General features: G+C 43.4%; 1 protein-coding gene across 2 annotated transcripts; it reads left to right on the top strand.

The window, feature by feature from the left end:
- Positions 1-19222: 19222 nt before the first annotated feature.
- LOC100280198 (Alba DNA/RNA-binding protein) lies at positions 19223-29470 on the top strand. Of its 2 annotated transcripts, NM_001153130.1 has the most exon segments (10): positions 19511-19593; positions 26266-26306; positions 26731-26855; positions 27596-27676; positions 27772-27860; positions 27928-28002; positions 28144-28202; positions 28286-28345; positions 28677-28931; positions 29030-29470. In NM_001153130.1, coding segments are annotated over 8 exon segments (831 nt in total). In that variant the 5' UTR covers positions 19511-19593; positions 26266-26306; positions 26731-26732; the 3' UTR covers positions 29119-29470.
- The last annotated feature ends 42619 nt before the right edge of the window (positions 29471-72089 follow it).

The following is a 72089-nucleotide window of genomic DNA, read 5'->3' as shown; positions in this document are numbered from 1 at the left end:
TTCTTAGCGGGCTCTGAGGGCCCAGCTTCGGTCTCGGCATGACTTTTTGCAGCTTCGGCTTCAGTTTGTGTTGTTTCAATTCGCGTTTTTGAAACTTTGGCTGTTTTTCTTGGAGTAGAGCTTGTAGTCTTTATTTCCTCCAGTACATCTAGTACATGGACCATCCTTTTCCTCTTCGGGGTAACTGTAAGATCTTTTTGTGCCTTCGGCACTGTCACCTCTGCCGAAGGACTTGTAACTTCTGATATCTTTGTTCTCTCGACCTCTATCTCTTTCACATTATCGACCTTCGGATCACCCAATTTGGCCAATGGTGCCTTCGGCGTTGTAGCCGGCTCTTCATTCTTCTGTGTAAGGGCAGGCCCTTTGGCTTCAGTAGCCGTAGAGGTCTCACCACCAAATTCGGGCACTGTGGCCGGTTCGATGAAGCGCGGTCGGTGAGTAAGGACCTTCACCTTTTTCCTCTTTGGTGCGGGCTCACTTAGAGCAACTGAAGCATCACCTTTTCCAGAAGTTGCACTTTTTCTCTTTTGCCCTTTCAACGGGTAGCGGTAATCAGGGTATATAAACCCAATAGCATCGAAAACTCTATTCAGCCTCTTCTTCTTCCAGCCTCCGAAGGCCGCAGATAGCGCGTTATCTTCTGCCTTTGAATATGGTCCAAGCAGTTCGTCGCTTGTAGCTTCGATGCACTTCAGCCAATCATCATCTGGCTCAATAAACTTACCTTCATATCTGAAGGTGTATTTCAACCTAACTAGCCCACCTTCGTCTGACTTGCTGATAGTTTCCTTCGGCATTTCCCATTGCTCTACAAGCGGCCACACTCTGAAGGCTATGTGCTCCTGGATTAAATCCCTCGCCCCGATGAAAGAGCAGACTATGCCGAAGGCCTTTTGGCATTCTTCGGCTCCTTCATCAATTTCCACCTTCGGTTTCTGAAGGCTAAAGCGTTGTCAGATAGGACGCATGATAATATCTTTAATGTCTTCTCGTGCCTTTAAATCGTTTTCACATAAATACAATCATTCATCCAGTCCTCAGGCCATCTTTTTTGGAAGGTTGGCACGGGCCAGCTCGAGCCAGAGCGAGCGACGAAGCTATAGCAGCCAAAATTGTTATGATATTGCTCTTTGCCCCAGGGTTTCGTCTCATATAACAGTTCGTGCATACTGAAGAAACTTTTTGCATTTGGCTCCAAGCCCTGGCTCCTCACGGCCCAGACGAAGATTCCCATTCTTATGATTGCTTCGGGAGTAATTTGATGAAGGTAGACCTGATAGATCTTTAAAACCTCAACCACAAATTTGCTTAAGGGGAACCAAAGCCCAGCTTTGAAAAAGCTTCGGAAGATCACAACTTCATTCTCTTCGGGAGTAGGCACAGTCTTCTCTCCGCCATCTGCCCTCACAGTAGACATATCTCGAAAATATCTCCCCCTCATATTGTCAAGGTGACTCTGCTTAATAGTTGATTTTCCGAAGACTGTGGGACTTGGTCACCATGGTCGATCTTCGGAGTCTTCACCTCCACTTTCCATATTATAACTGTCACTTTCACCAGTGTCTTCAGATAAACCTTCTAAAATCTCCCTAGTGATCTTCTCTGTATTCGTCTTTGCTATCGATTCAAAAAACCCAAGATTCTTCTCCTCAGAAAGGCTCAGCTTCGTTTCGGCAACATCTTTTTTTATCTTGAGTCATCTTAGGAAATGTTGAAAATGTGCTCTTAAGGCCGAAGCTAAAAATCTAAAAAGCCAGGCAACTGTTGGTATGCAAGAGCTAAAAATTGGGAAAGCAAGAGCAGATGGCAAGAAAGCGTGCCAAATGAGCTCGTGGTGTGTTCTTATTTATATGCCCAGTGCGTTGCAAATGGGAGGGCCCCGCTTGTCATTGACTGTTGCTATTCTAGCAAAGGGAAGGTGTTTTTTCGGACCTTCGGCTTAAGGCCTTCGTCCATATCGCAATCTGAATTTATCATTCTAACAAATTAATATTGCGAGGGGCTAATGTTGGGGGCCTTCGGCTTCCGAAGGTCCTCAAAAACATGATTTAACAATGTTTCTGGAGTTTGATACATGAACAGGTACCTTCGGACTTAGGTCATAACCACAATATGAAGAAGCACAAAGAATACGAAGGATGGCGCAGAGCCGAAGCTATGCGCAGAGGAGCTTCGGCGTGATAACAGAAAAGGAAACCGACTTAAAGGGGAAAAGGCTATTTAGACCCCGATGGATTACTATAGAGTTATTAGCAAATGTAAAGGGCATTGATGTAATTTTATATGGGCTGCGTCCCGTGCCTATAAATAGATGAACAGTGCTCCCGTACTGTTCACGCGGACTTGGCATTTGCTTTTGCGTCACGCTTGTACTTTTGCCTTCTTTCAAGCCGAAGGTACATTTGTAATTTGTTATCATTTCTATTTTTCCATAATAATAAAATAGAAATGAGTTAATGATAATATTTGAGTGTTTATGTTATTCATACTTTGCATGAATCCTTCTTCATTATTTGTTGTATTGATGAATGTATGTCCTTCATAACCTTCGTCCAAGACTCATTACCTCCCGAGGGAGGTAATGCTTCGAAGGACGAAGGACTTTAACGTTTAACAATTTCTGTGTTGCCTTGTTCTTAATTCGAAGCATTTAAGGACAAGTCCCCAACAATCGGCTTTTTCGACTTTGAAGCCATTAGCGATAAGAAAATCTCTTAGGCATTCATACCATGCTCTTGGGCTTGCTTGAGCCCATAAAGCGCCTTAGAGAGTTTATAAACATGGTCAGGGTACTCACTATCTTCAAAGCCGGGAGGTTGCTCAACATAGACCCCCTCCTTGATTGGTCCATTGAGGAAGGCACTTTTCACGTCCATTTGGTAAAGCTTAAAAGCCATGGTAAGTAGCATAGGCAAGTAAAATGTGAATTGACTCAAGCCTAGCTACGGGTGCATAGGTTTCACCGAAATCCAAACCTTCAACTTGTGAATATCCCTTGGCCACAAGTCGGGCTTTGTTCCTTGTCACCACACCATGCTCATCTTGTTTGTTGCGGAAGACCCACTTGGTTCCTAGAACATTTTGGTTAGGACGTGGAACAAGATGCCATACCTCATTCCTCGTGAAGTTGTTGAGCTCCTCTTGCATTGTCAACACCCAATCCGAATCCCTTAATGTGTCTTCCACCCTGTATGGCTCAATAGAAGACACAAAGGAGTAATGTTCACAAAAATGAGCGACACGAGATCGAGTGGTTACCCCCTTCTAAATATCGCCGAGGATGGAGTTCACGGGGTGATCTCATTGTATCGCTTGGTGGACTCTTGGGTGTGGCGGTCTTGGACCCTCATCATCTTCATTGTCTTGATCATTGGCATCTCCCCCTTGATCATTGTCCTCCTCTTGAGGTGGCTCTTCTTGATCTTCATTTTCATCATGTTGAGCTTGATCCTCATCTTGAGTTGGTGGAGATGCTTGCATGGAGGAAGATGGTTGATCTTGTGCATGTGGAGGCTCTTCGGATTCCTTAGGACACATCCCCAATGGACATGTTCCTTAGTGCGACGCACGGGGCCTCTTCATCATCTATCTCATCAAGATCAACTTGCTCTACTTGAGAGTCGTTAGTCTCATCAAACACAATGTCACAAGAAACTTCAACTAGTCCAGTGGACTTGTTAAAGACTCTATATGCCCTTGTGTTTGAGTCATAACCAAGTAAAAAGCCTTCTACAGCCTTAGGAGCAAATTTAGATTTTCTACCTCTTTTAACAAGAATAAAACATTTGCTACCAAACACTCTAAATATGAAACATTGGGCTTTTTACCGGTTAGGAGTTCATATGATGTCTTCTTGAGGATTCGGTGAAGGTAGAGACGGTTGATGGCGTAGCAAGCGGTGTTGACTGCTTCCGCCCAAAACCGATCCGAAGTCTTGTACTCATCAAGCATGGTCCTCGCCATGTCAAGTAGAGTTCTATTCTTCCTATCCACTACACCATTTTGTTGTGGTGTGCAGGGAGAAGAGAACTCATGCTTGATGCCCTCCTCCTCAAGAAAGCCTTCTATTTGAGAGTTCTTGAACTCTGTCCCGTTGTCGCATCTAATCTTTTTGATCCTTAAATCGAACTCGTTTTGAGCCCGTCTTAAGAATCCCTTTAAGGTCTCTTGGGTTTGGGATTTTTCCTGCAAAAAGAATACCCAAGTGAAGCGAGAATAATCATCCACAATAACCAGACAGTACTTACTCCCGCTGATGCTTATGTAAGCAATCAGGCCGTATAGATCCTTGTGGAGTAGCTCAAGTGGCCTGTCAGTCATCATGATGTTCTTGTGTGGATGATGAACACCAACTTGCTTCCCTGCTTGACATGAGCTACAAACCCTATCTTTCTCAAAATGAACATTTGTTAGTCCCAAAATGTGCTCTCCCTTTAGAAGCTTATGAAGATTCTTCATCCCAACATGGGCTAGTCGGCGATGCCAGAGCCAACCCATGTTAGTCTTAGCAATTAAGCAAGTGTCGAGTTCAGCTCTATTAAAATCAACTAAGTATAGCTGACCCTCTAACACTCCCTTAAATGCTACTGAATCATCACTTCTTCTAAAGACAGTAACACATATATCCATAAAAAGACAGTTGTAACCCATTTTGCATAATTGAGAAACAGAAAGCAAGTTGTAATCTAAAGAATCTACAAGAAAAACATTGGAAATGGAATGGTCATGTGATATAGCAATTTTACCAAGTCCTTTGACCAAACCTTGATTTCCATCCCCGAATGTGATAGCTCTTTGGGGATCTTGGTTTTTCTCATAGGAGGAGAACATCCTTTTCTCCCCTGTCATGTGGTTTGTGCATTCGCTATCGATGATCCAACTTGAGCCCCCGGATGCATAAACCTACAATACAAGTTTAGGCCATGTTCTTAGGTACCCAAACGGTCTTGGGTCCTTTCACATTAGAAACAAGCACCTTGGGTACCCAAACACAAGTCTTTGAGCCCTTGTGTTTGGCCCCAACATATTTGGCAACTACTTTTCCTGATTTGTTAGTTAAAATATAAGAAGCATCAAAAGTCTTAAATGAAATAATAGGCTCATTTGATGCAATAGGAGTTTTCTTTTTAGGCAATTTAACATGAGTGGATTGCCTAGAACTAGATGCCTCACTCTTATACATAAAAGCATGATGAGAGCCAGAGTGAGACTTCCTAGAGTGAATTCTCCTAATCTTGTGCTCGGGATAACCAGCAGGATATAAAATGTAACCCTCGTTATCCTGAGCCATGGGAGCTTTGCCCTTAACAAAGTTACAATTTCTTAGGGGCATTAAGCTTGACATTGTCTCCCTTTTGGAAGCCAATGCCATCCTTAATGCCTGGGCGTCTCCCACTATAGAGCATACTTCTAGCAAATTTAAAATTTTCATTTTCTAAGTCATGCTCATTGATTTTAGCACTAAGTTGAGCTATGTGATCATTTTATTGTTTAATTAAAGCTAGGTGATCATGAATAGCATCAACATTAATGTCTCTACATCTAGTACAAATAGTAACATGATCAACACTAGATGTAGAGGGTTTGCATGCATTTAATTCATCAATCTTAACATGTAAAATAGCATTCTAATTTCTAAGATTGGAAATAGAAACATTGCAAACATTTAAATCTTTAGCCTTAGCAATTAATTTTTCATTCTCAATCTTAAGGCTAGAGAGTGATTCATTCAACTTGTCAATCTTATTAATTAAGCTAGCATTATCATTTTTAAGGTTGACAAGAGAATCATCACTAACATTTAATTTCTCAACCTTAGCAATCAATTTATCATTCTCAAATCCAAGGTTGGAAATAATGTCATGGCAAGTGCTTAGCTCACTAGTTAATTTTTCACATTTTTCTATCTCCTGAGCATAAGCATTTTTAACTTTAACATGCTTCTTATTTTCTTTAATAAGGAAGTCCTCTTGGCTATCCAAGAGTTCATCCTTCTCATGAATAACACTAATCAATTCATTCATTTTTTTTCTTTTTGTTGCATGTTTAAGTTGGCAAAAAGGGTGAGCAAATCATCCTCATCATCACTAGAGCTAGCCTCATTACTAGATGTTGCATATTTAGTGGAAGCTCTAGATTTTACCTTCTTCTTTTTATCGTCCTTTGCCATGAGGCACTTGTGGCCGACGTTGGGGAAGAGGAGACCCTTATTGACGGCGATGTTTGCGACATCCTCGTCGGAGGAGGAGTCGGTGGAGCTCTCATCGGAGTCCCACTCCCGGCAAACATGGGCATCGTCGCCCTTCTTCTTGTAGTATTTCTTCTTTTCCCTCCTCTTTCCCTTCTTGTCGTCGCCCCTGTCACTATCACTAGATAATGGACATTTTGCAATAAAATGACCGGGCTTACCACACTTGTAGCAAACTTTCTTGGAGCGGGGCTTGTAGTCCTTCCCCCTCCTTTGCTTGAGGATTTGGCGAAAGCTTTTGATTATTAAAGCCATCTCCTCATTGTTGAGCTTGGAGGCATCGATGGGGAGCCTACTTGACGTAGACTCTTCTTTCTTCTCCTCCGTTGCTTTGAAGGCAACGAGTTGCACCTTGGGTGTGGAGGTGGCGCCACGCTCGATGATTTGTTTGGAGCCTTTGATCATCAACTCAAAGCTCACAAACTTTCCTATCACTTCCTCGGGAGACATCAGTTTATATCTAGGATCACCACGAATTAATTGAACTTGAGTAGGGTTAAGAAAAACGAGTGATCTAAGAATAATCTTGACCATTTCATGGTCATCCCATTTGGTACTCCCGAGGTTGCGCACTTGGTTCACCAAGGTCTTGAGCCGGTTGTACATAGCTTGTGGCTCCTCTCCTTGGTGAAGCATGAATCGACCGAGCTCCCCCTCGATCGTTTCCCTCTTGGTGATCTTGGTCACCTCGTCTCCTTCGTGCGCGGTCTTGAGCACGTCCCAAATCTCTTTGGCACTCTTCAACCCTTACACCTTATTATACTCCTCTCGACTTAGAGAGGCGAGGAGTATAGTGGTGGCTTGGGAGTTGAAGTGCTGGATTTGGGCTACCTCGTCCAATTCATAGCCTTCATCCCCCACGGATGGTTCCTGCGCACCAAATTCAACAATGTCCCAAATACTAGCGTGGAGTGAGGTTAGATGGTGCCTCATTTTATCACTCCACATACAATAATCTTCACCGTCAAAAACCGGTGGTTTGCCTAGTGGGACGGAAAGTAAAGGAGTGCGTTTGGAAATGCGAGCATAGCGTAAGGGGATCTTACTAAACTTCTTGCGCTCATGGCGCTTAGAACTGACGGACGGCGTGCCAGAGCCGGAGGTGGAAGGCGATGAAGAATCAATCTCGTAGTAGACCACTTTCTTCATTTTCTTCTTCTTGTCGCCACTCCGGTGCGACTTAACGCTGGGAGGTGATTCCTCCCTCTTCTTGTTGCTGGACTCTCCCGATGGAGCTTTCCCGTGGCTTGTGGCAGGCTTCTCGCCGGTCACCATCTCCTTCTTGGCATGAGCTCCCGACATCACTTCAAGCGGTTAGGCTCTAATGAAGTAACGAGGCTTTGATACCAATTGAAAGTCGCCTAGAGTGGGGGTGAATAGGCAAATCTGAAATTTATAAAGTTTAAGCACAACTACAAGCCGGGGTTAGCGTTAGAAATAAAGTCGAGTCCAAAAGAGAGAGGGCGAAAACAAATCACAAGCAAATAAGGCGGATGACACGGTGATTTGTTTTACCGAGGTTCGTTTCTTGCAAACCTACTCCCCGTTGAGGTGGTCACAAAGACCGGATCTCTTTCAACACTTTCCCTCTCTCAAACGGTCACTTAGACCGAATGAGCTTCTCTTCTCAATCAATTGGGATACTTAGTCCCCGCAAGGACCACCACACAATTGGTGTCTCTTGCTTTGATTACAAAGATCTTGGGAACAAGAAATGGGGAAGAAGAAAAGCGATCCAAGCACAAGAGCTCAAAGAACACGGCAAAACTCTCTCTTCTAGTCACTAATGCTTTTGAGTGGAATTGGGACTTGGAGAGATTTTGATTCAATCTATTTATGTCTTGTATTGAATGCACTAGCTCTTGTATTGAATGTGTTGGCTGAAAACTTGGATGCCTTGAAGTGTTGGTGGTTGGGGGTATTTATAGCCCCAACCACCAAAGTGGTCGTTGGGGAAGGCTGCTGTCGAAGGGCACACCGGACAGTCTGGTGCGCTAGCCACGTCACCCAACCGTTAGGGTTCGACCGTTGGAGCTCTGACATGTGGGGCCACCGAACAGGTCCTGTTCACTGTCCGGTGCGCCTTCTGGCGCCTGTTCTGACTCTACGCGTGCAGTTCGCACTGTTCACTGTACACTTTTCCAGTCGACCGTTGGCGTTGTTAGCCGTTACTCCTCTGGCACACTGGACAGTCCGGTGCTACACCGGACAGTCCGGTGAATTATAGCGGAGGGCATTTCCAGAAACCCGAAGGTGGCAAGTTCGGAGTTGATCTCCCTGGCGCACCGGACACAGTCCGATGGCACACCGGACAATCTGGTGCGCCAGACCAGGGGAGCCTTCGGTTATCTTTTGCTCTTTTTATTTGAACCCTTTCTTGGACTTTTTATTGGTTTGTGTTGAACCTTTGGCACCTGTAGAACTTATAATCTAGAGCAAACTAGTTAGTCAATTATTTGTGTTGGGCAATTCAACCACCAAAATCATATAGGAAAAGGTGTGAGCCTATTTCCCTTTCACATATCACCCGCAGACAGACAGTCAGACTGAAAGAACTAATCAAATCCTCGAAGATATGTTAAGAGCTTGTGCGTTGCAAGATCAGTCCGGATGGGACAAGAGGTTACCTTATGCAGAGTTCTCCTATAACAACAGTTACCAGGCCAGCTTGAAGATGTCACCATTTCAGGCGCTTTATGGAAGGAGTTGTAGAACTCCGTTGCAATGGGATCAGCCTAGAGAAAAGCAAGTGTTTGGACCAGATATTTTACTCGAAACTAAAGAGAACATCAAGATGGTTCGGGAGAACCTGAAGATAGCGCAATCAAGGCAGCGAAGTTATGCAGACACAAGGAGGGAGCTGAGTTTTGAAGTTGGAGATTTTGTCTATCTAAAGGTATCGCCTATCAGAGGAGTCAGAAGATTTGGAGTCAAAGGCAAGCTAGCACCATGCTATGTTGGTCCGTATCAGATTCTCGCAAAGTGTGGAGAAGTGGCCTATCAGCTCAGTCTGCCAGAAGTTTTATCAGCGCTGCACGATGTCTTTCATGTGTCTCAGTTGAAGAAGTGTCTGCGTGTGCCAGAAGAGCAGTTGCCAGTGGAAGGTCTGGAAGTCCAGGAAGACTTGACCTACATAGAGAAGCCAGTGCAAATTCTTGAGACTGCAGACAGAGTCACCCGGAGGAAAACTATCAGAATGTGCAAAGTCAGATGGGATCACCACTCTGATGAAGAAGCAACCTGGGAGCGTGAGGTTGATCTGATGGCTAAATATCTCGAACTCTTTGCTAGCCAACCTTGAATCTCGAGGGCAAGATTCTTTTAAGGGGGATAGGTTTGTAACGCCCTGAATTTGGGGGTAGATTTTTTTCTTCTTTTATACTCACCAAATTCAGGCGTTACTCTCTTTTATCTTTCGTTTCGCTCCTTCTTCCCAATTTCAAAGCAGTATAGCGACTGGTGTCCGTGTTGCGTGTAAACAAAAACCTATGTTGTCATGGGTGTTGCATCATGCCGAGGCATATTTCTTTGTCTGATGTCGTGTTAATCGCGTGTTTGTCTAGTCTCGTTTCGGTTTTCGTTTCGCGTTTGGATTCTGATTTGTGGTTGTGCATGCAGCGAGATTTTGACCCGCGGTGCGACCCAGCCCGGCCCGGCCCGGCCTGGCCGAGCTCAGCCCAGCCCTGGCCTGCGCGCCCCTGCCCCTCCCCCCATGCGCACGCCCCCTCCCTTCTCTCTCTCTCTCATTCAATTTTCCCGCGCAGTAACCTCCTCTCCTCCACTTCTCTCTCTCTCCCTCGTGGTGCCCTAGGTTTTGGAGACGGTGATCACTAGATTTGGACCCCGAGGTGAGCTCCCATCCCCTCTCCCTCTCTCTTCCCCTCTCCCTCCCCTTCCTTCTTCCCCCGCGCGGCCTCCCTGCGCGCGCCCCTCGCGGCCCCCGGTGGCCCCCTGCCTAGACCCCCGCGTGCTCCCTGCCCGGCACCCCTCGCGGCCCCTGCGCGCGCCCCTGGCGGACCCCCGCGCGCGCTCCCGCGATGCCCCGGCGGCGCCCCCTGCGCGGCCCCACACGCCCCCGCTTGGCCCCGGCGTCGGGCCCCTGCTCGGCCCGTCCCCGGTAGCGCCTGCCCTATCCCCGGCGCGGCTACGCGCCCCCGGCGTCACTTGCGCGGCCCCGCGTGTCCTAGCGTGGCCTCGCGCGCCCCCGGCACGCGCAACGTGATCCCCGTGCGCAGCCCCACGCGCACGGTGATTGATTTTGGATTTAATTAATTTTAAACGTTGTTCAATTAACGTGCTGCGTCGCGCGGCTAATTAATTTGATTTTAGATTCTATTAATGTGCTACGTCGCGTGACGATCCATTTTAATTCCAGATTATTTATTGTGCAGCGTCGCGCGTCCAGTCGCGTGACACTTCGTTTTAAATTCAGTTTGGATGACGTATGCCGTTGTGCGCTTCGTCGCGTGATGTTTGATGTTATTTTTATAATTAGTTCAAGTGTCTCGTGGCGCGCCCCGTCGCACGACGAGTCATTTTGTTCTTAATTCAGTCTAAGTGTTGTGTCACGCGCTTCGCCACACGACAATCCTTTTAAATTTACTTTGATCCGTTCATAATGATTAAACATGGAACATGACTTTACCCGACGCATAACGCGATGGCCAAATTAATACCATTTTGTTTAGACGATTATTTTGATTTATAATCGTGTGACGTGATCGCTCTTCGACCGTAGCCTCGACCGTTACTCTCTCTTTCTCGCTTTGTCGTAGGCGTGAGTCCTGCGCCGAGTGTTTGTTTATTTATAACATTCTATTGTATGGTGTACTGTTCTTTTGTATTAAATGTGTGGAATGTATGTTTTAACTCGTATAGATAACAGTCAGTTGGTGGAGTCCGAAGGAACTGCAGGTGAAGACCCTAAGCAGCTGCTAGTTGGTGAAGGCAAGTGTCCCTTGACCCATCTATGTCCTACTCATTCTTATAATTCACTCCCCGCATTTACACAGTTTATACCTAAGGATTGACTAGCTTTTTTATCTTGTCCTTGTTTACCTATGTTGGTTGGGTTATTTTGGTTTAGCCATATGCTAGTGCTTCACATTTATCAATGAACATGATGAGATTATCCATGATACGTTGTTTTCCCTTTTGATTATGATGATATACTTGTGGCCTTTAAGGAGACTCAAGCTGTTTCTCGAGTGCCTCTTCGTAAGGACTGGTTCGTTGGATGACCGCCCGGGAAAATAGTGCAACCATGAGAGTGGAGTGGGACGCCCTTAGCTGAATAATTAGAGGAACTGGGGTGTAGTTCGCTTCGCCGTCGTGCCGTTAATGGGGCTCGGTGTATGCGGCTCGCTCTGCCAAGGTTGGTTCGCCCCTTGGGGAGGAATGTGCTGCATTTAGGAAACCTAACGGGCGGCTACAGCCTCAGGGAATCTTTGTAAAGGCTACGTAGTGAAACCCTGCCTATTCACCTTGGTAGTGTCTAAGGGTTTGATCGGCTCGAGGCAAGAGGGAATCACGGCTTGAGGGTAAAGTGTGCAACCTCTGCAGAGTGTTATGAAACTGATATATCAGTCGTGCTCACGGTTATGAGCGGCCAAGGGAGCTCCATTGATTAGAGATACTTGATCAGAGATGTTTGGTTTATAGGTGATGATGAGGATGATGGTTTTGGTTATGACTATGGTGATGGTAAGTGGTATTCTTTCCGTTTGGAAAGGGTACATTGGGTTAATAACTTGGGTTAATGCTAAAACCTGGCTTTCTACTAGTAATAATAACTTGACCAACTAAAAGCAACTGCTTGACTAAACTCCACAAAGCTAGTCCACTACAGCCAAATGGGACGTATTGTTGAGTATGTTGATGTGTACTCACCCTTGCTTTACACACCAAACCCCCCCCCCCCCCCCCGCCCTAGGTTGTCCGCGTTGCAACCACTGCTCAGGTGAAGATGAAGTCGTGGAGGTGGACTTCCAGGAGTTCCAAGAGTACGATGAGTTTTAGGCGTGGGTTAGCGACAAACCCCCCAGTCGGCTGCCTGTGAAGGCCGTGTGTATCTACGTTTCTTTTCCGCACTTTGATGATTGTTAAAGACTATGTGGATGTCTCGGACATCATGATGTAATCGACTATTATACCTTCTTTTATTTTATTATTTGAGCACTGTGTGATGATGTCCAGTTATGTAACTTCTGTGTATGTGAATTGCTGATCCTGGCACGTACATGGTTCGCATTCGGTTTGCCTTCTAAAACCGGGTGTGATAGGATTGTACGGTCCTGGTGCACCGGACACTGTCCGGTGGCGCACCGGACAGTTCGGTGCGCCAGACCAGGGCACACTTGGTTTCTTACTCCTATGTTTTTGAACCCTTTCTTCAATCTTTTATTGGTTTGTGTTGAACCTTTATGCATATGTAGAGTATATAATCTAGAGCAAACTAGTTAGTCCAATATTTGTGCTGGGCATTCAACCACCAAAATTAATATTGGGAAAAGGTTAACCCTATTTCCCTTTCAGACTCCTCATTCTTTTCTTCTGTCGCTTTGAATGCGATGGGTTGCACCTTGGGTGTAGAGGTGGTGCCTTGCTCCAAGTTGACAATGTGTTTGGAGTCTTTGATCATAAGTTCAAAGCTCACAAACTTGCCAATAACTTCCTCGGGAGACATTAGCTTGTATCTAGGATCACCACGTATTAATTGTACTTGAGTAGGATTACGAAATACGAGGGATCTAAGAATAACCTTGACCATTTCATGGTCATCCCATTTGGTGCTTCTGAGATTGCGCACTTGGTTCACCATGGTCTTGAGCCGGTTGTATATGGCTTGCGGCTCTTCCCCTTTGTTGAGGACAAATCGATCGAGTTCTCCCTCGGTCGTTTTGCGCTTGGTGATCTTGGTCACCTCACCCCCTTCATGCGTGGTTTTGAGGACGTCCCAAATTTCTTTAGCGTTCTTTAACCCTTGCACCTTATTGTACTCCCCTCGACATAAAGAGGCGAGGAGTATAGAAGTTGCTTGGGAGTTAAAGTGCCATATTTGGGCGGCCTCGTCCGAGTCGTAGTCCTTGTCCCCCACTTTTGGTGCCTGCGCTCCAAACTCAATAATATCCCAAATACTTTTGTGGAGTGAGGTTAGATGGTGCCTCATTTTATCACTCCACATACAATAATCCTCACCATCAAATTATGGTGGTTTACCTAGGGGTACGGAAAGTAATGGAGCACGTTTTGAAATACGGGGATAGCGTAGGGGTATCTTACTATACTTCTTGCGCTCATGGCACTTAGAAGTAGTTGACGACTCGGTGCCAGACGTGGAGGGTGAGGAAGAGTTGATCTCATAGTAGACCACTTTCTTCATCTTCTTCTCCTTGTCACCTCTCCGATGCGACTTGATGGAGGAAGACGATTCCTCCTTATACTTTTTGTCGGACTCCCTTGAGAGAGTCCTCCCCGAGCCTGCGGGCTTTTCGCCGGTCACTTAGACGGTTGAGAAAGAGATGAAGAAAGCACGATTGCGAAAACCAAGCAACAAGAGCGACAAATAACACACGGGTCACACTCTCTCAAGTCTCTAATGATCACTTGTCTAAATTGTGAAACTTTGAGAGGTTGAAAGCTTTGAGTGTGTCTTGGAGTGGATTGCTAGCTCTTGTATTGAATGTGAAGGAGTGGAGTGCTTGGGTGAGTTGAATGGAGGTGGTTAGGTATGTATTTATAACCTCCAACCACTTCCTAGTCGTTGCTTCATTCCTACCGATCGCGGACGATCCGCTACCCTGGTCCGGATGGTCCGCCCCTGCACATCAACGGCTGAAATCGCAACGGTCAGTAGTAACGGCTATATCAACGGCTATAGAGCATTTAATGCATCGTCAGATGTCAGATAAAGCAGTCACAGATGGTCCGAGCGTACACCCTGGACGGTCTGCGAGGACGCTAAAAATGAATTTTACCGAATCCGTCACCTTTGGGGTTTTTCTGGTTTTTAACGATCGGACGGTCCGCGCTTGGTCTCGGACGGTGCTTGCTTCTCCATCGGACGGTCCGTAGTGTTGACTTGCGTTTTTGCAGTGTTCCTGCCCGAGGCTCACCTTGATGTCGCGGACGGTCCGCTGCAAGGGCTCGGACGGTCGCGTATAGGTGTTTTTCCAAAAAGATTCTCCTATCCGGAATAATCTACGATATTCCGGACAGTCGACTTAGAATAGTTGTATATGGACTTATGCACCTGAGAAATGATTGACTAGGCAAACTGGTTAGTCCACAAGGTTTGTGATGGTCGTCTAACACCAAAATCGATTATAGGAAATGTTGAGGTTATTTCCCTTTCAGGGGGTATTTATAGCCCAACCCAGCTAGTTGTTGCTTAAAAGCTAGCAGATCTACTCTCGGCTGGTGCACCGGACCCCAACAATAACACCATCTTTGGGGTCCTGACTGAGATTTTCCATCTGAATATGGCACCAGACCGATTCAACACACGATCAGACCACCACGTGTCAACCACAAATTGAGATAGCTGTTGTAGAAGTAGTTGTTGGACCCCGAGGTCCGATGCACCACCGGACCAATCTGGTGATTTTTATCCAAAAATTCCGGGAGCTTCATCTTCAGCCTTCACTAGTAAAGAGGTCCGGTGCACATGGACTCAAGGTCCATTGCGTTAGGCCTCGAAATTCATCTTCATGCGCCTCTAGTGAAGTGGTCCAGTGTAAACGGAGCCAAGGTCCGTTGCACCAGGCCACGGAGTTCGACTCAGGCGCTTCTAGTAAAGTGGCCTACTGCACATGGACCCAAGGTCCTATGCACCCAGACTGCTAGGATGAACTCATTTTCCAAGTCCTAGAAGCACTCAAACTAAAGTCCTGGAAGCACTTTTATCACAGAATAGAGTTAGAATTCAAACAAAAGTGCTAAACACATAGTATTATGCATACACAACTTATCTAAGTACCCAAACCTCATGGTTTTACCCTTTGTCCAAAAGTTGCAATTTCTAGCCTCCATTTTAGCTCTTTAGGACTTAGTACCTTCAAATTGCCTTCAAGTGGACATGTGCTCATATTCATATCAAACTAGTTAGTGCATGTTGGTGTGTTGGACACTTAATCACCAAAACTGGTAGAAATGGCTATCTAGCACATTTCCCTTTCACTAGACAATGTTTTGCTCGCAGATATTTGATGTACCATCATGGAACTCATGCAATTTAAGTCAAATTTCATTAGTCGTTTTCAAAGTAAAGATTTAATTGAAAATATCTAGACTAAGAGATTCAAACAAGCAATTTTTAGCTCAAGCATTTAAATGAATTTCTTTTTTGTCACTCACGGTGAGCTTTTCAGTATTCTTAGAGGATTTCATCCCATTGAGAGTGACTCTCCAAACACCTAGGTCAATGGCTTCTAGGTAGCAAGCCATTCTAGCACTATAATATGGGAAGTTAGTGTTGTCGAAGTATGGTGGCCTGTGGGTATCCATCGCTTCCTCTTATATAGCGTCGGTTCAATAGTGGTTAAGCCAAAAGATTCCTAATAAGCCAAACTAGGTTATGATACCAATTGAAAGGAACATATACACCTAAGAGGGGGTGAATTAGGACTTCTATTTTTCTCACTAATCTAGGCCACAAATAATTTTACTAAACAAAACCTATGCAAAATAACTAAGCAATAATGTGGAAACTAGGTTTTGTCTAAGTATTGCTATCTCTACCGCAAAAGGAGTTTAGCAACCTAAGTTCCAATCCTATATTCTAAACTAAAAATAGTAAAGATTGCAACTTAAGTAACAATAAATACGAAAGCTTAAAGACTAAGGCAGAGATGCAAACTCTCGTTGACACGTCGGTATTTTTATCGAAGTATCTCAAACCATGCAAGGTTCTAACTAATCCTCGTTGGTGCCCCTACGCAAAGGGAAGTCCACGTGAGGGCCAAGCTCTTGGTGGACTAACTCCGTAGAGAGCCACATGTCTTCTCCACACGCAAGTGGTGCTCTACTCCTGACCTTCTCTCGAATGCTCCCCGTTGTCTTTACTATTGAGCTTCCGCACAAATATCGTGGGTCTCGTTTCCTCCGGTACACGGTGGCACCCACACCACAAACTTGGTTGGTGTGGTCTCGCAAGACTCTTGCCCCACTCGGTACAATTACAACAACTCACGCAAGAGCTGAGGGGTTTGTGTGGGTTTTTTTCTAACCTCACTCAATCTACCAGGAACAACCTAGAGCAATCACAATAGCGATCTAACTAACCTAAGCACTTCGCAAAGCACCTGCTAATCACCGAGTGATTCTATTAAGCACTTGGCTGTTTGGAGCAATGGAGATGTGTCTCACTTCAATTGGTATGTTGCTTGGGCTCCCACACCTTCAAAATAGTCGGTTTGGGGGGGGGGTTATATAGAGCCCCAACCCCAAAGTAGATGTTGGAGGAAAGCAGACTTTTCTACATGGCACTGAACCAGTCCGGTGCACCACTGGACCATGGTTTGTGCCTCCACGTCAGCTAGCTGTTGGTCGGTCTGACAAATCTTCTACGATCCTCGAGGTTCGGTGCACCACCAGCCTAATAGATGACCGTTGGAAACTAGTCGTTGCCGACCGTTGGCAGGCGGTCCGGTGCAACACACTCGAGGTTCGATGCACCAGCTGTCGAGTGCCCAAAAATTTACTCTCTAGCAAACTGGTCTAGTGCACCACCAGACTGGTCCATTGCACTTTGAAATAGCCCACTTCATTTTCTTCAAGCCTTTTCACTTGGGATTGGTTTTTGGTTTGTGTTTTAGACTTTGCTTGATACTTGTAGGTCTTCCATAAGTCTTCTATTGTCTTCTTTTGAGGTGTTGCTTCCTTAGTGCCTCAGTCCAAGCCACTTTGCATCCTGTAAACTACAAAACACAAACATTTGCAAAACCATTAGTCCACATAGTTATGTTGATCATCAAACACCAAAATTACCTAGTCAAATGGGTCAGGGTACATTTTCCTTACACCCATGTCCTATCTCCCTGGTGGTGGGGAATTGTTTCTATGGCTACGCATATAATATGGATGCCCATGGTGACATCCAATGATGACAGGACACCTACATTTTGTCACTGGCGTCTTCCTTATGGATATGTTTACTTTTATGTATCAGGGGGGTCTTTGGAAGGTCGTGGCAGGTGAGATGCTTGAGATTATGGCGAAAGCTTGTACAACAATGTTTGCAGACACTACTACCTTCTTAGAGGCATTCTCTTCATACCTCTTCTCATGCAGTCATACTTGTTCTATGTTGGGTTTCTCGAATGTAGACCTTCCCTTCTAGCTCTGGTGTCGTGTTATTGTGCTATTGTCGTCTCGCTTTGGAGGTGCTCCAAGTTGTTGTTGTGGTGGTGCATGGCAATGTGTCAGGTATTATTTTTAGTTGTGCTCTAGGGTTCGCTAGATGTTGTTTGGGTTGAAAAGTTCTTAGTTGCATTAGTCGTTAGTTAGATATCTTCTATAGTTTAGTGAGTGGTTAATAGGGGGTAGTTGAGCTGTTAGTCAGACCATTTCTACGAAGTTAAATTAAGTGGTAGCCTAGAACTATTAATTATTTGGTCATTATTGGTAGTGTTTGGTTCCAGAGACTATTTGGATGGAGCGACTCTATTCCAGATGGATAGAACACCTCTGTTCTGTGTTTAGTAGTCTGAACGTAGCCACTCTGTTTTTGTTTGGTTCCAAGTGAAGCACAGAAGCAGTATGAAGCGACTTCATTCTATGCTTGGTTATAGAGTGAAGCGGAATAGATGATGCTAGAACAAGGAGAGGGGCGTTAGATTACGAGCGCACATGTTCGATCGTCTTTGAGAGCCCATAGATGCATAATGGAGAAATATTTCACTTTTGTAGCGACTCACTTCCATCTAGAATCAAACCAAACATGCTATATGCTATAACGGAGCGACTCAGTTCTACCTAACTCTACAACTAAACTATACCAAAGTTACCTAAAATTAGGGCTGGACAAAATACTTGTGGCTCGTGAGCTCGCTCGACTTGTACTCAATTTGAGTCGACTCGACTCGACTCGTTTTAATTTTGTCACGAGCTGAGCTAACATCTTAGCTCGGTTCGTTAACGAGCCAGCTCGTTAGCTCGAATGAGTTAGCATTTATCAGCAAAACAAAAGCCTATACTATGTTAATTTAAGGTTTAAATGATGTGATATATGAAATTACGAGTATTATTAGTCTTTTCTAGTGTTAAATTAATATGAAATAAACTAGCAATTGATTATATTGTTATATATATATATATATAATTTTTTATTGTGGCTCGCGAGCTAAACGAGCCAGCTCGAGCTCGCAAACGCGTCGAGCCGAGCTGGTTATCCTATTCGTTAACTTAACGAGTCGAGCCGAGCCAACTCGAGCTCAGTCGAGCCGAGCCAAGCCGAGCCGAGGTGACTCGATATCCACCCCTACCTAAAATGAGTAGACCACCCTGCCAACTAGGTGTTTTTCTATTTTTTATTAAAAACTTTTGCAATACTTAGGCCATTCTCAATGGCAGTTTCATACATTAATTAGTATGCCACATAGGATTTGATGACATGACACTATATTTATTAAAAAAAGGTGAAAATAGTTTCGTCATGAAACTCCGGAGCTCGTTTTTAAGGTATTGGAAAGCATGCGAAACCACTATTAAGAACAATTTATTTCATCTCTATCTATTTTATCTATTATTATTGGTTATTTAAATACAATATTTAAGTCACGAACCACTTTATTGAAAAAACATAATTTATTTTTTGTTTTATCTTACTTTTATTGACGTGGTAATATTGCACTAGCACCATGAATGGCTCTAAAAAAACAAAACTAGGGGCCGGTGTAGGTAAGCAGCCTACACACGCCGGTGGCTAGTGGCTACTCGCCAGGTATAGTTAACAGGGCCAGGTCCCCACATGCTAGCGAAGTACAGCCCCCTCCTTATCTCCTAGGCTCCAAGCCCAGGCGCCCTTATCCTAACCGCTCGCCGCACTCGGTCTACGAACGACCCCGAGATCCAGCGCAACGGACGGCTCTCCGAGCAGCCGCACGAGAAACCGGGTCCAGGGGGCAGGGCCTGGAGGATAACCTCGCCACGCCAGCACGCCACGCGGCCAGGCCCAGTGTGCGAGGACGAGGACGACGCGGGCGCACGCAGCAGCAAGCTCTGACCCTGAAAGCTGAAACCGCTCCACGCCCTCCCCCTCCGCGCAGAGCCAGCCAAGCCAACCAGCCAGTCAGAAGAGGAACCGGGGAGCGGCAGCTGCAGCGGCCGAGGGCGGAGCACGCGAGGTGAGATTCTTTTCTCCATCCCCTACCCTCCCTCCCTTCCTCCTCCGCTCCGTCTCGATTCTACGCGGCTTCATGGATTCGGGGGCCGGCCGGCGCGGCGGCGGTCCTCTCGCTGGGTGGAGGCTCTGAGGTCGGGGGAGGCGCGGGGTTGACCGGGCTGTTGGGCGCGGCGTGGGGACACGGGTGGTCGTCGCCTCCAGTCCCATTCGCGGCGTCGTTGTCACAGGCGCGGTTGGGGCTCAGGGCGATGCGGTTTTCTACCCCTTTTCCCGAAGGGATTTGGGGGGGCTTTAGGGGCCGCGGCCGGCAGCGTTTCTGGCTCTGCTGTGATGGGCGCGTCGCGGCAGAGTTCGATTTCGTGTTATTCAAATCGTGTGTTTACAACTGTGATTTATTACCTGCCCATTTTTTTGGGTGGGGTGGCGTGAGGGGTAGGATACAATTGGAAATTTGTCAGGGTCGAGGTTCATTTCACTCTGTTTTACACCGTCAGTCACTGCACCGTTTGATACTGTGATGACCCTTGGCCTGGGCGGCGATTCGCCGAGACGTGAGACTCTCCAGGGATCGCCGACGAGACACAGATAAGTTTGTTCAGGAGTCTGTTTTCCTATTCATTTCATATCTCCCTCTGAACAACTCATTACAGTATTTATAGATGCTCAACCTCACCTGCTAAACCGGCTAATACTCTGGCTAATCCACTTATTACAGCCCAGTATGGCGACAATACGGCCTTATAATAGCCCAAGCAACTATTACAGGCTCAATCACTTAGAACATCACAGATTACAGACTAATACCTCATACCTGCTACGAGGATCCTCCATACTCGCTCTAGGCATCATCTTGGGCCATCACATAATCACATCTCCCCCGGGGCCAAAAGACGCTTGTCCCCAAGTGTTTGCTGCTGGAAACCTTGCGGTCTTGCCTTCACCACTGCATAGTCCTCCCAAATAGCAGCTTCAGATGGCAGTCCCGTCCATTCCACCAGCACCTGGACAATAGCATGATTGCCTTTACGCACCATCCGCCGATTCAGTATCTGTTCAGGTTCAATGCCCTCTTGAGACATGTCAACTAGCTTAGGTAGTTCAGTGAAAACCGGAGAATAGCATGGATGAAGCGGCTTCAACTGAGACACGTGAAACACCGGATGACTTGAGCATCAGCAGGTAACTCCAATTTATTTGCAACTGCCCCAATTTTAGCTGCAACCTTGAAAGGCCCAAAGAATTTGAATGCCAACTTGGGACAAGGCCGATTCACCACTGTCTTCTGTGCATATGGTTGCAGTTTTAGCAAAACAAAACCACCCACTTGAAACTCCCTAGGAGTTCTGCCTTTGTTAGCGTATTGCTTCATACACAACTATGCCCGAGCCAACTGTTCCTTCAGCATTACAGAAAAAGTATTTCTTTCTGTGACCCAATCAGTGACATCCTGATCCTCAATGGCAATGAGCCTTGGAAGTGCCAGCATAGGGGCATCATATCCATATAACACTCTGAATGGTGTACACCCCAATACACCATGATAAGTAGTGTTATACCAGTACTCTGCCAGAGCCAACCAACTCTTCCACTTGCTGGGCTGAGAGTTCACAGCACACCCGAGATACATTTCCAGACATTGGTTCACACGTTCACTTTGTCCATCAGTCTGGGGATGATAAGCTGTAGACAACAACAACTTGACCTCCATGGGCTGAAACAGATTCTTCCAAAAACTGCTAGTAAACACCTTGTCCCTGTCAGATACTAGAGACTTGGGCACCCCATGCAACTTAACCACATTATCCAGAAATACTTGAGCAACACCCCTATCAGTAAAAGAATGTTTCAATGTTAAGAAATGACTATATTTCGAAAATCTGTCAACCACCACCAAATTGTATCAAAACCTTCTGATTTAGGCAAGCCTTCTATGAAATCCATAGTCACATCTTCCCACACACCTTGAGGCACAGGCAGGGGTTGCAATAACCCTGCTGGATGAGTTCTCTCACACTTAGCCTTTTGACAAGTAACACACTGATGTACAAACTGAATCACATCAGCTTTTAACCCTTTCCAATAGAACACTTTATTCACACGCTGATATGTGGCTTGTATTCCAGAGTGTCCACCTATTGCACTATCATGCAAAGCTGCAATCAGCTTAGTTCTTAAAGCTGAGTTAGCACCAATCCAAATACGACCCACCTTTCGAATAATACCCTGATGCAATGAAAACCCATGTTCATCAGGACTTCGAACCAGCAACTGAGCTATCATCTGTTGGGCCTCTTTAACATAAGAATTTAACACCTCCTGCACCCAAACTGGCTGCACTTCTGAGATAGCAGCTAACTCCAACATTGAATCCCTCCTTGACAGAGCATCAGCAACTACATTCTCTGACCCCTTCTTATACACAATTTAAAATTGTAACCCCATTAACTTGGCCATGGCTTTCTTTTGAAGATCTGATTGTAGCTGCTGGTCTCCCAAAAATGTAAAAGACTTGTGATCTGTCTTAATCACGAAAGCACCTCTCTGCAAATACTGCCTCCTTATCTACTGCCATAATCAAGGCCAGGAACTCCTCATAATAGAAAGGTGTTTGTTCTTCTCTCCCAGAGCCTTGCTGATGAAAGCTAGTGGCCTGCCTTGCTGCATCAACATGGCCCCCAACCCCACATCTGATGCATTTGTTTCAACTGTGAAAGGCAAATCAAACCTGGGAAGAGCAAGAACTGGAGTAGAAGCCATAGCCTGCTTCAGTTTTTGGAAGGCAACCTGGGCCTCTTCAGACCACTGAAACACTTGCTGTTTCTGCAACAGAGTCTAGTAAGGGGTCTGGCCAAGGTTCCATAACCACTCACAAATTTCCTATAATAGCCTGTTAGATCAAGGAACCCCCTCAGCTCTGTCACATTCTTAGGTCGTGGCCAGGTAAACTTGGCTTCAGTTTTATTAGGATCTGTTGCCACTCCATCTCTAGAAATCACATGGCCCAAATACTTCAGTTCGTGCTTCACTAAAGAGCATTTCTTCAACTTTAGAAAGAATTGATGCTATCTAAGCTTGGTTAACACCATCCTGATGTGCTGGTAATGAACCTCCAGACTGGGACTATAGATGAGAATGTCCTCCAGGAAAACCATGACAAATCTCCTGAGAAAGCTCTCCAAAACTGAGTTCATAGCACACTAGAAACTAGCTGGAGCATTTGAGTCCAAAAGGCATTACCCTGAATGGTAGTGGCCATGATGTGTCTTAAAAGCAGTCTTATACAGTTATACTCATCCTCCACTCCCATTCTTATTTGATGATAGCCTACTGTCATATCTAGACTAGTAAAATACTGAGCACCAGCTAACTCATCCAAAATTTCATCCACCAGAGGCATAGGGAATCTATTCTTAATAGTCATCCCATTCAACTTCTTGTAGTCTATACAGAACCTCCAACTACCATCCTTCTTCTGCACAAGCAACACTGGTGAAGCAAATGGACTGACGCGAGGGACTATCAAGCCTTGCTACTAGCAGCTCAGAAACTTGCTTCTCAAACTCAGTCTTGTGAGCTGGTGAATATCTCTGTAAGGCCTTGAATTCACTGGAATAGACCCTGGTAATAAAGGAATATGGTGGTCATATGGTTTGATAGGGGGCAAACCAGTAGGCACTGCAAACACATCTTCAAACTCCTTCAGAATCCTCTACAGAACTTCATCAACTTCACCAGCTTCCTTTTCTGAAACCTCCTCCAGCATCACAAAAACCCAAACTTCATCTCCCTTCACCCATTTTCCAACTGCATGTCTGCATCACAGACACCTGTTGTACCTCCTGCATCTGCCTGGCATCTCCTTGCAACCTCACCTTTCTTCTCTGATCAATAAAGGTTAACACCTTATTGATCCAGTCACATTGCATAGGACTATGCTCCTTTAACCAGTCATATCATAAGATCACATCATATACCTCCAGGTCCAACACTCTCATAGCAGTGTTGTACACACATGCCCACCAGATCTCCATATCACTTCCTTTACTCTTTTGTCACTAATCATGATTTCTCCATTAGCCACCTTGAGTCTCACAGCTGAGCAATCTTCAGTAACCAACCCCATCTTTACTATCCTCTGACTAATAAAAGTAGTTGAACTGCCTAAGTCAATCAGCATCATCAACATCTGATCCTGGATCAAGGCTTGGACCCTCATACAACCATCACATTCTGTACCATTAATGGCATTCCAGGACAGTTGGCACAACTCCTGTACACACTTCTCCTCATGCTCCAACTTTTGCAACACCTCATCAGTCAACACCAACCCCATATCTTCTACCGTCAGATTATGCAGTTGGGTTACCACTCTCTTTGGACACTTCACTATCAGGCTGGTTCAAATTTGTCTCCACAAATAAAACACAACCCATTCACCCTTCTATAATCTCTTAACTGTCTTTCCTTACTCAACTCAAGATACAAGGCTCCAGTTCTACTGTCACCCCTGCCTCCCATGATCTGAGTCTTGTTCCCCTTCTGATTCTTCATCTTGTTACTCTCAGCTATCTCCTGATACAACTTGGCTAACCTCATAAGCCTTAGCCACAGTCTTAGGCATCTGGGCCATAACTTGAGTTTGGATTTCAGACTTCAACCCCGTCACATAGTGTGTCACAAAGGTATCCAACTCTGAATTATGCAGGGTCGTTGCATACCTGATATCATCAAAGGCTTGAGAATATTCTTCCACTCCATGCTGCTGCTTCATACTAACCAACGTCCCCATGGCTTGAGGATATTCTTCTACACCAAACTTCTCTCTCACAACACGAATAAACTGACCCCAATCAGGCAATCACCTAATCCATAGTTCTTATACACTTGTAGCCACTTAGAAGCATTTCCTTCCATGTGCATGGACGCAGTGTGCGCCCAAATCCATTTGGGTACCTGATACACCGTGAAATAATCCAAACACTTGTCGAACCAAATACTCGGATCATTGCCCTGAAACGTGGGGAAAGACCACTTGGGCAGTGAATTTGATCTGCACTCCCTTCCACCACCCCACGGCTCCCTCCGATCTCTTCCCCGTTCTCCTCCAATATCTCTACCCTGATCATCCCACCGAGGAACTCGACACTCAAGCTCGGGATGATTGTCGTTACCTTCTAGCTCCTTCGTCTGCAACTTCAGCCTCAGTCGAGCCACCGTCTTCTCGGTCTCGTCCATCTGTCGAACCATCATGGCTCGATCTTCATCCGCCTTCTTCTGACCGACCTCCATGGCTTCAAGCTTGTCAGTCAGTCACTCCACCACCATCATCATCCGTGCCCAACGCTCCTCCCCCTTCTGCTCCGCTCCTGCCATCGCTTCTAGAAGAATCTGGGTTTGCACCGATAGCTTCATGGTCGGCGCTGTTGTGCACCCCCTCCAAGGATCGACGACTTTGATACCACCTGTGATGGCCCTTGGCCTCGACGGCGATTCGCCGAGACGTGAGACTCTCCAGGGATCGCTGATGAGACACAGATAAGTTTGTTCAGGATTCTGTTTTCCTATTCATTTCATATCTCCCTCTGAACAACTCATTACAGTACTTATAGATGCTCAACCTCACCTGCTAAGCCGGCTAATACTCTGGCTAATCCACTTATTACAACCCAGTATGGCGACAATACGACCCTATAATAGCTCAAGCAACTATTACAGACTCAATCACTTAGAACATCACAGATTACAGACTAATACCTCATACCTGCTACTAAAAACTCGGCCGGGGAGGGAAATACCGCCCTCCCGGTATTCCGTATAAGAAGAGACCGAAACAATGGTCCCGCCCGAGAAAATCCCCGAACCCTGGCCCCCCATCACTAACGGGCCGGCGTCAACTGTGCACTCTGCAACGGCCCAACCGGAGGGTGGCGCACAGGACATCGCAGCCCGAGAGCGGATGGGGCACTTCGAGGGGTTTTTTTAACCAAGCCTGAAAATTCGCTCCCGATAGGAATCGAACCCAGCCACCCAGGACTTGGAGGTGGTACTCGGAAGTCCTTCACCGCTAGTCTAGAGGCCCTTTCGCTCATACCTGCTACTAGGATCCTCCATACTTGCTCTAGGCATCATCTTGGGCCATCACAGATACATGCGTGTTGTAAGCTGTGTACTTGGTGCTTCAGACATGGCGAAAATGGATCCTTGTCTCTCTCTCTCTATACACACACTTCATATATATGTTTCCTGGATCCATTGCCCATTGGTGCGAGGTTCTGGATACTTGTACCTGTTTCATAAGGGCTTTGCATCTTATCTGATGTGGTGCTCAACCTGTCCTTTGTTGTTCTAGCATTTCAATTTCGGTCGGACATATATGTTGCTCTCAGTACTGTTAGTCTGGAACATCAAAGTAGACTACTGTTTCAGGTTATTATATTACATCAAAATCAAGGCTTTATCTACCAAAGAAAGGAACAATGAAATTTGAACCTTGAGATAGTGTATTGTCTGTATTCTCTTATCTTGTCAATTATGGATGTGGGTTTTTTTTCGAGTCGATGCTGAATTGCTGATTCATACTTTTCCTGTTGAATGATTTAATCACACCAGCATGATTTGCTTCTGCTAATATATGTGGCTTATTGCTTATTTAGATTTACCTTCACCTATTTAGGTTCAAGATTATCCGGTTTAAAGACATCAGAAGAGGCTGCGGTAGTGCCAATATGTACTTTTAGTATTTTAAACTTGATTTACTCGTTTCCTTCGATACATCATCCTACTAAGTGCAACCAGCTCTTAGTGATTCTGTCCTTGTTTAGATATTTATTATGGTTTCCAGGAAAATTCTAAATCTCGGTTGACTCATTCCTACATACAATGTGCCGAATTTTGTAACTTTCTTCTCTTCACTCTTTGTTCATCAAAGAGACATGCATGTTGTTTTGAGCAGTGTCTGTACCTTTCATCTTTAACTTGGTTGTAGGTACGGCTTGATTTCATGGCCTTTTAAGTTTTAACTTGTTTTCGATATGAGTTCTTCCATGTATTATTTCTGCTTGCTCTAGGGCTCTCTTCAAAAATTTACCCGTTAATGGTCCATTTAATATATTGTATTGAGATTTTCAACGACTTTTAGGCATGGATAGATACCAAAGGGTAGAGAAGCCTCGGAATGACACGCCAATCAGCCAGAATGAGATCAGAATCACTACTCAGGGGAGGATGAGGAACTATATCAGCTATGGGATGTCGCTGCTTGAGGTGACGTGCTGTGATTCAATCTGGGCTTTGTTGTCACCTGTCATAAAAACTAAGCATTGATGTTGTCTTATCAGATATATCTATTGTTGGGAAGTGTTTGCAATCTGAAATTATGTGAAGTAGGGATTGTGTTGGGGGGCAACATTTTGTTTTCGGGTGGACACACATTTGTTTTTGTTTGTCAGTAGCCTTTTCTTTCTATGATTGTAGTAAACCATTAAATCTCTCATCTGCTAGTCTATATTGTTTATTTGTACGATGTACATTAGTCAAACGATATTTTTTCGGGCTTAAATGCCTTCATTTAACATTCTCATTTTGTTTGCACATCAATGCACAACTGAAACAGAGTTACCTATCAACTGGAAAGACTGCTATTTGTTTGTTGTAGTCTAGTACATGGTTTGTTGCATTGCCAATACTTTCATCTCCCTTCACAAGTTATTTGCTCTTATGTCCTAGTGCTCTTTTCCTTGCACTATTTCTGATTAGACCTTTCACCTGAATTATGTGAAGCTCAAATTATTTAAGAAATAATAATGCTGATGCCATGTGCATGTGTTGTTTCTTCGCCTTGTTCATTGTTCTTCTGAAACTTTGCACCTGCTTCATTCTAGCATTCACAATATATATAATTGTCAAATGGTAGCTTTACTTCATTCTAGCAATCTTACCACAATTGAAGTGATACAGGTTCCAACTTTTTCTTATTAAGAACTTATTCACTTCCACTTTTACAGGAAAATGGACATGATGAGATTAGTATCAAGGCCATGGGACGGGCCATAAATAAGACAGTTATGGTTGTTGAATTGATCAAGGTTGGTAGTAGTAGCCTCTTCTGCCTTGTAGTGCTGCTATTGGAATTTTTATTAATGTCTCATTTTTTTAATCTGTCACTTCACTGTTCGTCCAGAGAAGGGTTGGAGGTCTTCATCAGAACACTGCTACTGAATCTGTTGATATCACAGACACATGGGAACCTTTGGAAGAAGGCCTTCTCCCGTAAGGACGGATATTCTTATATTCCTTCAAACATGAGATTGAAACACTAACACATTTCTGTACACAGACTAGAGACAACTCGCCATGTGTCGATGATCACTGTGACACTGTCAAAGAACCCTCTGGATACATCATCTCCAGGGTAAGTCAAAAACCTGTCCTCTCGCTACAAACACAGAAGAATTTTACAGTTGATAGCTTTTTCCTTCCCTAATTCGTAAATTGCTGTTCACTGTTTTCAGCTTGCCTGCTCATTATTGGTTATGTTTGATATTGTACTTAGATACCAGCCACCTATCCCAGCTGAAGAGGTGAAACCTGCTTTTGACTATGATCATGAAGGTGACATTCTCAGTTGATCTTCTCTTCCTAACGCTGTGGTCAGGATCATCGCATAACCACCATTATGTTCATTGTTTATTTAGAATCGTATCCCACTGGTCGTGGAAGAGGACGTGGTGGTGGCAGAAGAGGCAGGGGAAGAGGTATGTTCTCTTGTTGTCTATATGAGCAGCAAAGGAAACAGTCATAGTTTACTGGACAGTGTCTCTTATAATTTTGTAGTGCTGACTTGTTGATTTATGGTCACTCCACAGTCCACACCCAGTCCTGTACTTGATACTTATCCCTGCTTTTATGCTCAATATCATAACAGATGCTTTTAGCCACTTGCAACATGTAAAACTAATCAACTGCAGCTGCAGTTTGAGTATCCCATCAATAACCGAAGCCAGCACATATACTTTATTTCCTGAAATCGGTAGTGTTTGAAAAGGAAATGTATTTTTATTAATTTCTGCATTTGAATGTGCACAGGCATGAGCAATGGCCCCCCTCCACCTGCTTATGGTTACAACGAAGAGTGGGAGGAGGAAGGAGATTATTATAACAGAGGGCGCGGGAGAGGGCGGCTACGTGGACGAGGTGGGAGAGGGCGTGGTGGCTACTACGGAGGTGGGAGGCGTGGTGGCTACGGTTATGATTATGGCTATGCCCCCAGAGGCGGGTACTATGAAGAGCAAGACGAATACTATGATGAGCCCGAGGAATATGCTCCTCCCCCTGGCCGCGGTAAGACATACCGACGACCTTACATGTCGATGTGGGTTTTGCATCGCATTTTCCCATCTTCTCATGGCTTGGTGGGGCCTTGCTGGTTTAATTCACAGGACGTGGCAGAGGGAGAAGGGGCGGCATGCCTTGGCGTGGGCGTGGAGGCCGCGGGCCACCGCGCGGTGGCCGAGGGAGCTACTACTAGGCGCGAGAAATGCGACGTGCCGAATGCGTGTGCTTATTAGTTATCTGTTAGCGTTTGCTGCAGTGCTCTTCTATGGAGCTCCGACCCCGGACTGGAATTATCTCGTAGGCCCTTCCAGGTGCTACTCTACTTCAGCTGCTGTCCCTGTGCAACTCGTCCGGGCAAGTTTTGTGGCTCGCTCGTGGTTTTGTAGCTAGGTTAAGCGAGTGAAGTTACACTCGGTAGCGCAGTATTTCCTGCGAGATTGTTTATTCTTCTGTTAATGTACCTACCTTACTATTTCGTTTGGATTATGGATACTGGGTGCATCCGTTTCATGTTTATTCTCCTGGTAATCTGTAGCTTTACCGACAGTGTGTACGCTGATGCCTGCTGCCATACGGGGCAGAAGTTTTTTTTATGCTGCAGAACAGAGCAGCAGGGAAAAAAAGTCACAATACAGATGGGCAAGACGGACGCATGGTGGTGTCTCTCTCACTCGACAGCAGTGGTCATCACCTGCATCTAGAGATGTTAACGGGGAATTCCCGGGATTAAATCCTCAGACCCGTAACCATGAACATAGACCTGCCCCTGAATCCGACCTCCGGTACGAAAATCCTTCCATATCCATCCCCGATCGAGTACTAAATACGCATGGGTATCCATATCTGACTATTCAAAATTTCAGCATATAGATTATGGACATTGGACACAATTCAACATTCATTCTAGCATGCATATTTTGTAGTTTAATCAACATACTCAAAACAAATATTGTCTTCTAGTAGCCACATGTTCATACATCACAAATATGATTAAACAGTAAACAGAAATATCTCTCAGTATATGTTTTATCATTTAAGCAACAATACAATAGCAAGAGTAACAAGCGAGCATCAAGTAATAGGCTTCATGTCGCCCAAACTGATAGCTTGACATCCAAGTCCTTTCGGGCTTCATCATCACAATCTCATATGTCATAATATAAGTCCCTACATTAAAGAGAGGTGTAATTAATTATAGAGCTCGGCTCGGCTACTTGCTACTGCTCTAGCCACTAGCCTGGAATTAGATCATCACGTATAGAAGACAACTTCCCTCGACACCTTCTTGAATCTCTTGCAAGCAGTCCCAAAAACTTTGTTGATTAACCTTAGCACCATCTTCAGAAAAAATAAATTATTAGACTATACATTAACACAGATGATGGAGCCTTACTATTAACAACAAATAGAATCATAAATGAGTTATACAAAATTTCAGAAGTACCTTTGTAATTGTTTCTTATCCAGTCCTGTCAACACATTAAAACCTCCAAAATTTCAGGAGTAAGCCTGCTGCGATGCTCACTAAGAATCCGCCCACTAGTGCTAAAAGCTGACTCTGATGCAACAGTGCTGACCGGAATGCCAATATGTCACGTGCTATCTTTCTAAGTGTAGGATAACGGGTTCCAGCCACCTTCCACCAGTCTAGGATCACGAAGTTCTCAGTTGAAAAATGAACTAAATCATCCTCCAAGTATCTATCTAGCTCAATTTTAACTCTTGTCATTGCTGGCCTTCGACTAGCAACACGTGCACTAATTGTTGACAACGAACTAGTGTCAAGTAGAGGAGTTGATGACTCTGTTGTATCTTCACCCTCTTCCATTTCATAGTACTTCATCAAATCACATAAAGACTCTTTCAGTTCATCAACTTTTAGCACACACTGATCACTATTTTGTCCTATCAAAGTCTCAAAGACCCAAGGAGATAATCAACCTTAAACCTAGGATCTAAAATAGTTGCTATTCCCATTGGTCCTTGAATATCCTTCCAATAATTTTCAAATTTTTCTATCATCTTTTTTGACATCTCTTCTATGATAGGATTTCCACATTCAGACCACTGTGTAATTTTCACCTTAGCCTCACAAATTTTAAGGAGTTGAATATTTGCAGTCACATAATCTGTTCGAGAGAAGACCTTGGTAATCTCATTAAACATCTTGAGTCTATCAACCATTTGTCTCGCAAAATCCCACTCTTCCTTATTTGGTGCACAATCGTAAAGTTTTTCAACACGAGTGGCACAGTTAAAAATAGGCTCATATGGAATAGCAATAGAGAGCATCTTGTATGTAGAGTTCCACCTAGTTTTGCAATCAAGTCCTAGCTTGTGTACCAAAGAGACTTTGACAAACTTAGCCATCTCTTCAAATTTCTCTACTCTTTTAGGTGCGGCTGTCCAAAATGCTACATTATCACAAATCTTTTTAATTCCAGGTTGTATCACATCTAAACCATCCTTTACTATCAAATTTAGAATGTGTGCAACACAACACATATGCAACAGAGACCCCTCTAACATAAGTTTAGATGGACCAATCTTCTTGGTAAGGTCAGAGATTACCGCATTATTAGTTGTGCAATTGTATAGTGTCAAGGTGGAGATCTTCTCATCAATATTCCATTCAACCAAAGCATCATATAGAACCTCACAAATAATCTCAGTTGTATGTGGTGCAGGCACATATATGAACCTACATACAAGGAAAAAAATGTAAAAGTTGTAAAAAAAAAAGACAAATATACAAGGAAAACAATGTAAAAGTTCTTACCTCATTATAATGCTCCTCAAGTTCCAAGAATCATCGATGAAATGGGCTATGACAGCCATGTAACCTCTTTTTTGGTTGTCAGAAGTCCACATGTCTGTAGTGATAGCAACTCGTGACTTACATGCACACATGTACTGCAACACTCTTTTCTTTTCTTCTGTATATGCATCCATAATGTCCTTTCTGCCACATCACAAAATTAGAAATAGCACAACACTTCAAATCACAAATCTTGATACAAAGAATAGTGTATTCCTTACCTAATAGTATTCCTACTAACCATCTTGAATAATGGCTGACATGCACTCACAAATCGACGAAAGCCAATATGCTCAACGATGCACAAAGGATATTCATGCAATGCTATCATAGCAGCAAGCTCCTTTCTAGCAACTTCAGGATCAAAAGTGTAGCTCTCCACGGATACTTTCCCCCCTTCTTGTGAACTAAACCTCAAAGATGATTGTGACATAATTTTGTTCTGGCTAGTGAGCTTTATCTTGCGCAAAACACAAATCTTCAAATGATCATGAAGATGCTTTGTTCCATGAGTACTTTTCCATTTAAGCTTCTTATGACAATAAGAACATTGTGCCTTGATTTCACCAGAACTTAACTTCACCCTCTTGAATTCATTCCAAACAATAGATGTAACTTCCTCTTTGGTCCTACAATCACTTCTTCAATTTCATCAACATCATCATCAATTTGTATTGGCTCTGAATCATTCACAGATTGGGGTTGCATGCTGCTCTCAGTTTCAATCCCACTCTCAGCCCCCGCAATAGAACTGTCATGTCTCAACACACAACAAAGTAATATGTCAATTGTCAATTCAAATCCAACAGTAAAAATACTAAAGCATTTAGAGTTGTCTGTTAGAAAACATTACAAAATTACATAGCAGCAAAAAAATTACATAGATGTATTAAAAAAATTACAGATATGTATAAGTAAACAAAAATTACATCCCTTGCTCTAAATACACAAATTACATCTTAATCACACATAAACATACAGATTAACTCGAGGTATACATATAAAAAATCACTAAAGAAATTAAAAGTTATCAAGCTTCATAAATCAAACCCTAGGGATTTTAATGGAAGGATGCCTTTGGTGGGCGGTGCTTCACCATGTGCCGCTTTGGTGTCACACCCGGTTTTAAGGAACAAAGCCGGGTGCATCTCATACATGCGCCAAGAAGACAACATATATAATAACAGAGTGTATAGAGATAAATGTCACAATAATCAGAGTATTTATTACATAGCGGAAGTCTTATTACAAAATAAAAGAATAAATATAAAACGAACTAAGGATCATCATTGGCGCAGAAGTCAACTGGGGAAACGCCACCTAGATCAGATCAAACTCCTCGCCTTGTGGCTCCTCCTGAACCACCTGCTCTTCTCCTGTGGGGGGTGTGAGACAGCAAGGGTGAGCTCACACATGATCATAGCTCAACAAGTTGTGGGGAACCAGTGGACATGAACTCACAAAGGTGGGAGTTCATGTGATGTGTAAGGCTAATCAATGACAGGGGTTAAAGCTGAGCATTGCTTTTAAGTAGTTGGTCAAAATTTTATTAGCAGTTACTAAGTGTAAGTAAATACCAAACCTTAAATAAAGTAATAGAACAAAATTAATAATAATCCCATGCAATGCAAATGACAAATTGAATTTAAGTTCCATAAATTATACATTAGAGAGTCTTGAGCTGCTCATGACCGTGAGCTCGGCTAGTATACCAGTTTTACACTCTGTAGAGGTTGTACCCTTTACCCACAAGTCATGTTACCCATCTGCCAAGGGGTAGCGACTCCCATACACCTCTACCTAGGAGGCGATGCAGGGCAACACTACGAGGCCTTTACAAAGTTCTACTAGCTTCCGAAAACCCGCTACAGTTTATGGGAAGAGCACTTGCAAGAATCCCCCGTCTGACCACCATCGCAGCTAAATCAACCCGAGAACCTCCTTGCATGCAACTCCCCTACTGCCCTTGCCCCTTTCAGGTAAGGTAGTCTTCCACTAGCTTTCCTAATTAGTCAGCCAAGAGCATCCCATTAATCCCTTGTGGTGGCACGTGTTACTCAAGTTAAGCTCTATGTTCCAATTAACATTAATGATCTTGACATGAACATAAATAGAATAACAAAAGAATTGAAACATAGATATAATAAATGATTATCCCAAAACCATGTAAAGCAATAGCAAAACTATCCAAGTGATTCAGGGGTAAACAAGGTAATGAGACAAACAATCTAGGGTGACCTATCGGGTCCCATCAAAATTAACATATGCATGAATAAATGGTATTAAAGAACATTATTGGGTAAAAAGTGGTCACGGGCACAACTTGCCTTCAATGAGCTCCTGTTCAGCTACTTCTATCTGCTGCTCACCAGGATCCTCAGTCACGTGCTCTTCTACTCGCCGCAATACAAACAAGCACAGTATATAGGAGAAATTAACATCACACCAAACATGTAAACAAAATACACAGTAATAATCTACACATTAAAATAAAGTCCTAGGAACAGGAATCATTAATTTTAGAGTTATAGATTTTGAGATATGAATTTCCAAAGGTTTTTATGTGCTTAAAATAGAGTTAAATGAGAAATAAATTTTAATTTTGTTTTCATGCCAAAACAGAGACTCTAACTGATAGAGAATAATTTTACAAAATTTTAGAAAGTAGAATGGCTCAATTTTGACCAAGTATGGATTTTCTATGAATTTATCAAGTTCTAGTAATTGTTTTCATACTAAAAATCTATTTTCAATTCATTTATTCAATTTTAAGTCAGCTCTGGACTAGGCTCAAATTCTGGAAAGTCCAGGGGCCTCGGGACAAGAAACCCGAGACACAGTCAACAGTTACAATGGACCGTGGGTTCATTATATAAAAACAGAGGGTCTCTTTTGACTAATGTGCTCGCGAAGGGGTATCCTGAAATTAGGGCTGTTGGATCTAAAATGTGTGCCTCAGATTAGATCTAGAGTGGCCTGAAACGTTACACGATCACCACCGTCGGATCGGAATTCTAGGGTTTAGATTTTATGAAGCCTAGCGCATCTCAACCGCTCGATCCAATATACGGTCCAGATCGAATCGCTCCCTCGGAACTAATCTCATCCATTCACCAGGAGATCGACGGTTCCTGGTTATCTTGCCAACCCTGGGCTCCCGATGGCGGCGCCGCCCTCGGTTCACGGTGGAACTTCGTCGGAGAAGCCCAAACCCAGTGCACGAGCGCCCTAGCTTCCAATTCGCCCGCTCCTACGTGATACGGGGCCACAATGAACTTGATAAAGTAATCGTACCCGAGATATTTGTAGCGCAGGGTGTTGGTCGCGAAGGAATAGCGGAGCCGCGACAGAGGAACAAGTGCGGCGAGAAATTCCCAGCAGGTTCGATCGACGATTCACCCAGGTGAGGCCGGAAAACTTTACGGCGTGCTACGGCGGAGCTCCGGCAACACTTTTCTGACGCCGACCCACGTCAAAGCGCTATCCTTCGCTCCTCTCCTATCGGTGGCAATGGCGGCTGGATTCGGTCGGCTGTGATGGGACTCAAGCGAGTTAGCGACGAGGTGAAGGATTAGTATGGGGGCGAGGAGGCCGCGAGGCCCGTCAAATAGACTCCATAGAGTCCGCGGACAGCTTTGACGGGGCTTACCCGGAGATCCAGCGCATGCGGGTTCTGTTGACATCGTGCCCGCGAAGGTCGGCTCGGTAGTTGAAGACGGGCCCGACATATTGGCCCCACGCGTAAGACACACATGTGCCAGCCCCGTGCACAGCGAGTGAATGACCCGTGGGCCCCAGTCGCCAGGGTAGCGCGGTGTGGACAAGCGCAATCCTACTGGGCCGAGCGGTGGATTGTTTTTCTGGTGGGCCGGAAGGGAGTCAAGGTGAGTTCTCTTTCCCTTTTCCTTTTGTTTTTATTTTTTTTATGTTTTCTTTTATGCTCAATCCTTTTGAACCTAAATTTTGAATTCAACTTAAGTGAAAATCTTGAATTCCTATTAAATATACAATTTGCTCACATCCCCATGTGATAAAATTTATTTAGTTATAATATTATTTTATATGGAACAATATTTCTCTCTCTCTTTTCTAAATTCTAAAATCTCTTGTATATTATAAATTCCACTTGAGACTTTAATATTTTCTTTTCATATGATTTATTATGTGGTCACAAGATGCACACCAAAAATGAAAACCAGCATGATACATATTTTTTGTGGCTTTTATGGCATTAATTATTTGTTTTTACCTAGGGTGTACACATGTGATGATGCACAAAGGTTAAACTCACATAAGGAGAAATTGTTTTCTCTATTGATATTATTTCTAACAAATTACAAAGTGGGTATTACAAATCCTACCCCCCTTAAAAAGAATCTTGTCCTCGAGATTTAGGAAGATCTAGGGAAAAGGTGGGGAAAATCTATGCAAAGCTCTTCTTCTCTTTCCCACGTTGCTTCATCTTCGCCGTGGTGACTCCATTGCACTTTGCACATCTTTATCACCTTATTTCTTATAACTCGAGTCAAAGTGCCAAGAATCTTGATCGGATACTCCGTGTAAGTCAAATCACCCTGAACACTGAGCTCTTCCATTGGTAACTGTTCCTCGGGGACACGGAGACACTTCTTCAGTTGAGATACGTGGAACACATTATGCACATCCGATAGACTAGTAGGTAGCTCGAGTTGGTATGCCATCTCCCCAATTCTCCTAAAGATCAAGAATGGTCCAATATAGCGAGGGGACAGTTTTCCCTTGACTTTGAATCTCCTCATTCCACGAAGTGGTGACACCTTGAGGTACACATAATCTCCTTCCTCAAATTCTAGTGGTCTCCTTCTATTATCAGCATAGCTCTTTTGCCTGGTTTGAGCTACCCTCAAATTCTCTCGAATTATACGAACTTGTTCTTCTACTTCTTGAATCAGTTCAGGCCCAAAGGACTGTCTTTCTCCAGTCTGATCCTAATATAGAGGAGTCCTGCACTTTCTTCCATATAAAGCTTCAAAAGGTGACATCTTCAGACTGGCCTGATAACTATTATTATATGAGAACTCAGCATATGGTAGACTTTTATCCCAACTTCCTCCATGTTGAAGGGCACAGGCTCTCAACATATCTTCCAAAACTTGATTAGTCCTTTCAGTCTGTCCATCAGTCTGAGGGTGATAAGCCGTACTAAAATTCAACTTTGTGCTCATGTTCTCATGAAAGCTTCTCCAAAATCTTGAGGTAAACTGTGAACCTCGATCAGACACGATCTTCTTTGGTACTCCATGTAAACACACAATCCGAGCCGTATATAACTCTGCCAATTGAGAGCCCTTATAAGTAGTCTTTACCGGAATGAAATGAGCCACTTTAGTCAATCTATCCACAATCACCCATATAGCATCATATCCTTTCTGGGTGCGAGGCAATCCAGTAATAAAATCCATACCAATCTCTTCCCACTTCCACTCGGGTATCTTTAGTGGGTGCAGTAGTTCAGCTGGCCTCTAGTGTTCAGCCTTAACTCTTTGACATACATCGCACATAGCCACATGTGCAGCCACATCTCTCTTCAATCCATACCACCAATACTTTTGTTTCAAATTTTGATACATCTTGGTACTACCAGGATGAATAGAATAATCCGAGTCATGGGCTTCCTTCAATATAGTCTCCTGAAGGCTTTCAATATCAGGAACACATATCCTGCCCTTGAACCATACGGTGCCTTGCTCATCCTCCATGAACTCTGGACCTCAACCTTTAGTAATCAGATCCTTAATCTCTTGTATTTTAGCATCACCAATTTGTCTTTTGCGGATTTCTTGCTCCAAAGTAGGTTCCACATCAATGGTAACTCCTTCAGTGTGAGCAACTATCCCTAGGTTAAGTCTCTTGAAATCCTCAATAATCTCATCGGGTAGCTGGGCAACAACAGTTGAATAAACATGCTCCTTTCGACTCAAGGCATCTGCAACCAAATTTGCCTTGCCCGGGTGATAGTGAATCTCCAAATCATAATCCTTAATAAGCTCCAACCAATGGCGTTGCCTAAGGTTGAGATCCTTTTGAGTGAATATATACTTCAAACTCTTATGATCCGTGTACACTTGACACTTGGTCCCCATGATATAATGTCTCCAAATCTTAAGCGCATGCACAACGGCTGCCAGTTCTAAGTCATGTGTGGGGTAGTTCAATTCATGTTTCCGTAACTGACGTGAGGCGTAGGCAATCACATGTCCTTCTTGCATGAGCACACATCCCAAGCCTTGGCCGCATGCATCACAATAAATATCAAATCCCTTCTGTAGATCTGGCATAACCAACACTGGTGGTGACATCAATCTCTTCTTTAATTGATCAAAGTTGTCTTGGAATTTCTTATCCCACTTGAACTCCCTTCCCTTCTCCAGAAGTGAGGTCATGGGCTTAGCAATCTTAGAAAATCCTTCAATAAATCTCCGATAATATCCTGCAAGTCCCAAGAAACTCCGAATCTCTGTAACTGTAGTGGGTACGCTCCACTCCATAATCTCCTTGACTTTCTACAGGATCCACTGATATTCCGCCATTAGAAATGATATGTCCAAGAAATGGCACCTCGCCAATCCAAAACTCGCACTTGCTAAACTTGGCATAGAGTTGGTTATCTCGTAGCTTCTGTAGCACCAATCTCAGATGTTCCTCATGATCACTATCACTCTTGGAATAGATAAGAATATCGTCGATGAATACCATGACGAATCTGTCCAAATATTCCATAAACACCTTATTCATCAAATTCATAAAATATGCTGGTGCATTGGTTAATCCAAATGACATAACCGTGAACTCATATAATCCATATCGAGTCGAGAAAGCAGTCTTAGGAATGTCCGATGGTCTAATCTTCATCTGATGGTATCCTGATCGGAGATCAATCTTCGAGAATACTCTAGCACCTCTCATTTGATCGAATAAATCCTCAATACGGGGTAACAGATACTTGTTCTTCACAGTAACATCATTAAGTGATCTATAATCCACACACATTCTTTGTGATCCATCCTTCTTCTGTACAAACAGAACCGACGCTCCCCAAGGTGAGGAACTCGGACGAATGTACCCAGCCTCTTGCAACTCCGTTAACTGTTTCTTAAGTTCCTTTAACTCCTCTACGGACATCCTGTATGGCCGTTTAGAAATAGGGGCAGTCCCAGGTAAGAGATCAATAACAAACTCAACTTCTCTATCATGTGGCATCCATGGTAACTCCTCTGGAAAGACATCCGGAAAATCTCTAACCACACGGATGTTGTCACCAACAAACTCCTCAGGTATGAAGAACATTGCACGTTTGGATGAGGTGGTTACTGCAATATTAACTTGAAATCTTTCTCCTTTAGGGGTAGTGAGTTCTACGGTACCTCTACCACATGCTATTATGGCCTTTGCCTTTCTTAACCATGACATACCAAGGATCAGATCTATACTGCTTGCCTCTAATATTATAGCAGTAGCTCCAAATTCTCTCCCCATAATTGTTAATGTCAATCTACGTGTCATTTGATTTGCCTCAACAGGCCCTTTAGGTGTAATTACTATCATTGGTTTTCTCATATTTAGCAGTGGTATCTTATTTGTGTTGGCATATCGAGCAGACATGAATGAATGTGTAGCACCAGAATCAAATAATATGGTTGCAGGAATTGCATTAACGTAAAACATACCAAGTACGATGTCAGCACCATCTGGAGTAGCATCAACGCTGACTTGATTAACCCTGGCAATAGAGAATCCCTTGCCAGATCCTGGAGTCTGCTGCTTATTCTGAACTAGAGTAGTAGCAATCCTCTGTGGGCAAACATTTGCATAATGTCCAATCTTCCCACACTTGTAGCAAGTAGTGCCTGCACTCTGTCCTGAGAATTTCGTCGGGGTACCAGTGGGGGTAGCCTGACGAGGCGATGGAGTCCTCTGAGGTGATCGCTGAACTGGGCGCTGGCCTCCACCAGTGCGAACTGGTGTACCCTGGGGTGAACTATAGCGTGGGCGAACACTGCTGCTTCCTTATCCTTGAGATATAGCTTTCCTCTTCAAATCTCCTAGCTGAACGCGCTTGTGTTCAATAGCTAGAGCCTTATCAAGCAGTCTCTGAAATGATGGAAATGTATGTGCCACCAGAGCATACTGTAGAGGTCCATTAAGTCCTTTAATAAAATGCTCTTGCTTCCTCACATCCTCAGCAACTTCATCTGGAGCATATCTGGATAGCTGGATAAACTTGTCACGGTACTCGTTGACTGACATACTTCCTTGCTTCAGCGATAAAAATTCCTTCTTCTTAATCTTCATCAATCCAGCTGGTATATGATAGTTCCTGAACTGTGTACTGAACTCCGCCCATGTGATAGTGTCAGCAGCATCGTGGGCAGCAGTGTATGAATCCCACCAATCAGCAGCAGAACCTATCAGACGTCCAGAAGCATATAAAACCTTCTCCCGGTCCGTGCACTGAGCAATGTTCAACATCTTCTCTACGGACTTCAACCAATCATCCGCGTCTAGTGGATCAGGAGAACTAGCAAATGTCGGTGGCTTATGACTCATGAACTCCCGATGCTTATCTCGGGGTGGAACTGGTGGTGGTGGTGGAGGCGGTGGTACTTGTTGCTGTTGCTACTGTTGCGCCCTCCTTTCCTGACGTATCTCTTCTCGTTCTTGGCGCAGCTCTCGACGTATATCCTCCCGCTCTTGGCGCATCTCCTGGCGTTCCTGCTGCATCTGAGCACACATATCTGCCATAGTGTCCGCCATCTGTTGCATCATCCTCATATGAGCTGCAACCAGTGGGTCAACTCCTGCTAGTGGTGGCGGTGGCGGAGGATCCATCTCTACTGGTTGTGGCTGGGGTTGTCTAAATATCCTCCGAGTGTGTCGATTGGGAGGTAAATCAATTCCACCACCCTTCCTGGTATTGACCATCTGAGTTAGAAATATATGGTAAGAGAGAATAGTAGACAAGGCAGGTAGTTACGAATCATGTTACTTTGGGGGATTTATTAGCTGAGAATATTAATGTTTTACCTACTAAAGTTAACTCAATATCTTATGGTGGTACATGCTAAGATGTCCGTCTATAATAATTCAATCAATCAAAGAAGCAAATCAGACATTTATCATCAGAACAATCAACCAACATTTTAAATAGAGAAAATAGTTTTAATTTTGTCTTAGGTTCCCTATCTCTTAAAATATCATAGATGTAGGATTCCAAGGTGTGAAATCCATCTCGTCTCAGAGTAGAGAAGGTAAGAGTAATCAGAGTAGGACATCAAAAGGTGAGACAAGATCAAGATGAGATAAGTATAGAATGAATCAGAGTAAGGTAAGTAGTGAAGAGTTTTGTCCATTTCTATCTAGGTTTCGTCCTACAGTCAACATTTCCTCTGATACCACTTCTGTCACACCCGGTTTTAAGGAACAAAGCCGAGTGCATCTCATACATGCGCCAAGAAGACAACATATACAATAACAGAGTGTATAGAGATAAATGTCACAATAATCAGAGTATTTATTACATAGCGGAAGTCTTATTACAAAATAAAAGAATAAATATAAAACGAACTAAGGATCGTCATAGGCGCAGAAGTCAACTCTTGGTTGTCGCTCGCCAAAATACCCTGCCATTCTAATTACCCTGACAACTAATTATTGTCCTAAATTAAAATTAGTTTTAGGTATTTAGTATATTCATATAATGTGTTTTCTATTTATGTCTAGATTTATCATCGTACATTTAAATATAGACATTAAAATTAAGAGCTAAAACAAATACTATTTTAGGACAGAGAGAGTATACGTTCTACTTTATTTTTTAGACAAAAAATATTAAAAAGATCATCTCTAGTAGTTTACTTATACCCATATTTAAACTGCACTCTATAAATAGTGCAATCTACAATGTAAAACGATGCCAAACAGTGATTTTAGTGACTACTAGTCGGTTGCCCGTGCGTTGCAACGGCTTACAACAATACCCACGTAAATTATCTATAAAAAAATTTCAAGATTTTTTGTTGATTTTCTCCGCTCTCTATATAATATTTTCTTGATTTGTCTAACTAATGTTATTGTTTACTCTATGCAATATGTCTTGGTACAACACATCCAATGAAGTGAGCGATTAGATGAGAGTTCACAACGACTGACTGAACGAACAGATATTATAAAATAACATAATTCTGCCATATAGAGACCAAATAAGAAAAAGTTTGTGAGCTCAAGTTTCTAAAATAAGTCACATGAAGTCAAACTTATAAAAAAGATAGATCAAAATATGGAGTGATTGCTAAAGTCAGTCATCAATAAAAACTGGATGCGCTTAATGTAAATTATGCTACTTCGTAGCAATTACTAACGTTTAAAACCAACAAATAACCTTTCATTTTACTGTTAGTGTGACAATCATTGTTGCTCCATCCAATTCAGCAATCTCAAACATCATAGAGTCCATTGCGCCAATGTGGTCTCCAAAACGACCTAATGCTTGCAAGAGCCAAGAACGCTGTGTCGTGCTTGGGTTGTAGCCTCGGCCCGTAGTGCTGGCTCGGGCCGACACGATTATATTTTTTTTATTTTACAAAAAACGTATATACATATATACAATTTATATTCAATATTAAAAACATTTGAGCATGATGTTCTATTGGTAAGACAACTTCACTCAGTGTCTCTCGCCCTTCTTCCATCAGGGCATAGGGCATGGGTTCGAACCCCACCTCCTGCACTATTTTTTAATATTTTACGCTGATTTAATCAAATGGACCGATGATCTAATGGGTTGTGCTTAGGCCAGAGTTGTGTCCCGCGGGCATCTGGCCCATGCCAGGTCGCCATTTGACCATCTATAGTCGTGCAACAGATTAATTTGAAATAGTTGTGAGGGGTTATTTGTAAAAAGATGATGCGGGACGACCGTTGAAACTGGTGCTTTAAGTATAGTATAGATATAGGTGTAATGTACAGTAGTTCACCCATATGGTCACCAAAAACACCTTTTGCACCGTTTTGCACTGTAGATTGTATTATTTGTAGAGTATAGTTCGAATATAAGTATGAGTAAAGGTAAGCTATTGAAGATGGTTTAAACCAAACACTATACCCCTCCACTCCACCTGACACATGACTGCCAAAGGATATATGTTCTTCTCTTACTAATAGGGCCTTTGACCTTGGATCTTGACGAGGATCTCGAATAAGCTGCAACTACACGCCATGGAGCAAGAGCACCACGTCTTGGAGCAAGAGCGCAACGTCTGCTGCCTCCATAAAGCATACATCTCATATCATCCCTTATGAATTCAGATGCCCAATATCACTTAAGCTCATGCAAGACCTTGTCATTATTTCCAGGGGCAGGTAGGCATTCCATAATGCAAACAATGCTCTATTCCTTTGGTACATTGGTTTTAGTAAAAACTATCTTGTTCACATTATCTATTGATGTTACTCATACTTGAGGGAACCAAACAAATCTGGATGATGACATTGCTTATGTCTAAACATAAATGCAAAACACTTTTTAGGAGTAATTAAATCAACAGATGCATGCAATTAGCTATAGTGGTGTATTTCATCTAGGAAGCACGATTTAAACGAGGCAATTAGGTGAGCGTAACGAATACCGGTAGTGACCTAAAAAAGCAAATATCCCATCGATAGGCAGCAGAGTCCTATACCAAGGTTGTTGCCTGGGGGTGCGTCCTCTACCAAGGTTGTTGCCTAGGGGTGGTGTGCTGAATCTCAGGTAACCCACTGCCATTGACTATATCCTTTGATCACATGTACAATGTTTGATTATCTTGTTACCACCTGCTTCATGTTCCAACACTTATTGACATGATTATTACTTCTTACAACTTCTTTGTTTATCCTTTGATCACATAAGTAAAAACCATCATTCACCCTTCAACACCACTGACGGGGATAAGAATGCTATGAAGCTATATTACAATTTGCATTACCATGTCTCAATAACCGTGGACCTCGGAAGTATGAATTGGTTAACATTTTAAACCTTCTCCCCCTCGAATCCTTTGGAGGGAGGAAGGATATTTAACATAACTAGTGTTTCCCTATTGTTATTCTTTTCAAAATATTGACAAGTACCCAACATTTGGCGCCTACCTCCCATGAACTCATCAACGACCACGATCATGCCTCCATGAAAGGAAAGAGTTGCTAGCATAATCAAATGTGCTAATAACTCTAAAGATCAAGACTGCAATGAAGGCATCAGTCAAGTTGAAGCCATCAACCGAAGTCAAGACAAAATGGAAGTCCTAAAACTCTTAGTCGAATAGGATGTCATTGGGGAAGAAACTAAGGGGTTGGAAGCCATATAGAGGCAAATGGAGGTCCAAAAATAGAAGTTACTTTGGGATACCAATGTTCAAAGGCAGATAGATGAATCCGTTGAAGAGCTTCATCATATGAGAAGATAAAAGACCTAGAACATAAGGAAGAACAAGATAGATACCACAACATAAGCACCTTTGGGCTAGAATAACAGGAGTATGCCAACTTCACCTATGACAATGCATCCCCACTTTTAAGGGATCTGCAAGCACCCCCGGCCCACCGTGTATAAGCCAGCTCATCTTCCTTCCTATGATGGACAGTCAGACCCGAAGCAATTTCTAATGTGCTACAAATCAATAATTCAATCCTTTAGTGGGAACATAGTAGTGCTATAGCCAAGTCATTCATTATGGCTGCAAGGCACATAACCTAGACCTGGTATTCGTCCCTTTGACCAGGGTCGATCAATTCGTGGTGTCAACTCAGAAACCAACTAATTACAAGCTTTCATGGCTTCTAGGCAAAGCTAGTGACAACACAAACACTCTTCCAATGCACCCAAGAGGCAGATGAATCTTTGCAAAACTATATTTAAATGTTTGTTCATGTCAAAACTCAAGCACTAAGAGTGTCAGGCGAGATAGTCATTGAAGCACTAATCAAGGGACTCAGAATCGATACGTGCTCCGAATACTTTGCCAAAAAGCCTCCAACGATATTGGAAAATGATATTTTGAAAGATGGATGGATACATCCAAGCAAACAATAATTACTGTTAGCGTAGGTAATGAAAGGAACACATACACCTAAGAGGGGGAGGGGTGAATTAGGACTTCTAAAAACTTTGCTAATCTAGGCCACAAATAAATCCCTAAAACAAAACCTATGCAAATAAGTAAACTAGAATGTGCAAACTCAGTTTTGTCTAAGTGTTGCTATCTCTACCACAAAATGAGTTTTGAAACCTAAGTTCCAATCCTAACAATTGCAACATAGGAATAAAAAAGATTGAAACTTAAGTACTTAAATGTAAATGCAGAAGCTAAAGAGCAAAGGTAGAGATGCAAACTTCTGTGGACGACACCGGTATTTTTATCAAGGTATCCGGAGTCGTGCAAGGTCCTGACTAATCCTCATTGGTGCCTCTACACAAAGGGTAGCCCATGCGAGGGCCAAGCACCACAAACGAGTAACTCCTTAGAGAGCCACAGGCCTTCACATGCAAGCGGTGTTGTGCTTCCGTCTCCTCTCGGACGCTCCTTGTCGTCTTCACTATCGAGCTTACGACCAAAACGCCGCTCAAGGTATAATCCAATATTCCAACAGACAAAAAAAGAAGAAAAAAAAACCTTTCGAGGTGGTCCAACATCAAGAGGTGGAAGAGGAGGTCATACCTTTGGAGTGCAAAGCTCCAATATTGGCCAATGAAGGAGGTTGTACTATCTATTTTGTGGAGAAGACAAATGTCATACAATGAAGTATTGTAGCATTATTGTCCAGAAATAAAAAGAACTAGTACCTACAAAGTAGTACACCAAATCAAAAGATGTATGCCATATATCGCCTTACTACCCACCCACTTATGCACCACATAATACACATCATGAAGGGCACAACATCCATCCTTCAGCTTCAAGCCCATCAGCGCATCAAGTAAACCAATGGGAGACCTACAGTCTGCAACTCCTAGGACCGCCCCAGTATGACCCAATGTTACATATAGTCTCATGCCAAATCCATAAGCAGTATCAAGCAGATAGAAGGGTGGGGTCCAAAGTTCAAACATTTAACAACATGACCCCACTGATGAAACATATATTCCCAATAATACCGGCTTACAAGAGACAAAAGAAGGAACTCCAAAGAAGGGTGCAACACATGGGTGTCTAGGCCCCATATATCCAATCTAATTGGTCCCATGTGCCCATCATGGCATCATATTCACTTAGGATGACCAAGATTACCCACACAATGACACCATGGTAATCAATTGCTACATAAAAGGCTTCATTGTTCATAATGTGTTGGTTGAAAACATCAGTGCAACCGATATAATCTTCTCAAAAGCTTTTGAACAAATATAAGAAGCCAAAGATGTACTACCAAAATTAACAAACCCATTATGTGGCTTTAGTAGAAGGCAAATATCTGCCCTTGGCAAAACTGACATGCCGCTGAGCTTCGACTATATCAACAATACAAGAACAAAGGACATCATGTTTAATATTGTTGAGATGGATTACCCCTAAAATACAATCCTAAGAAGGGACACATTGAATGCCTTTGAAGGTGTGGTGCACTCAGACTACATCTGCATGAAAATGCCTAGACTAGTTGGCATCATTTTGCTCTTCAAAAGCCAAGAAGATGTAATTAGAGCTGAAGTAAATTAGACAGCTGTCTGAAGAATCATGCATAAAATTGATGAAACAAAATAGGTTGAGAACCTAAAGGAACCAAAAACCAAGAAAAAGGCCACACCTTCAGATCAACCGAAGGCAATGCTTATTTGTGAAGGCCTAGTTGACCAGAAAGTCTTCTTCGACACCAAACTAATTGAAGAGCAAGAAAACCAACTAAAAAGATTCTTATTAAATAACAAGGATGTATTTTCCTAGTCTACAAATGATCTAGTTGGTCAGTGTTGGGGACTTGTTCTCAAATGCTATGAATTAAGAACAAGGCAACATAAAATGTTAAATGTTAATGCCCTTCGTCCTTCGAAGCATTATTTCCCCAAGGGTATAATGATCTTCGGACGAAGGTCATGAAGGGCATACCTTCATCATGTCGACATATACATATATATGTACGATTATTAACAACGAATGAAGCATGTAAAGCATAAGGAATAATGTGAAAAACAACAACATTATCATGCATATATTTCTCATTATATAAATGCAAACCAACATAAGAACAATATTGAATTACATTTGATACCTTTGACTTGATAGATAGCAAAGGTACGAGCGTGACGCAAAAGCAAATGCCAAGTCAGCGTGAACAGTACGGGAGCACTGTTCATCTATTTATAGGCACGGGATACAGCCCATGTAAAATTACACCCATGCCCTTTACATTTGCTAATGACACTATAGTGATCCATCGAGGTCTAAATAGCCTTTTCCCTTTTAAGTCGGTTCCCTTTTCTGCTATCATGCTGAAGCTCCCTTGCGCATAGCTTCGGCTCTGCGTCAACCTTCGTATTCTTTTTGCTTCTCACACTGTGGTTCTGATCCGAGTCTGAAGGTACCTGTTCATGTATTACACTCCAGAAACATTATCAAATCATGTTTTTGAGGACCTTTGGAAGACGAAGGCCCCCAATAGTAGCCCCTCGCAATATTAATTTGTTAGAATAACAAATTCAGATTGCGATATGGACGAAGGCCCTAAGCCGAAGGTCCAAAAAAACACCTTCCCTTTGCTAGAACAGCAACAATCAATGACAGACGGGGCCGTCCAATTTGGAGCGCACTGGGCGTATAAATAAGAACTCACCCCGAGCACATTTGGTACGCTACTTGCTGCCTGCTTTGCTTGCTCAATTTTTTAGCTCTTGTCTACCAACGCTTGCTTGTTTTTTTAGACTTTCTAAGCTTCGGCTTTAAGGACACATTTTCACCATTTCCGAAGAGAAGATGTCTCAAGCCAAAAAAGCTGTTGCTGAGACGAAGCTGAGCGAAGAGGAGAAGCTCCTTGAGGAGAAGACTGCTGGATTTATTGAATCAATAGCAAAGACAAATACAGAAAAGATCACTAAGGAAATTCTAGAAGGCTTATCTGAAGATACTGATGATAGCGACAGTTATGATGCGGAAAGTGGAGGCGAAGACTCTGAAGATCGGCCCTGGCGACCAAGTCATGCAGTCTTTGGGAAATCGACTATCAAACAGAGTCATCTTGATAATATGAGAGGAAGGTATTTTCAAGATATGTCTATTGTGAGGCCTGACGCAGACAGGGCTGTTCCTGCCCCCGAAGAAAACGAAGTTGTGATCTACCGAAGCTTCTTCAAAGCTGGGCTTCGGTTCCCGTTGAGCAGATTTGTTGTTGAAGTTTTAAAGACATATCAGATTTTCCTTCACCAGATCACTCCTGAAGCAATTATTAGAATGGGGATCTTCGTCTGGGCTGTGAGAAGTCAAGGTCTGGAGCCAAGTGCAAAATGTTTTTGCAGCATGCATGAACTTTTGTATGAGATGAAGCCCTGGGGTAAGGAACAATATCATAACAATTTTGGTTGCTATGGCTTCGTTGCTCATTCTGGCTCAAGCTGCCCAGTGCCAACTTTTCGGAAGAGGTGGCCCGGGGCCTGGATGGAAGAGTGATTTTATGTAAAAAATGATTTGAAGGCGAGAGAAGATATTAAAGAGATCATCATGCGACCAATCTGGTCCCGCTTCGGCCTCCGCAAACCGAAGGTAGAGATTGATGAGGTAGTCGAAGCATGCCAAAGGGCCTTCAACATAGTTTGCGCTTTTATCGGGACGAGAGATTTAGTTCAAGAACATGTAGCCTACAGGATATGGCCACTGATAGATAGCTGGGAAATGCCAAAGGAAACCATCACTAACCCTAGCGAAGGTGGTTTGGTTCGATTGAAATATACCTTCAGGTTTGGAGACCAATTTATCGAACCAGACGATGACTGGTTGAAGTGTGTTGAAAATACTTGTGATGAACTACTTGGAGCATACTCCAAGTCTGAAGATAATGCACTATCTGCGGCCTTTGGGAGCCGAAAAAAGAAAAGGCTAAATAGAGTTTTTGATGCTATTGGATATGTGTACCCTGACTATTGCTACCCGCCGCGGGGGCAGAAAAGGAAGGGTGCAACTTCTGGGAAGACTGCTGCTTCGGCTGCTTCAAGCGAGCCCACACCGAAGAGGAAAAAGTTGAAGGTCCTTACTCATCGACCGCGCTACATTGAACCGACCACAGTGCCTGAATTTGGCGGTGAGACTTCTTCAGCTATTGAAGGCAAAGGACCTATTCTTATGCAGAGGATTGAAGAGCCGGCTGCAATGCCGAAGACTGACAAAATTGAAGAACCGAGAACCGAAGGGACGAAAACATTAGAAGTTCTAAGCCCTTCGGCAGGAGTGGAGGTGCCGAAGACACAAAAAGGTCTAGCAGCAACCCCCAAGACAAAAAGGATGGCTAGTGTATTAGATGTGCTAGAGACGATAAAAGCTTCAAGCTCTACTCTCGGAAAAATTGCCAAGGCTTCGAAAACACAGATTGAAACCGAGACAAAGCTGACCGAAGCCAAAGCTATACTGAGCCAGGCTGACGCCGAAGCTGGGCCTTCAGTGCCCGCCAAGGAGAAATCCTCGGAAACTGGAGAAAAGGCAGTGGAAGAAGAAGGTATAGAATAGATTTTGCCTAAAAAAGCTGCCGCTCTTGCTCCCGAAGCGTCTTCCGAAGTCCTTGATTATATTATTCGACACGCTTCGGGAAAAAGATTATCTGAAGAAGAAATTTTTGAAGCTAAACACTATGCCCGAGAACTGAAATACCCGAAAGGGGCCTAAGTGTTTAATGGCACAGACGAAGATGACTTCTTATATTGCCTCCCAGACAACAAAGAATTATCTGTCTGCCGGGAGATGGCCAGAAGTATGGGGTTTCCGAAGCTTGAAGCTGGCCTCTGCGCCATGACGAAGGACGATCTTGCGGATAGCCTTGCATATAACAGTACAAAAATTGTGTATTTGGAAGTTTATGAATTTTGAATTATTTGTTTGTTCTTATATTAACCCATTCATTCTTTTCATATAGGGTTTAATACTTAGCAACGCCTTAAGGGCGCAAAAGAATGCTGAAGACGAGAGTTGCACTATTGCTCTCAACAACCTTCGAACAGAGGTTATCAAACTAAGGAGCGAAGCTTTGGAAAAAGACAAAATTCTACTTACATTAGTGGACAAAGTAAAGGGGGATGAAGCTAACTTCAAGGCTCAATCTGAAATCCAAAGGAATGAGATTGAAAATCTTCAAAAACAACTGGCCGAAGCCAAATTGAAACGCGCTATTGCCGAAGCTGACCGAGATGCCAGTGATTACTGGAAAAATTATTTTGAAAAAACAGTTGCAGAGCTTCGCTCATCAAAAGAAAGATGTTTTGAAAAATCTGTAGAATGCGTAAAAAATATAAAAACTAGCTTCGCCAACATGGGCGCATACTCGAGTGAAGACAACTTCATAAGAGGCGATCCTGAGGGCCCAATTGAGTGGATCAGCAGCGAAGCCGAAGCTTTTGAGGAAATTTTGAGTGACCGTGGGGACGTCTGTGCCTTCTCTGGTGCGAGGGGAATTGCAGCTATTTTGGAGAAGTCAGGTTGTGAGCATGTTAAAACCTTGGCTCACGCCGAAGCTGCCCTCTGCATTGATGATACGAAGGACCCCTCGGCCGAAGCAAGCTTAATAGGTGGAAAATTTTTCACTGACATATGGGAAAATGGCGGCCGAGGAATGGCCCATGAAATAATAAAGAAAAACGAAAAAGATATTCATGACACTCGAGAGTCAATAAAAGCAGCTGAAAAGGCTGCGGAGCTTGAGAGACGAATATGTATTACTTAATGGTTTTTAACTTTGTTGTTTATTTTTGTGACTTCGAACTGATTTACGTTTTCTACCGCAGCTGAACTATCTCCTCCCCCAGAGCCCTTCGAGTCACTGGTCGACCCAGAGGCAAAGGAATCAATAGAAATTGTTAACATGGCCGAAACTATTGTAGACGAAGTCGTTACCCAACTGCTGACCGAAGCTGCAGATAAAGTTTTGAAAGAAGAAGAATAGCTATTGTAAAAATATTGCTAGAATATTAATGTAACATTTGCTGGACTATGGTTGTAATATTTGGTGCTCATGGGTTTTGAATGTAATATATGAATGGTTTTGTAATTCATTTCTTTGCGATGCATGAAACTTTTATGTACATACCGTTTTTGAGCCTTCGGCGAAAAAACACCTTCCTTTCTTTTCATGCTTCGTAAAGAAGAGCTTTTATGCTTCGTAAAAAAATCCTCCAATCATCACAAAAACATTAATGCTTCGTCAACAATAGATTTTTTCCTCCACATTAGAGCTGATGAAGCTGTATTTCTTCAAAACTTATTTTGTGCCTTAGCACAATTTCACTTTTTCGAAGCATTCTCCGAAGGTTAACATTGTATCCCCTTCTTGTGCCATCGATGCAATATGATGTATGATGTTATGTTATGCGAAATGATGTGATGATGTTATGTTATGCAAAATGATATTTATGCTGAAGACACACACTCACACCCCCATAGTGGAATACACAATCTCTTTGCCGCTTATTTTTCGGCTTCATCGCTTATTTTTCGGTGTATCAGCGCTGACTTTTCGCTGTAAGTTCTGCATTCCCTTAGGAACGTCTTTTGAACTTCTTCACCTTCTATTTCGGCGGTATTCGCGTTGACTTTTCGCGCTTCGCCTTATATTTTGGCGGTATTTGGCTCTGCATTCCCTTTGGAACGACTTTTGAGCAGAAAACTTACACTGCGCTCCCTTAGGAACGACTTTTTGTATCTTCGGCAAACTTACGCTGCGTTCCGTAGAACGACTTTTTGTAGCTTTGGAGATACTTGTAATGTGATTTTTAGCCGCGCGTTCCCTTAGTGAGTCTGTGGAGAAAATATATTTCACTTATGGCAAAAACGAAGCTATTACAAGAAATTGAAAATGACAAGGAAACTAGGTTTTCAATAATTGTTCCTTAGTAAAAAAGGAAATGACAATGAATGTAAAAACTGTTTCAGGGGTAGGATATCTTTCAATAGATATGCTTCGATTCTGGCACAATACTGTTGACTGTGCGAGCTTCGGACTCCCCCCTGAAATCTCGCTGCTGATGGGTCTGTTGGCTCCCTTATGGCTGCTGGCCTTGTGAATATACAGGTTGTAGTGGTGGTGGAGGTGGGGGCTATGGCCAGGATGCCTGTGGCAGACTAGCCGAAGCAACAGACGCTACAGGATGGTTACCCACATACTCTGGTATGTAGGGTGAGTGATATGAAGCAGTATGCATGACTTGCTTCGGCTGGTTCTGCTGAGCTGCGGCTTCTGCTATTTCCTTTTGTTTCTGAATGGTGACATGGCACATCCTTGTAGTATGGCCCTTGTCCTCACCATAGAATAAGCAATAAATTTTTCTAGGCTGATCCCCAAACCTTCCTCCGAAGCCCCTGGCGCCTCTGCCTCTTGTAGCTGGCGGCCGGAAAGAGCTTTGTTGCTGCCCCGAAGTTTGCGAGGAATATTGTGGCCTCTGTTGTTGACTTCCTCTGTCGTCACTCTGAGTGGAATGGATTGACCTGACATGCCTTGGGTGGATTCTTCCTTCGAAGCCCCTGGTCATCTCAGAGAACCTGTAGGCTTCCTCCCTTCTTTGGCGAAAGTCATTGTCAGCCCGGATGTATTCATCCATCTTTTGAAGCAGCTTCTCCAAAGTCTATGGAGGCTTTCTAGCAAAATACTGGGCAGTAGGTCCTGGACGAAGCCCCTTGATCATGGCCTCAATGACAATTTCATTGGGCACTGTAGGCGCTTGTGCTCTCAAACGCAAGAACCTTCAGACGTATGCCTGGAGATACTCCTCATGATCTTGCGTGCATTGAAACAGAGCATGAGCTGTGACTGGCTTCGTCTGAAAGCCTTGGAAACTTGTCACTAACATATCCTTGAGCTTCTGCCATGAAGTAATAGTTCCTGGCTGAAGAGAAGAATACCACGTTTGGGCCACATTCTTAACTGCCATGACGAAGGACTTGGCCATGACAGCTGCGTTGCCTCCATATGAAGATATGGTTGCTTCATAACTCATCAAAAACTGCTTCGGGTCTGAATGCCCATCATACATTGGAAGCTGAGGTGGCTTATATGATGGGGGCCATGGGATAGCCTGCAGTTCTGCTGCCAAGGGAGAAGCATCGTCAAAAGTAAAGGTACCATGATTAAAATCATCATACCATTCATCATCGTCGAACAAGCCTTCTTGATGAAGCTCCCTGTGTTGGGGCCTTCGTTCTTGTTCATCTTGAGCAAGATGGCGTACTTCTTCAGTGGCTTCGTCAATCTGCCTTTGAAGATCAGCTAGTCGAGCCATCTTCTCCTTCTTCCTTTGTACTTGTTGATGAAGCATCTCCATGTTTCTGATTTCTTGGTCCAACTCCTCCTCCTGGAGTGTTGGACTAGTGGCCTTCCTCTTCTGGCTTTGGGCCTCTCGAAGAGAAAGGGTCTCCTGATTTGGGTCCACTGGCTGCAGAGTGGCAGCCCCTGTCGCTGAAGCTTTATTCGGTGGCATGACGAAGGTCAGTGCTTGCCGAAAGTGGTCGAAAAGGATTCACCGGAGGTGGGCGCCAATGTTGGGGACTTGTTCTCAAATGCTATGAATTAAGAACAAGGCAACATAAAATGTTAAATGTTAATGCCCTTCGTCCTTCAAAGCATTATTTCCCCAAGGGTATAATGATCTTCGGACGAAGGTCATGAAGGGCATACCTTCATCATGTCGACATATACATATATATGTACGATTATTAACAACAAATGAAGCATGTAAAGCATAAGGAATAATGTGAACAACAACAACATTATCATGCATATATTTCTCATTATATAAACGAGCGTGACGCAAAAGCAAATGCCAAGTCAGCGTGAACAGTACAGGAGCACTGTTCATCTATTTATAGGCACAGGACGCAGCCCATGTAAAATTACACCCATGCCCTTTACATTTGCTAATGACTCTATAGTGATCCATCGAGGTCTAAATAGCCTTTTCCCTTTTAAGTCGGTTCCCTTTTCTGCTATCATGCCGAAGCTCCCTTGCGCATACATTTGATACCTTTGACTTGATAGATAGCAAAGGTACGAGCGTGACGCAAAAGAAAATGCCAAGTCAGCGTGAACAGTACAGGAGCACTGTTCATCTATTTATAGGCACGGGACGCAGCCCATGTAAAATTACACCCATGCCCTTTACATTTGCTAATGACTCTATAGTGATCCATCGAGGTCTAAATAGCCTTTTCCCTTTTAAGTCGGTTCCCTTTTCTGCTATCATGCCGAAGCTCCCTTGCGCATAGCTTCGGCTCTGCGTCAACCTTCGTATTCTTTGTGCTTCTCACACTGTGGTTCTGATCCGAGTCCGAAGGTACCTGTTCATGTATTACACTCCAGAAACATTGTCAAATCATGTTTTTGAGGACCTTCGAAAGACGAAGGCCCCCAATAGTAAGGATCTGATTAACTGAAGGTGTAGGTTATCATACCTACTGTGGAGGGTGTACTAGCCACCTTAGGAAGGCATAACTACTTGAGTGCTCGCATTAAATTTGAGCATGATGTTATGGGCTTGCCTCACCCTAACATGCGCACAAGGGGTAGGTGTACTCGAATCTACTATGCAAGCAGACTTTAGTATTTATGATCATATCTATTGAGGCAATCCTACCGACTGCATGATTGAGAAAATCTCATATTTGTCACTAGGTATACAGGGAACCATAAGTAGGCTATCCTACTCACAAGTAGGCTATCCTTACTCTAGGTAGACCCACAACTATATGCCTCCATTGGAATAATTATGTTGAAGAATGCATGTTGTAGGTCATAAAATCACAAGAACAAGACAAGATAGAGGGTATTCACCAGATGACATGTAGGGACCAGAACTGGTATATACATGCAATACTCCATTCTTTTGGACTATAAAAGTAGGTGGCAGAGCAATTGTAAATTTAGGTTCAACTAGATATTGAACATGCTATAAGCACTTAAAGATCCACCAAACCCAAATTCAAGAGAGTTTAATTCAATCGAGCGAAGGTAGCAATAGTTAGAGATAATATGGCTTGTCTCACATCACTGAACAAGGAAGCTCTATCACTCACTGGATTGAAGCTTGTAACCTTGTGCATCATCCATATACAATAATATATTATCAACAAAAGAACATAGGGTATCATACACACTATAACTCGAACCTCTACAAAAATCCTTGTGTATTAGATTCTTGATTTCATTATCTGGTAGACATACTCTACAATGCTAGGGTTCACTTCCTACTTCTCTAGAAATCCTTCGTCGGGTACCGTAAGTATCCTGATGTCTTTGCTATGGTTGCTACAAATCATAAAAAATGTGGCAAAAAACTCACATTGTGATTTGAACACCTATAGAAGATGCATCAAAAGTTGCAACCTTTCTTGTTCACATTATACTCCAAAAGCAATGTACTTCTTACAGTTGTCACATGTAAAGAGAAGGAGTTTTGGCCTCAATCGCTCTCGAACACCATGTGAAGCCAAGAACCTAGGCGCAGATGCCATCTATACGACAAGGATTCCGATAGTGATGGAGGCTTCCAACCAAGCAATGATTATCATATATGGTATAGTAATATACATACTCCCACTATAAAACTATTTTTACTATATACTAATTTTGATCAACTACTATAATTAAAACACATCTATATGATTAATTAAATTTAAAAGTATGCAATATCTATTACACATCATTATTAATTAATTTTAAAGTACAAAACATAAATTATACAATATAATTAATTAATTAAAAGATTCAGAATATTCATTACACAATATGATAACCTAATTAAGAGGATCAAAATATTCATATACCACATGATTAATTAAGTAATTAATTTAAAGGTCCAAAATATCTATTACACAACAATGTTAATATCCATCTACTTATGTAAACTATCAAGTAAATTTGCGCTCAATTGATGTATAAATAAAAAACTCCACAATCATTCTCAATCTAAAAAACCCTAAATTTCTCTATGAATAAACCATGGAAGGAGCTATATTAGCAATAAAAGATGAGAGAATGAAGTTACTAGCTTTTAGAGCCCTAGAATAGATAGAGGAATGAACTACTCATAATTTGGAAGATCAACCAAACAAAGAGATTCAATTAAAATGTTGTATAAAGAGATTCAATTTGAATGTTATACTGGATGCATGGATCATGTTGCAGGAGAAAAAGGAGATATATAGTAGTCCATCAGTTCTAAAATATAGTTCTTTCTAGCCCTCTTATTTTCTTCCACATTCATTTGAATGATAATGAATGTAGACATACATGTGAACTATATTCATAGTTTAATTAATAAATGTATATTTAGGCTAAAACAAATTTTATTTTGGGACGTAGGGAGTATGGCCTTTTAGTCTCATTGGTTGGTTCAATCAGGACTAAAGGCCCTTTCACCTTGGTTGAAGCCACCAACCGTGACTAATTTTATTCTATGTTTGTCTATGTTAATAGCCATTCGATTCAGGACTAACACTTACTAGTCAATGGCATGCGCCAACGCGCACGTAGAATTTTCCTTATTTTACTAGGAAGGTAGTGCGGCATAGCAGCAACTAGTGAACACATGGGCGACCTACGTGTAACACCTCAGGGTTAGCTATAGAGGTTAACTCAGCACACACTCATAACCTATTATCACATGTGAATTACCTTGAGCAAAAGTCACCATACTTAAGAATCAAGGTTATAATTAGATGATAACCATCCTAGAAGGTCTAACTTAGCTATTTTGTACTAAGAAAAGGAAGGTAAGTGACCCAACCCTAAGCCACCCAAAAGGCCAATAAGAAGTACCTATCATGAGTCATCAAGAAAACCTATCAATCCCTTAATTTCAAGTTGGACCATTAAGAAAAGTTGTGGCTAACAAGGTTCTTAACAAAAGTGATTAGAGGTGGGAAGCCAAAAAGGATTAGCCAAACCTCTAATTATGCCAACCATATGTGAAAAGAAGGGGGATCATAATTTCACTAAGTACATTTTTAGCCCTCAAACAAAGACAAAGGTTTTCCCTAAGTTGCTAATCTCAAACCAAATGATTACAATTGGCAAAGTTGTGGCTAACTACTTAATCTAACCCATACTAGAAGTTGGACTCGGGACTACAAGATTTGACATGGCGAAGCCAAGGATTTGCCTCGGATTTGGTCTGTTGGACATACACCACTTGACCACTCCATATCTCCTATATCTTTGGCCAAAATCTTTCTACCACCACACAAAGAAGGTAGCTTAGGAGATGGGGAACATGTTTAGTGTAGTGACTAAGACAAGACTTGTGGCAAAACCTCCCAAGTTATTGGGCCCACATGCACCTGCCCTTGTCTCAAAGACCTCAGACGGCTATTCTTGTGCACCAGATAACTTAACAGGATCCGTCCGAGTGTCCCAGGGACCCCGGATAAACCACTTACAACTAGGATCGCAAGATTAAGTAACACAAATCACACACACCAACATTTTGCAGTGGAAATCTTGTTACCAAATTTTACAAGTTACATCAAGTTTTACAATGTAGATGATCGGAGTGATTACAAAAGTGATTCAAAGAAATAACTTTGAACTATTATAAATTACCTGTAGTTTTGAAATATATGCTAGCTTAAGTGGCCATCCTCAATAAGAAGTATAGAAGAAGTAATTAGACTTATAGAAGGCCGTGCCCACCGGCACTTTACACCAATCACAATCAAGTGACTCGTAACCTGCAACAACAATGGGTAAAACCCTATGTACGAAAGTACTCAGCAAGACTTACCCGACTAAAGAAAAGACTCTCAAGGGTATGCTGGTTTCAAAGGGATTCAAGGTATGGTTTATCAAGAATCAAAGACTCTTTTGCAGAAAAGCTTACTATGAGTGGATCCTTAAAAATCCATTTTTACTTGTCCGGTTAAGTAAAGTTAGATGCATCTAGAGTTCTTTCTACCCTAGTTCAAGCACTTGGCCTATACTACCCGTCTTTTTATCATCCCTTCAGTTCACTGGATTGCTACATGTAGGGCAGTGACCAAGTCTTCACGTCCGAGAAGTAACGGCGATCCGAATCGATTAATACCCAGCTGGGGATCTCCAATCACACGACATATGTAGCACTTAACCCTTGCATATGTCAACTCGCCACCGGGGTTCTTAAGATCATATCAGGTTCACGCCAACAGAGAGCACAGATACACCACCGTCCAGCCTCTTGCCACGGAGGGTACACGCTACTCTCGCCATCTCTCCACTCCCATTGCGTGTTGTCTTATTATGGTATTAGTCTGCCCGAGGCAAAGCTTACCAATGATGAGGCATGTGACCAGTTAAAAGGTCCTCAATCATCAAGCTAACATCGACATGGTCCTTAATCGACTCAGACGGAGACACTACATTGAGACTCCTTTCTCGTGCAAGTCAACCGCCCGGTCTCAGCTTTATTATTTTCAACCCAAAGTTTGTTACATGGCAGAGGTACATCTTTTCCGATGTTGAACCCATCAAGGCCTTTGACAGATTCACCATCACAAGTTTTTCTTTTTGAAAACATTGCCACCCACTGAAGTATCACTTTTATTTTAAAACAAAACATTTTTGTTTGCTAAAGCAAGGCTAAGCATCATAAAATTCTTTTCAAAAAGGGTATCAAGGAAGGGTAATCAATTTTCGAAGGAATGAAATGCATCAACAGTTTAGCACACAACTCCTATCACCTAATGCATCAAACAAGGTGATAAAGATTTTAAAACAGCAAGGAGGTGGAAAATGCACCGGGGCTTGTCTGAATAACACTAGGTTAGTGTTGTTAGGTGGCGACCACTTGATGACCATCCTTTTGTCTTGGCATTTGTTCAGGCAGGTTCATCCATCAGCATCACCATGCTGAGTAGCCCGCGCTTGGGGTCAACTTGGCTCGTCTTCCGCATCACGCGATTATTTATCTTACCTCATGAGATGCACGATGCACATGTATGAGCACGAGTATAAGATAGATAATCTACACTAAAAAGGATGAAACACTTAAAACCAAACATTAGAATTAATTAACAAGCATTAAGCATCATGGATATCACAGCAGGGCATCGACTCCATAAAATTAGACGAAACCCGCCACATGCTATACTTCGACTAGACACTAGAAACACAAACACAAGACCTACTTTCCATAACGTTACTTTGACCACTCACCAGATACGAAGCACCGATTTAATTCTTCAGACTACTACTTCTCCTCACTCCACAACAAAGAACCAATTTAAACCTAATCGACATATGCATCCACCACAACATTCCCTTGTATGATTTATATTTCAATCCTAAGCTTCACGCGACACAACTACTTCACTATCGCGAACACAATCATACCATATATATATCTTCCAATATTCTTTTCACTGAAAGTAGTAATTCAAATTTTTGTTCCTATACCAAACCTTTTTTATCATAAATATATACACATCTTTATAAGTGATTAAAATATTTCATCATCACACATGCCTACTAAAATTCTACTCGGTCCACCAATTCAGCTAATTGACTGGAATAGCAAAATAACTCGCCATAACTGAATCTGGCTTGATAATCGCGAGAACCGCGAAGTCGACGAGAGTTCTGGGACTCACACAATTTATCGAGCACCTAGTGAGCATCACACTAGCACATTAATTTATTCCATCCATTGATTCAATCACTTAAAGAAATAACGAACTAGAGAACGGTTATCTATTCAATTAAAATTCCAAGCAAACATTGTTGATTCTTGCTCAGGCCTTCTGTCGAGCACTTGGTAAATATCACGCGGCTAGCTTCGTCTTCACCCAATGCTTGGGATTTCTTGACGACGCACGGAACGACGACGACCTTCGATTGGAGTCTGGAGCGAGATGGTGAGGTGGGGGTCGAGCAGGGGATGACGGGTTCGACGACTCGACGGTAAACGCGAACACGCCGAAACCCAATGGATGAGGAGCGAGTGCACACAAGGCAAACAACACGGAATTGAAACATGGAGAAATTGCCCACTGTGAAACAAACTGAGCAAGGAGCGCTCGTAAACTTTATGGCGAAATCTGCGGCAGCCGATGCCAGAGCGCACGGCGAGGAAGCTTCACAGTTTGACGAGACCGTGGCCGAGCGAATTTTATGGCGCGGACTGGGGAAGGACTCGGCGAGCAACGACGCGAGGAGTAAAGTGAGGTCGCGGTCGGGTGAACTCTATGGCACGGACTGCTTCACGGACAAGACAGCTGTCGCGACGCGCACGACGTCGCCACGCCACAACACCACCACGGCTAGGCTCGCGCCGGCCGTTGCTGAACCACGAGAGCAGGGCGAGGCGCTAGAATTTGAGGCCGAGCGAGCCGAGACGACTTGAACAAGTGCTAATGAGCTGGGAGACCACGACGCGAGCAGGGAACCGGCCATGGAGCTTGGGGAACTATGCGCAGAGACAAACAGAGAGATGGGCACGCGCGGCGAGCACCGGTGAGCAGCGAGGGCACAGTTTTGCGAGGGAGGAGCTCGGTCAGGCGCCATGGGGGCGAGCTCGAGGCGGGGAGGTCCGGCAAACTGAAGCCGGGCGCGAGGAAGAAGACGAGGGCACGCCAGGGAACTACGCACGCGGCAAGCAGAGAGGGAGGAAGATGGGCGTGTGGCCATGGAGCTAGGAGACGGACGCCGAGTAGGGAGCTTGGCCGGGACGCGACTCCCATGGGCGAGCTGGCCGAGCACCGGGAGATGGGGCGCGCACTAGGGAGGGAGCAGGGCGCAGGAACGCTCGACCGGACGCGACAAGCAGAGAGAAAACAGGAGGAAGGAAGAGGAGCAGGGCGCGCGGCACAGGCAGCCATCGGAGGGACAGGATCGCGAGGTAGAGGAGCTCAGCTGGACTCAGACGCCAGGGCGCGCCAGAGAAGTCGGCGCGGCGACCATGGGAGCTGAGGGGGAAAAGACGGAGCTCCAGCCGGACGCCAGGAAGATGACTGAGCTGGGCATAGAGGAGGAAGTCCAGGGCGCGGCTGAGGAACCGAGCAAGGAACGGCTACCAAGAAGCAGGGGAAACGCCGTGAGGCTATCCGCAAACGTTCACTCTAAATTTTTCCCCCTATATCACTTTTTTTGTCACATCATCAACATTTCACCCCCTAAATTTTCATCTTCCGCAGCGGTTCCCCCTATATTATCTCCCTATACGCCACTACAACTATAAAATATTATTATCTAACTCTATTCATCTTTTATTTCTATTTTTGTTCAACTATTAAATAGGGGAGCACTGTGAAGGGGGCGCTAAGTGCTCCCCTTGATCTGGGGGACGTGCACGTCGCCCCCTAAGGCTGTAGCACGTAGGGAACCGTTTAGCGGATGGCGTTGCAGCATGAGCGTCACTCTAAATGGCTACATGGCTAGGGGAGCGCGAGTGTAGCCGATGGCGCTGCAGCTAGCTTGAGGAAGAAGAAGAAATACTGGGCGGCGAGATATTTCTTTAGGAATTAAGCAGCGTCAGAGAAGATTCCCCCCCGCGCGGATTAGAACGAAGACTGGAGGAAAAAAAAATCTGGACAGGGAGCAACAGGGAATGGGATATTTTCCCTTTTTTTAATTTCTTCTTCTTCTTTTAACGACAAATCGCAGATATTTTGGATCACGATTTTTAGCGACAACAAAAAGGTCGACAACACTTGCGACACGGTTTGATTCGATTCGAAATCTGATAAATTTACATGCGGTCTAAACATCCGATTCCATGGTTACAGGCAATTTGTGTGATAATCAAATCTTAATAATAATTCCTTGATTATCAACCTCGCGCACGATTTTTCTCGGGCAATGCGCGATTCAGACTATTTTGCCCCGAACATTTTAGTCGTCGAGTTCAAATTAATTTGTCCGGGATAAACTCATCCGGCGAGTCGAGCTTCCGAATTCGTATTTGCGCGAGCGATGTATTTTAAATAACCACCGGACGCACCAATTTTCGGAACAACTATGTTCCGAGCATCACAAAAATTTAGGAAGAGCCCGGATAGATAAAAACGATGTCGAACTCGCGACCGACGGAACAGATGCGATATTAAAATCGCGATAGGTGAAGATGATTAAAATTTAGCATATGTTTCATCCACTGATATTACGTGCTTAGATCCATACTCGTTGTCGAGCGGAGTATAAACACCAGGGATGTTACAAGACTAGGCCAAGACAAGTGACAACACACATGAGAACTCGAGCAAATGAATAGCACGTGCTCGATCGGAGCTAGGACGCCAGAGCATGACCAACCGCGTGCGCACGCCACCGTGTGGCTGGTCGGCACCACCATGCCCTGCCCATGCCCCACGCTATAAAGCCCACTCGAGCCCTCAGACACCCTCTTCGTTCCGCTCTCCACACCTTGCCCACCTTCCCTAAGCCAGTGCTCGACTCCAGTGAACTCCCCGCGACAAACCGTCGCCTCTAAAAGTCGGCTACCATGGCCATCCATTTCCAATAGCCCCCAACCTAGCCCGAGTCCACTGTCACCTTCCCTGAGACCCCATGAAGCTCCCCAAAGCTTGAGCTAAAGCTCTACCTCACTGAAACGAGGTAATCTCACCCACCGAAGTTCATGGCTCCGCCAGTGAACGTGGCTAGAGCAAATCAGCGCACCGCCGTCCAATTCCTTGCACCAGCAGTTCCTCCGTGCTTCGGTGAAACTCCCTGACACATCAATTTAAGCTCTACTCCTCTCTATTGGCTAGGCCCCTCACCGTCGACAAGCCCTGCCGTCTAAGCGCATAGCCCAAGCTACTCCGACCATAACCGGCAACAAATCAACCCTCCACATGACCCTTGTGACCTCCCATACCTCACTGACCACTTCGCCGGAGCTCTACCACCGCCGATAACTCACACCACCTTGAACTCGTCGTCGGCCACTGTTGAAAGGAGAGGGAGCGTGAGTTAGAAGCCTGGAAAGTCTAGGGGGTTAAGTGAATAGTCAGCGACTCATATGAATAGTGTCTTAGGGACTTAGTTGAAACAAAAAGGTTAAAATGTTAGCCAGGGGTCCAAGTGAAAAGTAGATTTTCATTCCTTTTAGATTTAATATTTCATTTTAAATCCGCAGAAGTTTAGAAAATGCATAACTAACTAAATATTAGCCCAAAATTTATGAAACCAATTTTGAGAGACTTTATATAATTCAAACTTTCAACCAAAAATACGAAACTCCATGTTTATAGTATTATTTACCAAAGTTTTGATTTAATCAAACAAATTGTTTAATCCTTGGAAATAGAGTGAAAAATAGAAGAAGTGTTATGCTAGGCTTAAGAAAATTATGGTGTATACTTATCCAACATTAACACTTAAAATGGTAAACACTCTGGTTGAAGAACTTAAGTAGGGTGTATCCATTAAAAGGTGTTTCTGCCCATTCCTTTAGAAAATGAAAAAGGAGAATAAAAACAAGAAATAGGGAGCCACCATATTTTTTCTTAGATGACTTAGGTGATTTAGTACTTGATAAAAAATGTTTGGCCATGATCCAGTGGAGAAATGTGAAGCCACCGTTGAATTAAGTAAAACAGGGAAAACTTTAGAAAATCATAGGAAAATAATCTAGAGGAGCATCAACCCAACTTTGAGAATGATTGCACTTATGCCAAGAAAAGCCTAGGAAAATTACTAAATCTATTGTTTGATACTTTTCAAATAACAAGTTAGTTGTAAGTGCTCTTCTACCCATTGGGGCAGTAGCCACTGTTAGATAAGAGATGTATTGTAATGTGCCCCCTCTACCCTAGAAATTGTTAATTTTGTTTTGTGTATACCCTAAATACTTTTGACCCGAAGCTCCTAGGACAATCTCTAGTAACTAGTAGAAAGTCACGGTAATTTTTGCAGAATTTTTGGAATTTTCTAAAACACAGTTGTAGTTCAAATCACCCCTTTGAAGCTTAATGGGAAAAGAGAAAAGTACTAAGGGCAATCTAATGAGTAACTATGGTTTAATTAAGTGACTCAATCAAAACCCATCTGAACCTTAACTAAAGCTTTAAGAAAGTAATTTAAGTCTTAATCCACCCCTTCCCAATGGTCAAACCTCAAACTAGACCCCTAAATACAAACTACTATAAGAACTTATTCTAATAAGTAGTAAACCCCTACTTTTGCTAAGTAACTTAGTGTTAATACACCATGCATCACCGTGAGCACTATAGCATATCATAACATACATATATCTCATGCATTGCACTCGTTAGATTTGCAACCTCGCTAATGGAGAATACATGCTGATCCTGGAGCAAGGAGTTGACCAAGAAGAAAGTCAGGAGCCTGCTCCCGAACCTGCCACTGAGGATCTCCCTACCGCACTAGAAGGCAAGCCCTGATTTTATGCATAACCTGTTATATGCTATTTTACTGCAATATTTTTTGTCGGCTTGTGTTGTGCATTAAGTGTAGGAGTTGTGTGAAACCCTAGTTGCATGAACTTAGGTTCCTCTACATCTCGTGTTGTTTAGGTTTACCTTGCAAGGTTAAAACTCGATTTAAATCGTCTACTTCTCACAGCTAATGAGACTGCGCGATCCATTGTACTACATCGAGTAAAAAATGAAATGAGGTTTTATGACATCAAGTGTTGCTTGCTATAAATGTTTGCTACCATGTATAGATAGCTAGGAGCTCACCTAGACTAAAAAATATTCTCGAACCTGAAAAGTTAAAAGTTGACTTAGAACTCAGCTAGTGCTTTTGGCAACCCAAACCTTTCAGCCAAACAATTTCATGGTCTAGAGGTAGAGGAGTAGACTCCTCACAACGGATAAGTCTAGCTGAGTATTAGTATACTCAGCCTTGCTTGTGGCACAATTTTTTATAGGTACTTCCTTGGAAGAAATGTTTGCAGGTTTGACTTGGCCATCTACAATGCCACCGGTGTCACAACCAGATTTAAGGGCCAAACCCGGGCGCGTCACAAATGTGTTCTAGGATCAAGTCTCACACATATGATGACTCCTGGTACAGAATCAAATTTCATATCTTTACTATATAATAGGAGTTCTGTACAAAATACCTAAATAATTACATCATACAAAGACGACAATCTAGTAACCATAGATGACTGGGAGACGATGGCCTAGATCCCTCACGAACTCATCGCGACATCCATCATGTTCCTTATCTTGTGGTACCTGTCCTTGACCTGGAAGGATGTGAGTACAACAAGGGTGAACTCACATATGTTCATCGCTCAACAAGTTGTGGGGAATAATGTGCATGAGCTCACTTACGGTGGGGGCTCATGTGAAGTGTAAGGCCTACCTAAGGAGATGGTTAAAGCTAAGCATTGCTTTTAAAGTTGGTCAAAATTTTATTAGCAGTTACTAAGTATAAGTAGATACCAACCCAAATAAATAAGAGTTCACAATTAATAATAACACCCTCAATGCAATGCAAATGACAAATTAAGTTTAGTTCCATAAATTACTAACGTGAGGGTTGAGCCGCTCATGACCGTGAGCACGGCTGATATACCAGTTTTACACTCTGCAGAGGTTGCACATCTTTACCCACAAGTCGTGTTACCCATTTGCCACAAGGGTCACGAATCCCACACATCTCTACCGAGGAGACGAGGTAGGGTAGCACTACGAGGCCTTTACAAAGTTTCACTAGCTTCAGAAAACCCGCTACAGTTTCTGAGATGGGTGATATAGGAATCCCTCGTCCGAAAAGCTATCACAACATGATCGACCCGAGAACCTCCCTATACCACAGCTCCTCTACCGCCCTTTCCCTTTTGGGTAAGGTAGTACTCCACTAGCTTTCCTAATTACTCAGCCAAGGGCGTTCCATACCACCCTTGTGGTAGCACTGTTTTCCTGGGTGGTTCTCCTTGTTCCAATTAACCCAATAATCTTGTCATGAACAATAATTAAATCCACAACAAAATTGGAACATGATCATAATTTAGTATAGCATTAATCCCAAAACCAGGTAGAGCAATAGCAAGTCTACCCAATAGTTCATTTGTTTGCAAGGTGTGGGGTAAACAAAACTAGGGTAACCTATTAGGTTCCATCAAATTAACCTTAACATGTCACAGTGATTAACAGGAACATTATTGGGTAAAGAAGAGTGATGAAGGGCACAACTTACCTTAGTCTTGAGATCCCAGGTACTTTACCAAGTTGGTCTTCGGGTGACTCGTAACCTCGCTGCTACTCGTAGCAATACATACAAATAGACAATAAGTACATAAAAATAACAGTACACCAAACATGAGAACAAACAGCGTAAGAATATTCTACGCGATGGTACGAGATCATAGGTTTCAGAACGGCTAAAATCAGAGTTACGATTAAGAAGATATGATTTTCCAAAGTTTTATGTGCTTGGACAAGTTAAACCTATTAAGTGCTCAATTTTGACAACAGGTTACATAACAAAATAAGGTTACTAGGTTGTAGGTAGTGTTAATACGAACCTAATGCAATGAAACGGGTTAAATCAGAGCTAACACTGAGAAGTTATGATTTTTCTACGCTTCTAGGTATTTTTATATTTATTTTACACTTAAAAATGTATATTAAAAATATTTTCTGTAATTTTCTGGATTAATGGACGATGGGTACAAAATATTGAAAGCTCAGGGTTCAATTCATGAATTTTAGGACCTTTCTGTTACTATCTTTGAGCTATAGTGGATGGCAGGTTGATTATTGACAAGTCCAGGGTCTCTTTTGTAAATGTACAGTCGACCGAAGGGGTACGGGCCATATGGACCCATTGGATCTAAAACTAAGGGCTCAGATTAGATCTGGGTTAAACCCGAACCACACTCACAGCCAACGGATCAGAGATCTACGAACCATATTTTAAATAATCGTGATCACCCCGAGTCCATCCGATCACGATCTGACGGATTAGATTCCATGCACGAAGAGGTACGCTACGCTCTAATCGCAGTCGTTCATCCACGATCGATGGCCAGGATATAATACACCCAACCATTATTGGCATCATCTAATCACCACCATCCATCCCTAGATGAACAACCTACGTGCATCTTCCCTCGCCTCACTCTCTCACCATCCTAGGACGGCTGGAGGCACACACGCCGCGGCAGCGTACCCATTAGTGCGACAGCCGTCTGAGCCCCCGTGTGCTACTTCGAAAGGGACCTAGCGCAAAAGAACGCAGAGGGTAAAGTAAATTGATTGGTGTACTTCTTACCGGTGATTACGGTGCAGAGGCATCCTAACACGGCGTAGTGCGGCCCGCGGCGAAGTAGGGGCACCAGTGAGTAATTCTGGTGATCACAAGGTCCCTCCCCGCCCACTGACGCCACCGCAAGCACCGATGCCCACCGCCGAACCCCACCATGCAACTGCTGAGCCCCAGCAACGGTGTGGTCACGATTCAACGGTGACGACGCTTTTCTCTCACTCCCCCGTTCCTCTCTGCACTCGACTTAGGGTACTATCCTGTGGTTTAATGGCACGAGAGAAGTGCGAGAGCTTTATACCCGGCTTAGGCCACCAACAACCCGCCCTTAGCGCGCAGTCAGCGAGATCTTCGATGGTCGGTGGGATTTCTCTCTGCACCGATTGACACACTCTGTTGCGGTCGTCGTGAGGTCGGAGGGAAGTCTGACACCATGAGCCCACACGACGGTGATGGTAAAAGGCGATGCAGAATGAGGGCTGTACTGCGGGCCAGGACGCGATGAAGGAAGGAGAGGTGGCTAGAACACTGAGTAGATGATCATTTGGCCCCATATGTCGGCGCCGCATCTCCCTTGAGACGAGGTAGCATGGCCGGCATGGGTCGAGCAGTTTGGACTGGAGCGAGGTGGGGATGGGCCACGTAACTAGAGATTTGGCCCAAGGTGCCAAAAATTCATTTTCTCCTTTTTTCTTTCTATTTTCTATTTTCGAGCTTAATTTACCATCTTCAAATTCAAATCTAACTCAAGATTTAAAATTAAATGCACAAGCAATAAACTCCAATATGAAATGTAACCAAAATTTTATTTATTATTTATTTATTGTTTTATTTGATTTATGCAAATGTTTTTAAACATACACACTGTTGGAGATTTGTTCTCAAATGCTATGAATTAAGAACAAGGCAACACAAAATATTAAAGGTTAAGACCCTTCGTCCTTCGAAGCATTATTTCCCTTAGGACATAATGATCTTCAGACGAAGGTCATGAAGGACACACCTTCATGATTGCAGTAAACATTAATGAAAGAAGAAGCATGTAAAACATAGAAGACAACGTGAATGATTATATAACATTATTAATTCATCTGAATTACTTTTGTACCTTCGGCTTGATAGAAGGAAATAATACAAGCGTAATGCACGAGCGAGTACAAATCAGCGTGAACAGTACTGGGGTACTGTTCATCTATTTATAGGCACAGGGCGCAGCCTGTGTGAAATTACATTCATACCCTTTACAATTGATTACATTCATGACACAAACTATCATGGGTCAATCTGTCTTTTCATCTTTAAGTCGGTGCAACCCTTCATCTTAGGCATGACGTTATGCCGAAGTTCCCTGTAAGGTAGCTTCGGCATTATTTCCATGCTGATCTTCTGAAGGTGTTTCTTTTTACAGGACCTTCGGCTACGAAGTAGACCCCCAACAGTAGCCCCTTCGCGGTGCTAGATCGTTTTTCGTAACGAGCTTGATCCGTGAAAAATTGTCCTAGGCTTTGGAATGCCGAAGGTCCAAAAAACACCTTCCCTGAGCTCGTTGCCGAGAAACGATTAAAATAATCCGAGCATGGGGACGTCCCACCATGTAGCGGGTATGCGCGATCTGCCGATTCATCTTGTACGCACCGTGGTCCACCGTTCAGTGAGTGCGGGTGGATGTTGAGCGGGTACAGGCAACTTGATGATTCACCTTCACTCCTGCAGCACTATATAAACAGACGGGTAGTTGTGAAGTTACCACAACATTTATTGCCATTGCACAGTTGTGCTGCTGAAAAATTTAACCATAGCCGTAGCTTTCTCATTGCATTCTTAAGCAAAGCAACATTTTTGTCTAGCTTCGTCATAAGAGAGAGCTTCATCACAATCATAAAAGCCATCAACATTCGTAAGAACTGCAAGGAATTCAACACCTGATGGCCAGAGTTCGCTCAACTGCTAGGGTGACCCGTGACGGAGAAGAGGCCGAAGCCACAGAGACTGCCCCGATCTCTGAAGTGATGAAACAATCGGGAATGGTTGTGACAGAGGGGGTTACTGACGAAGGTGCACCTGCTACCGAAGCTGAACAGGCTGACATCGTGGAAGATGATGTTGATGAAGAAGAAGAAGATTACAACACTCTCATGCCATCCAAACCCAGTCACTTGGATTTTGGAATATCCATCGTTTCTGAGGCTGATATGCCTATGATGATAAAGCTAGGCTACTTTGGAGAAGCTGATTTGTTTTGGCGGAGAAGAAACCACTCCGACACCGGAAAAAGATGAGGTGGTAGTTTTCAGGAGCTTCTTTAGAGCATGATTGAGGTTTCCTTTGAACGAAATGATTGGAGAAGTTTTGGAGAACTTCGAGATCTATCTTCATCAGCTGACTCCTAACGTTATCGTTAGGCTCAACGTCTTTATCTAGGCTCTCCGAAGCTAGGGAATAGACCCGAATGCCGAAGCCTTCTGCCGAGTGCACGAGCTTAACTATGAGACAAAGGCCAGAGAAGATGGTCTTCATGAGAATTTTGGTTGCTACAACTTCACCTACCGCAAAGATATGAAGACCCCGATGGTTAGCTATCGCACCAAATGGCCAACTAGTTGGAAAAATGAGTGGTTTTATGTTAAAGCTGATGAGAAGAAGAGGGAGAAGTTGAAGACATTGGTGCTGAGCCCACTGAGTTTGAGCTACGGGTTGACCAGGTCGCTGTGCCGCATGGTGTCAGGGTCACCATGCCGAGAAGCTGTATCAGAATTCAGGGTAGTAGCCGAGCAGATCGGGACCAGGGATTTGGTCCAAGAATATTTGGCCTATAAGGTGTTCCCGACGCTAAGTGAATGGAACATGCCGAAGCTAAAGGGGACAAAGGAGAAGAATGAACTTGTGCGGCTACCTTATAAATTTAAATTTGAGAAACCGTTCAAAGGGCCGTGTCAAGAATGGTTAGAAATGATAGAGACCATGTGCAACAAAATTTTGGGGAATTATACTAAAAAAGAAGATCAGTTGATGACTGCAGCCTTCGGCACCCGACCGAAGCGAAGGTTGAATCGGGTGATGGATGCCCTGAACTTCGAATATCCTGATTATGAGCGATTAAACAAGGGTGCCGAAGGGCAAAAAAGAAAAAGGATTGTTAGCATTCTGAGCAGACAGACTGCTAGAATGGTGAAAGAAGATGAGGAAATTCTGAAGAGGAGAAAATCGAGCCCTGAGCCAAAGATAGCTGCTCCAAAGAAGAGGAAAGTTGTGGCTCCAAAGCCAAGAACAACTAAGACAGAAGAAGAGGATCCTTCAACACCTTCTGCTGCCGACGTGGAAGAAATTTTAAAGGTAATGACTGAATCCTTGCCTATCATGCTAAGTCCACTGGGGCCACATCTGACGAAGCTTTTACAGAAGAAGGGGGAGCCCTTTGCAGCGAAGAAGTCTGCTGGGCCAAAAAGGCGGAGAATTATTACTGTCATTGAAGCCATTAAAGAAACACCACCGCCGGCCTCGGCGTCAAAAACACCAGCTGCCGAAGACGCTGCAGCTACCGAGGCTGCCCCCACCGAAGCTGCAACTACCGAAGCTGAAACGGCCGAAGATACAAATCTAGAGGGCACTTTTTCTGATATTGATAAGATGCTTTTGAACATAGCCACGGAAGAAGCTGCTACAGCTGCCGAAGAGACCCTGGCCACAGTGCCCGGGAAAGAGAAGAAGATTGCCGAAGATACTTCGGAGGAGAAGGATTTTAATTTTCAAAACATAATAGGTCAAAAGCTGTCTAAGGCTGAGAAGGAAGAACTGAGGGATTATGCAATATCATGCGGCTATCAACCAGGAGCATTGCTCTTTGGCGATGTTGACGACGAAAGCTTAGGATGCCTGTGAGACCGAACTGGAGCAAAGGTTATCAGTACTCTATCGAAGAGTATTGATTTTCCGAAGCTTGAGGCCGACATCAGCCGCTACCGACGATAGCATATCGTCGGTAGTTTATTCTATTCTAATTTCAAGGTAAAAACTTTACTTCGGCTTTTCATTGTTTTAACGACGAAGGTGTTTTCTGACGAAGGTTGTTTCTGCGCAGAGCATGCTATTGAGTAAAGCCTTGAGGATGAAACAGGACCTTGAAGATAAAAAAACATGAGGTTAAAATTGAAGGCTTAGAGAGCAAAATAGAAGATCACGAAGCTGCTCTAGAGTAGAAGGATTTTGAACTTCAGTCAATGGAAGGCTTACTGGCGGAAGCCCAAGCTAAAATTGCCAGATTGAATATCGAAGTCCTCGCAAAGACAGAAAAATTGGAACAGGAAAAGCAGAAATTCGATGCAAAGCTTGAGGCTGAGGTTGAAAAAAGTTCAAATTTACAGAAATCATTGAAAGAGCTTCAAGATAAATGCGTAGACTTCGGCAACCGATGCGTGCAGCGGCTGAAGCAGGTCTTCAACTCGGTTGGGGCCAGCTCTGAGAAGTTTAAACCTTCAGTTGAAGACCTGCCAGGGACTTTCGAACACATTGAAGGCAAAGTTGATGCTCTTGACGAAGTTATATCTAGGCACGGTGATTTCTGTGCCCTGCATGCTTCTCGGGGCACTGCAGTTGCCTTCATAAAAACTGGTTCCACGCATGGAAAAATCGTCAATAGATCTAACTTCAGCTTATCACCAGCAGACTTAAATGATATCCCTAGCCTGGCCCGAAGCATAGGAAATAGATTTATAACACAAATCTAGGCGAAGGGTGGACGAAGCTTAGCTGGTGATGAAGCTCGAAGTCACCTCAAGTCGGTAATAAACTCATACCTGGTGCTTACCTTTTCCTTGAAAGCTAAGTTTACCTTATAACGCTTTGTTATGTACAGGACGACGAAGCCGAAGAGCAATGAACCGAAGCTTTTGGCGGACGGTGATGAAGTGACAAAACTGAAGACACTACTATGAAAAAAC

Source organism: Zea mays, chromosome 2, assembly GCF_902167145.1.
Source record: "Zea mays cultivar B73 chromosome 2, Zm-B73-REFERENCE-NAM-5.0, whole genome shotgun sequence".
In the NCBI taxonomy this organism is placed as follows: domain Eukaryota; kingdom Viridiplantae; phylum Streptophyta; class Magnoliopsida; order Poales; family Poaceae; genus Zea; species Zea mays.
This window is presented reverse-complemented; position numbering and strand designations above follow the sequence as displayed.

Excerpts from the sequence above, each read along its gene's own strand:
- LOC100280198 (XM_008669630.3), top strand. The coding sequence starts at position 26,733 with ATGGATAGATACCAAAGGGTAGAGAAGCCTCGGAATGACACGCCAATC. Across the intron at positions 27,861-27,927 it reads TTGGAAGAAGGCCTTCTCCC|ACTAGAGACAACTCGCCATG; the intron begins GTAAGGACGGAT and ends TTCTGTACACAG. Across the intron at positions 28,346-28,676 it reads CAGAAGAGGCAGGGGAAGAG|GCATGAGCAATGGCCCCCCT; the intron begins GTATGTTCTCTT and ends GAATGTGCACAG.